The 72,089-nt window shown below is 41.7% G+C and overlaps 3 protein-coding genes across 3 annotated transcripts; 1 reads left to right on the top strand and 2 right to left on the bottom strand.

The window, feature by feature from the left end:
• Positions 1 to 5,366: 5,366 nt before the first annotated feature.
• Positions 5,367 to 37,060, bottom strand: l(1)G0020 (RNA cytidine acetyltransferase l(1)G0020). Its single transcript, XM_080281409.1, has 19 exons — positions 37,018 to 37,060; positions 34,909 to 35,059; positions 32,213 to 32,473; positions 31,555 to 31,739; positions 30,484 to 30,706; positions 21,044 to 21,158; positions 18,929 to 19,140; positions 18,235 to 18,486; positions 17,243 to 17,413; positions 15,941 to 16,117; positions 15,304 to 15,480; positions 14,879 to 15,004; positions 13,582 to 13,751; positions 12,228 to 12,475; positions 8,844 to 9,016; positions 8,044 to 8,169; positions 7,060 to 7,173; positions 6,535 to 6,644; positions 5,367 to 5,470 (listed from the first exon to the last, which is right to left on the bottom strand). Exons 2-19 carry the CDS (start codon positions 35,014 to 35,016, stop codon positions 5,410 to 5,412), a joined length of 3,009 nt encoding a protein of 1,002 aa, XP_080137535.1. The 5' UTR covers positions 35,017 to 35,059; positions 37,018 to 37,060; the 3' UTR covers positions 5,367 to 5,409.
• A 477-nt stretch (positions 37,061 to 37,537) lies between these two features.
• On the top strand, positions 37,538 to 41,523 carry Tcs3 (Probable tRNA N6-adenosine threonylcarbamoyltransferase Tcs3). The gene is made up of 3 exons (XM_080281502.1): positions 37,538 to 37,643; positions 38,102 to 38,267; positions 39,183 to 41,523. The coding sequence occupies exons 2-3, from the start codon at positions 38,118 to 38,120 to the stop codon at positions 40,038 to 40,040; spliced, it is 1,008 nt and encodes a 335-aa protein (XP_080137628.1). The 5' UTR covers positions 37,538 to 37,643; positions 38,102 to 38,117; the 3' UTR covers positions 40,041 to 41,523.
• Positions 41,524 to 46,065: 4,542 nt separating this feature from the next.
• SkpA (S-phase kinase associated protein 1 SKP1-related A) lies at positions 46,066 to 51,422 on the bottom strand. Its single transcript, XM_080281521.1, has 4 exons — positions 51,342 to 51,422; positions 49,930 to 50,032; positions 48,638 to 48,813; positions 46,066 to 47,625 (listed from the first exon to the last, which is right to left on the bottom strand). Exons 2-4 carry the CDS (start codon positions 50,030 to 50,032, stop codon positions 47,416 to 47,418), a joined length of 489 nt encoding a protein of 162 aa, XP_080137647.1. The 5' UTR covers positions 51,342 to 51,422; the 3' UTR covers positions 46,066 to 47,415.
• Positions 51,423 to 72,089: the final 20,667 nt, after the last annotated feature.

A 72,089-nucleotide genomic window follows, 5' to 3' on the forward strand; every position in this document is an offset into this window, starting at 1 on the left:
TTACTAGAATGCATGTGTAAAACTGCATGGAACCTGAATCAGTGATGTGTTCTTTTATGATCCAGGTATTGAGTAAATGTAACCAGCCTTCTATAAAGACTTTGTAAACAGATACGTGATAACTACAGCTATTGTAAGGATTCAGATTTGTGGAGATTTTACAGGAAATGAATGTTCTATTAATGTTTGGGATAAACTAACTACATATACTACAAAAGTCAACAACGATTACCACGGTTTGGAAGGTAACGAAACCACTACAATGGCTGCAGTTGTCAAATTTTTGCTACAGGATCTGTCTTTTAACAATCATTTGTCTTTTTTTTTTTTTTTTTTTTTTTTTTAACTACATGATCTCAAACTCTGACTAATCTCACTTTCTCTCTTCCCATCCTCGCTTCCCGCGCTCCACCGCAGCCCTGCCATGGTGGACTACGGCAGCTATGTTCCAGAAGCGTTGAAGGCCTCTCAGAAACCCACTCTGGCTGTCCTGGGAGAAAAACTGTACCTTGACACTGATTTAAGACCGGAGAATCCCTATGCCAAACTGCAGCGCTCGGTTCTAGCCGGGACTCACGCTGTGATTGTTACCTATGACTACCTGGTTTACACACAGCATAGGGCAGGACTGATGCGCTCCACTTACATCATGGACGAGAAGGTGGGTGGCTATAGGGTCCTGAGTTTTCGTGGACCTCAACCAATATGTGCAAAATATACGTTCCAGTAGCACTTTTTTTTGTTATTGTCGGAAATTGTGTGTGTGTGTGTGTGTGTGTGTGTGTGTGTGTGTGTGTGTGTGTGTGTGTGTGTGTGTTTCACTGGGTAGGTCAGGATCACGTGATGGTCGTGATCGTCAGCTTTGACCCACCCGGAAGGAAGATGAGAGTTCATATAGTCTAATCTCAGGGCAAAGCTGTGACCTTCGCATACACACACACCCATCCCCTTGCTCAAGGGGGACAATAACCATCCGCTTCGTCAGTGAAACTTTTCGAACCTAAGCAAGGCGCGAACACCCATCTAACCAGATGGCAGGCGAGCAGTGTGTGTGTGTGTGTGTGTGTGTGTGTGTGTGTGTGTGTGTGTGTGTGTGTGTGTGTGTGTGTGTGTGTGTGTGTGTGTGTGTGTGTGTGTGTGTGTGTGTGTGAGAGAGAGAGAGAGAGAGAGAGAGAGAGAGAGAGCACTGATATGGATGAAAAAATAAAATACTGTTCCCATGACCTACTATGCAGATCTACTCGGCCTTCATGTCGTGGTTCCTCCCCCTACACACCCCCTACACCACCACCCTCTCCGACCACCTCATACGCCTGCTGGAGACCGGCATCCTGCATAAGCTGTACCGAGACCACGTAGGCATTCTTATCTCCGCGAACAAGCAGGTGGGTGGTAGAGCATGAAGAAAGATACTCATTAACACTGCAGTCATGGAGAGGAAGAGCCAGACCATCGCACCAGTCATGAATGAGACAGTCCTCTAGCTTGTGTGATCGGTGGATATTAGCGCTGAAGTGATGTGAAGTGTGTAGCATGTAGAGGTGAAAAAAAAAAAAAAAAAAAAAAATCGGCATGGGTGGATTTCTTGATCGTGAATTATATGTGTGTGTAGGTTCGAGGTGACGGAGTGTTGAACCTGGAGCACCTTCAGGGGGCCTTTCTACTGTTGGGGTTGGGGACAGTACTAGCCACCCACGTCCTCGTCATGGAGCGAATCGTCTAGCCTGGTCCGAAGCTGTCTCATCCTCTTTCTCCTCCTCGTCCCTCCATCCTCGTCATGCAGCGACTGTTTTCAGCTTTGCACTCTTGTATCTGCTATACCCTCGTCCCTGGTACACCCATTTTCTCTCGTCCCTGCTATATCCGCTTTCTCTCGTCCCTGCCATACCCTTAATCTCTCACCCCTGCTCTTTCCTCGTCCCTGCTAAATGCTCGTCCTCTCGTCCCTGATATATCTCGTCCTCTCGTCTCTGATATACCCTCGTCCTCTCGTCCCTGATATACTCTCGTCCCCTAGCAAACTCGTCATTCATTCCTGCTACTCGTACCCCTCATCTTTCATCCCTTCTTCCCTAGTACCCTTGTTCCTACTGCCATATCTCCCTCGTCCCTGCCTATACCATATGTAACTGCATTATAATGGATCCATGCTGGACACACTGTATTGAATCCATACTTGACACATCATAATGGATCCATACTTGACACACCACAATGGATCCATGCTTGATACACCTCGGTTGATCCATACTTGATACTCCACAATGAATCCACACTTGACACACCATAACGTATCCATACTTGACGCAACATACACTCTGGCTTTCGAACAATAATGATTTTCTGTGGACCTAGCTCCTAAGATCATAAAACATTGATTACTGAAAAAAGTATTATTATTATATATTATTTTTTTTTTTTACAACCAAACCATTGTTCGATAATCAACTTAGTGCGCTTGGCTGTGCATGTCGAAAAATCATTCAGGGCCTTTGTGTGTGTGTAATTCACCGGGTCGGTCAGGATCACCTGATGGTCGTGATCGTCAGCTTTTACCCTCCCGGAAGGGAGCTGCGAGCTCATATATCCGATCTAAGGGCAAGGCTGTGACCTTCACACACGCACACACCCGTCCCCTTGCTCAAGGGGGACAGTAACCACGCACTTCGTCAGTGAAACTTTTCGCAACCTGAGAGAGGCGCGAACTCCCGTCTACCAGATGGCAAGCGAGAACGTTACCACTGCACCAGCGAGCGGTAAATGATAAGATGCATGATTCCATCCTGAGTGTGTGTGTGTGTGTGTGTGTGTGTGTGTGTGTGTGTGTGTGTGTGTGTGAGAGAGAGAGAGAGAGAGAGAGAGAGAGAGAGAGAGAGAGAGAGAGAGAGAGAGAGAGTTCTAATGAAACCTGGATTTACAATGACTTTCTGATGTGGTACCCTGACTCAGGTCGAATGAAAACACAATTAATGTAAATGATAAGATGCATGATTCCATCCTGAGTGTGTGTGTGTGTGTGTGTGTGTGTGTGTGTGTGTGTGTGTGTGTAATATTAAAAGGTCAGCACAATTTACTCACTAAAGATTCTATTTAGGTGGAGAGACACAGTGAGTGAGTTGCACAGTAAGTGAAGTCTAGGTGGTGAAGAGTGAGGTCTGGAAGGGTATGGTAGGGTGAGGTATGGGAGGGTATGGTAGGGAAAGGCATGGGAGATTATGGTAGGATGAAGTATGGGAGGGTATGGTAGTGAGGTATGGAAGGGTATGGTAGGGTGATGTATGGGAGGGTATGGTAAGGAAAGACATGGGAGGGTATGGTAGGGTGAGGTATGGGAGGGTATGGAAGGGTAAGGTATGGAAGGGTATGGTACGGTGAGGTATGGGAGGGTATGGTAGGGTGAGATATGGTAGGGTATGGTAGGGTGAGATATTGGAGGGTATGGTAGGGTGAGGTATGGGAGGATGGGCGTCTGGAGGGGAGGCAAGTGAGTTGTTGCCCCCCCCCCCTTGGAATTCCAAAGTGTGTTTCAGTTCATGTTCAAGGATGGTTGAGTGATTTGAGTCGATTCATGCATTCTGTCACTTTATGCATTTGATGTAAGTCATGTAACTCATGTAAGTATATGCCTATGCCTATTTGGAGTGTGTGTATTTTGATATATTATAGCCGCACATATATGTATAATTTATTTTGCCCTCTTACAAAAAATCCTGTGGACGCCCCTGTATGGGAGGGCATGGTAGGGTGAGGTATGGCAGGGTATAGTAGAGTGAGGTAGGGGAAGGTATGGTAGGATGAGGTACAGTATGGTTAGGTATGGTAGGATGGGGTATGGTTGGATGAGGTATCATTAGGTGAGGTATGGTGAGCATAGTGGCATGAGGTATGGTAAGATAAAGTATGGAAGGGTATGGTAGGGTGAGGAACTGAAGGGTTTGGGAGAGTGAGGAGGATATACTTGTAATAGTGTTAGGTATGGGAGGGTATGGTAATGTTAGGTATGGCAGGATGAGGTACTGAAGGGGTGAGAATGTTAATGTTAGACATGAGAGGCTATGGTACTGTCAGGTATGGGAGGGTATGACAAGGTTAGGTATGGAAGGGCATGGTAGTGTTGGGTATGGAAGGGCATGGTACTGTTGGGAATGGGATGGTATGGTAGTGTTGGGTATGGGAGGGTTGGGCATTGGAGGGTATAGTATTAGAGTGTTAGGTATGGGAGGATATGGTAGTGTTAGGTATGGAAGGGTATGGTAATGTTAGGTATGGAAGGGTATGGTAGTGTTAGGTATGGGAGAATGTGGTAGTGTTAGGTGTGGGAGGGTATGGTAGTGTTAGGTATGGGAGGGTATGGTAGTGTTAGGTATGGGAGGGTATGGTGGTGCTAGGTATGCGAGGGTATGGTAGTGTTGGCTATGGGAAGTTATGATAGTGTTGGGTATGGGAGGGTATGGTAATATTGGGTATGGGAGGGTAAGGTGAATCTGTAGATGAAATAAGTATCTGCATTTGTGTGATAAGGAGTTCCAGCCTTTGGTTCATCATACACTAACCCTTTGAATCAGGTGACACTTTTTATTGGTTTAATCTTGCTCTCTCTCTCTCTCTCTATACCGTATATATATATATATATATATATATATATATATATATATATATATATATATATATATATATGTATATTTATATTTATATATATACACACACACACACACACACACACACACACACACACACGAGTATATTTTTTTTTTACGCTTAGAGGTGATCTCTTGTACTGATGGGACAAAAAGGCAATATCTGAACAATCCATCCTGGAAAACAAGCCATCAGGTGATCTGTCAGACCCATCCATCATAATACCAAACCTTTTTCAGTATATGGGGAAATTGTTAGATTGGTTTAAAAGTTAGCCAAAATTTAGTAAACTGTGGCTTGTTAATGCAGAGGATTTACTTGTAATACAGAAATTCATTATGTGGTGGAAGCACTCACTACACTACTGTATATCCCAAAATCAATGACTGAAGTCAATCAGCTTCCTCCAGGTGTCCTTGACTGCCAAGTTCCTGGGCTGTGCTTACTTTTTCATTATGTAATCTATATGTACTCTGACACAGTAAGTACATATTGCTCAGCCAGCTTATGATAGTTTTTTTTTTTTTTCTCTCAATTGCATTACTAGCTATTAGGAACAGCAATATATATATTGTACACCATTTGATATGGTCAAGGTGTCGATTAATTAACCAAAATGAAACCAGAGTAAATTTATCGTACACTGGGTCTCTTCTGAAAATAAAAACAGGAATACCATACCAGCATGCACACTGTACTGAAAGGAAGTACAAAACACAACCATATTACAACGGATTCTTTATTATACAAATATAGAAAGATGTACTATAATTATGCCACCTTCTGTTTCTTCTTTTTTTCTTCTTTGACCAATCTGAGCTTCTTCTTTTTGCTGGAAAGAGGCAGAAAGGAAGTTAATACATGTATACAACACACAGAAAAATTTGTTATAAATACTGATTATTAGTCTCCACTTCTTTGTTGCTGCAAAAATGCTATCATTAATAAGGAAACTTATACTTAATCTCAGCTTGTACTTCTGTAGGATTATGATATATAATATCTGAAGAAAAATATACCACTAAATAAAAGGAAGACTAAGGTAGGAAAAGGAACTTCCAGATTATTCAGGTAAAAACAATAAAGGTGTACAAGGACAAAAGATAAATCAAATATGGATATACAATACAGTACAAGAACATGGTGGGAGACTATACACCTCAAGGCAGGCTGGAATGGAGGAGGTTGAATGTGAGCTAAGATATAACTGAGATACCCATTATGTTGCAGTTATTCTCAATTAAGTATCAGTATACAGTATATGTCAAATACATGAAGTGTAAGAAGAGGGTAATGAAACTGACCATTTACCTTATAGAATGCAATGATTGTTACATCTTCAGAAAAAAAAAAAAAAAAAAAAATATATATATATATATATATATATATGGTGGCAAGTGGGGACACCCATCATCCACTCATTCAATGTAGTGCTGCCTTATGGTCTTTACACTGAGTGACGTGCCAAATGGTTTCCTGTACACCAGGAAACCATTTACTAAGCTGGTTGGTAACCATATAACCAAATTATGGAACCTGGTGGTTTGGTTGGTAATTAAGATGTTCCAAGCAGATTGAGCTTGTGCAGGTTTATATCCAAGGGATGGCTGAACTTCACAGCTCACATAATGTCACTCAGGAATGAGTGAGGCTGGTCACTCTCATCTCAAATGTCAGGACCAACTTGTCTAGGCCTGAGCTCCTATGCTCCTTAAGGGGCAACACAGGATTAGATGATGAATGAATGAATGAATAAAATGTCTGACATGCTTGGAACGAAGGGGGTAATGATAAACAGTGTTCTTTAACAACTACTGCATACATCATCACCATCATCATCATCCTGACCTTCTATCCCAACTAAGAATGCATTCTGATATAAAATGGGAGGCTCACCTGTCAGCATGGATCTTCACCTCCTGCTCCTGGCCCATAATGGGGAACTGTGAGACATCGATTAACTGTGTCACCTTCTCTCTATCATCTGCCTCTTTTGCCTTGATTTTCTGGACAAGTGAAGAAGAAGTTAGTACTCATTTTATGACTGCCTTTTTTTAAATACATCATTTTACTATTAAATCAAGAGCAAACTGATGAAGACTTGCCTATAAATCTGCTTTGTTAGTTTTCCCTGACTTATGGTACCTACTGTCTGGAAAAAAATTGATATTTTGGAACACATCTCTGATTTATACTGAGGACTGCTATAATATTTCCGCTACTAAACCTAAAAGGCTACCAGTTCAAAATGTTAAGCCATACCGGTATAAATCTCTCCATATGGCCATGACCACTTTAGCACAGTCTCATGTGTCCTTGCTGTTACACTTCCTCTATTTCCACCTCTTTCTCTTACTGTGTCACTTCTCAACCCTGTCATGTGGAATTCATTGACATAAATTGTCGATGTGGGCCCCTTACCTGGACGCTCTCCTTGATGCTTTGTGTCAAGTCTTGCACACGGTCCTGGTCCCCATGATGTTCACTGTCCTTCACTTGCTGATCCTTCACCATAGCCAGCTCACGCAATCTCCGCTGTGGGAGTGATGATGGTTATTGATGTGATATGAGTTAGAAGGTAGTGTCATGTATCAGGAAATATAATGCTTCCTACAGCCTGTTAATGGCCCTGACATAAAATATTAGTCAACGAAACTTATCATTGAAGAGTCAATCACTTAAAGTCTAAGATGTGTACAAGCATAAGTTACTTAAGAAAAGGCAGTGTAAGAGTAAGTATATGCATATATATGTACACCCAAGCACACATGAGGAGGGGGGAGCATGCACTGTGCTTATGTTTGTATTTTCCTTAGCCTTAATTCTCCAAACGTTTGGCTTATCAAATCTATCCTTCCCCTATGCAGATCAAGTAACTGACGATCACACTCCTGTACAGTGAAGTGTTGTGGAATAATATGAACAGACACATCAGTTACCACCCTATAAATGCAAATATAGATGTATCTTGGGAAGAATTTAAGTACGGTAATAATGAATGTTTGTGGAAGGTCTTAATGACAACTCCCCTGAACAGAATAAAAGATAGGTAGTAGTTAGCCTCAATCAAAAATGCTGGAATTATGTGTCTGGTATTTATGACTGGTAAGGCATTTCCAAAACATACAGTGGAGAATCTACTCTTTACTATAATTTGTAGGTTTCTCATTGCTAAATTCTGATTCAAAATAATTAACAGTATGCACACAGGATGCCGTCAATATGGTACGTATAAACACACACATTATTTCATAGCAAACACCAGTGAATGGTTCATGCCTACTGGGTGAAGTGATTAAGTAAAAACTTTTTTCAGCAAGGAACAACGCAACTGTCAACCATGGTGATAAATTTTCTCACGAGTTAAAATCCCTGCTTAAAATGCCTACTATAAGCGTAGTATACCATTTGGGAGGTGAGGCCTGTTATGAGTGAATGGAGCTGACTCATCACCAAAGATTGCTCAACTCCAAGCTCTGTTGCTACTATGGCAGCATTCTTTCGCTGCACTCCAACTCCACACAGGACAGCCTGAAAGTATGGGGGTAACGATAAATGAATGCAGATGGCAGTAAAGACTTGATATAGAACATCACTTGAAGATGCATGTAAATGATTTGGTTATTATCAGTTATAAATTTTTAATGTTCTGATTACAATTCAAAGTAACAGACTTCTGGTTAGAAACACACAAAAAAGTGATTAGAGTATATTTTACAAGCAATCCTCAGTATATGACTGGGAAGTGTTCTAAAATTTCACTTTTTCCATATGATTTGTCATATGGTAATCTGGGAAAACTGGCATATCAGCTATAAAGGTAATGATGGAATGTACTGAGCAATTTTTTTTTTTTTTTTTTTCATTTATTGTGATAAGAAGCATTAGGAGAAACACACTGAGGTGGTTTGGCCATGTGGAGAGGATGGACAGTGAGAGACTAACAAGAAGAGTGTATGTGAGTGAGGTGGAAGAGGGGAGAGGGAGGGGGAGGCCAAGGATGAGATGGAAGGATGGAGTGGAGAGGTATATGAGAGAGGGGGGTGTGAGCTGGGATCAGGGCAGTGAAGTGGTAGGGGATAGGGCGACATGGAGGCGATTTGTTTGTGGCCACCCCTTACGGGATTATGGTGTCTGGCAATAGATAGATTGTAAATTTAAGAAAAACAAAAAATTATAACAAAAATCACTGTCTGGTTACTCACAGCCTGAACAGGTTTAAGTTTGAAGTGTGGGATCTTCTTCATGAAATACAGCCTAGCAAGTGATGGTATGATGTCAGCTATCAGTGATGACTCACACTGGTGCCTCACATAAGCCTCCAGTCGCTCCACGTCACTCTCGCTCACCTCCCATTCCACCTCCACCAGGCTGGGCACTGTAAACATCAGCAATGAGATAACTTCAGTGTGCCATTCTTCCATTCAATCTCCACTAGGCAGAAGTTCATTTCAGTTAGAAATTATCCTTCCTTCTGACTGAAAAAGGACCGAGGACCGAGTGGCAAGAGTGACAGATGAGTTTTGGGCATGTGCAGAAGCATGTATGGACAAGTTTGAGAGGAGCGAGAGTGTTTTTGATTGGAGACATGAATGGCAAAGTTGGGAATGTATGAGTGGATGAAGTGGTTGCTCAGTTAGGTGTGCCAGCTAAACTAGGTGGGAATGGTAGTGCTTTAATTGAAATCTGTGCTGGTAAGGGGTTGGCAATAGCCAACACCTTTCAGCATAAAATGATCCACAGGTATACATGGAGAGTCATGAGGAGGATGGACGGTGAAGCTGAATGAAAGGCAATGATAGACTATGTGTGTGTGGATGGGCGAATGAGAAGACAAGTGTTGGATGCAAGAGTGTGGAGAGGGTGGGGGAATGGAATCTCAGACCATCACTTAGTGATGACCAGGGTAAGGCTGCAAAAAAAATGGTTGATGAGACGAAATGGAAGACAGGAAGAAACAGCTCCTGTGAGAGGACTGGAGAAGTTGCAAGATAGTGAGAAAATGACAGAGTATAAGAGCACAGTGGAAAAAAGATTGGGAAGGTATGAGTTAGAGCAGATGGAAGGAGTAGAAGATGTATGTAAGATATTCATGGAAGAGAAAGGCACAGTGTGTGAGGCAGTTTGTAGAGAGAGGAGGAGATGCAGGGATGTGCAAGGGACAGCATGGTGGAATGATGAGGTGAAATGAGCTGTGGAACAAAAGAAGAAGGCATATAGTGAATGGCTAGTGAGTAGAGGTAGGGGTGAAGATGAGAGACAGAAGAGAGAGGTATATGTGAACAGGAGAAAGGAGGTGAAAAGATTGGTGAAGGAGAGTAAGAAGAAAGTGGATGAAGACTTTGGGAGGAATCTGAGTGTAAAATGGAGGGAGAGTATGAAATTGTTTTGGAAGGAGGTAAAGAAAGTACGACAGTGTGAAAGGGGAAATAGTAGGGGAGTGAAGGATGGGAATAATAGATTGTTGGTGGAGAAGAGAGAGAAACTGAGGAGATGGAAGGCGCACTTTGAGGATTTGCTGAATGTAGAGAGTGAGAGCAGTGCAAGTATAAGTGGCTGGGGAATGGCTGGGAGAAGAAGAGATGAGAGGAGGGAGGAAGAGATCAGTAGGGCAGAAGCAGTGGAAGCAATGAAGAAGATCAAGATGGGAAAGGCCCCAGGAATTGATGCAGTGTGTGGTGAAATGCTGAAGTATGGGGATGAGATTGTTGTGGAGTGGATATGGAAGTTGTGTAGACTGGCTTGGGAAGAGGGAAGGGTTCCACAGGACTGGAAATCAGGTATAATTGTTCCTTTATACAAAGGAAAAAGGGGGAGAGAAGTATGTGGTAACCATAGGGGTATTTGCCTTCTTAGTGCGACTGGAAAAATATGTGGTAGAATACTCACTCACAGGGTTAGGCATATAACAGAGGAGCTAGTTGGAGAAGAGCAAGGGAGATTTAGGAAGGGAAAAGGATGTGTAGATCAGATATTTGTTTCAAGATGTTTAGTGGAGAGGCTTCTAAAGAAGGGAAAGAAAGTGTATGCTGCCTTCATGGACTTGAAGAAAGCTTATGACAGAATAGATAGGCAAGGTATGTGGAAGGTATTACGAATATATGGAGTGGAGGGGAAATTCTTGAGTGCTATGAAGAGCATGTACAAAGGAGCTAGGGCTGCAGTGCGAGTGGATGGTGAGCTGAGCGAGTTCATTGATCTAAATGTGAGACTGAAACAGGGATGTGTGATGTCTCCATGGCTGTTTAATATATACATGGATGGGGTTGTAATGGAGATGCAAGGTAGGGCAGTGGATGAGGGGGTGGCTCTAATGAATGAGGGTGAGATGTGGAAGATTCCGGTGTTGCTGTTTGCTGATGATACAGTATTGTTGAGTGAAGATGAATGGGAGTTGCAAGGTCTGGTGAATGAATTTGGGACAGTGTGTAGGAAGAGGAATCTGAAAGTTAATGTAAACAAGAGTAAAGTTATGGTGTTTGAGAGGAATGAAGTCACAGCATTCACAGTGAGGTTGGATGGTGAGGATATGGAGAATGTGAGTGCATTCAAGTACTTGGGTAATGTGATGAGTATGGATGGAACTTTTGGGGATGAAGTGCTTGAAAGGGTAGAGCAGGGAAGGAAGGTTGTTGGTTCACTGAAAGCAGTGATGAGAAATAGGGAGGTGAGTATGGAAGTTAAGAAGTCACTGCATGATAGTATTGTGATCCCTACCCTGACGTATGAATGCGAGGCATGGACCTTGCTAGAGGGGAACAAGTCAAGAGTGAGAGCAGTGGAAATGAGTTACCTGAGAGAAGCATGTGGAGTGACATGGAGGGACAGGCTGGCAAATGAAGAAGTGAATGAACATTGTGGGGTGGATGTGAATGTGGTTGAAAAAATTTGGAGAAATACACTGAGATGGTTTGGACATGTGGAGAAAATGGAGAATGAAAGACTGACTAAGAGGGTGTATGTAGGTGATGTGGAGGGAGGGAGAAGGAGGGGACGACTGAGGATAAGGTGGAGGGATGGAGTTGAGAGGTATATGAGGGAGAGGGGAGTGAGCTGGGGAAAGGGCAGTCAAATGGTGGGTGACAGAGTGACTTGGAGGCGTTTTGTCTGCGGTCACCCTTTGCGGGATTAGGGTGTCAGGCTATAGATAGATAGATAGATTCTGACTGACTAAGACAGATGAAATGAGATATGCAATGGGAAGGCACAAAATCATCCTTCCCAAGTCATACATCATCCTGTCAACAAACTACTGTATGTTCTGAGCTGGACTCTTGATCAACAAGGAACTTCATTCGACATAATACTTCACCCAAAAAAAAAAATCTTTTGATTTCTTTATGAAATTAAATATTATATAAGAGCATCTACCAGGATTATAATGAAACTATACTCATTAGGAAGCTTATATATAAGCAAAATGGTAAATACAGTATATGTATTTTTTTACATTAGTGTTGTTCTATCATGCATCACACATTTGTAGAAAATTACTGTACTGTACTGAGATAACTACCAGCTACAAACATTTTACTCTTTACAATGTTACGAGACAACGACTAAGATGACTGCAGCAAACATATGCTTACCCTGTGCCTTCTTTTTGTGGACATTATTGGTAAGGACAGCAAGGGCAAACTTGCAGTCATACGTCTTAAAAGGTCCAGCCAAAAGGTGCACCAAGCGTTTTCTGAAGTCCTCCCACAGTTCACCTAACCAGGCCCCATTTGGTCCTGGCTCGCCCTTCCCCACCCCACCTTGTTCCATCTTGCTCTTCTCACGAAGCACCTTGAGCATGATTAACGTGTGTTCTCCTGTAATGTTATTGGCAACCTGGCTAAAAGTATGAGACAACAATACAGTATTAGATTATATAGCTGCTCTCTCAATATGTAGTAGCAGTACAACTATGAAAATTGTTCATTCATTCATTCATCATCTAATCCAGTGTTGCCCCATGAGGAGTGTAGATGCCTGCGGCTAGGCAAGTTGGTCCTGACATTTAAGATGAGAGGGACCTGTCTCATTCATCCCTGAATGGTATTACATGAGCAATAAACCCCAACCATCCCTTGGATATAAACCTGCACTGGCTCAATCTGACTGCCCACTAAATCACCAGATGCCATAATTTGGTTATATGGTTACCACCCAGCAAAGTAAATGGTTTTCAGGTGTACAGGAGATTTGGCTTGTCACTCGGTGTAGTCACCTGCAGACAGAAAGATGAGGAAAAAATTAAGGAAAGAAAGACTGAAGAGGCAGCATGGAAAGAAGAAAGTAAGAGAGGAAAGGGCAGACACCTGAGAGCAGCACTACATCAAGGGAGTGGATGGTGAGTGCCCCCACCAACCACTACAACTGCACTGTGTAAAAAAAGATAAATAAATAAATAAAAAATAACTAACAGCAACTGCTTCATGGTACTGCTCCTCTGATGGACCCACAGGGCCAGCGGTGTTGGAGGGCCCAATATGGCTAATTAAGACCAGGCCATTTAAGCTACAGGAGTCCACCTAACATCCTTGGAAGCATTTTGATGACCAAAAAATTATATATAAAATAAACTGCTGACGTGGTATATAATTAACTTTGATACCTTGGAGCTAATTTGTGTAAAAACTAGTTAAAGAGAGAAAACTTCTATGGAAAGGAGTAACTGGAGAACTTGGTAGTACACTAATGAAGAGGAAAGATCTGTTATGCTGAAAAGATCTCATATGGTAATAAGTCCTGGGAAACCAATGATAGAGAAGTCAGCGAACTACTGCTCATGATAGCATAAGCTACTAAAATTCCCTGGCTCTTCATTACTGTAATCAATATCCCAACCTCTCTTTCCTATCTAAAGGGGGTGAGGCAGGGTCCAGAGAGCAAGGAATGAGAAAAGAACAAAAGAGGGAGATCTAATGAAAGGAATGCCCCTGGAATCTGAACTCTTACCTAAGATAAACTGGAGTGAAGCCTGCACGTTTCCAGAAGGTAAGGAGACGGTGTGTGCTACCATAGGACACACCCAGGTAGTGCAGGGCCTCTGGGGGACGCTCACTGAGGGCCTGCAGGAGCGGTAGTGGTTGCGGGTTGGGGCCCAGCTTCTCCTCCAGTAATCCAACCTGCGTATATTAGTTCTTGTTTAACCTTTTCACTCCAGGTAGTGTATTTGGGTATTTTAGTCTGGCTGACAAGAGAATTTTGTTTAACTGAAAGAAATCACAGTTGTCAAAGAAGGCAAAAACTTCCTTCAGTATCCTTCTCTCTGTTTATTGGTACACCCAGGAACTTTATTTAGGCTAACAACATATGAATTTATTCAGTTCACTGAAACCCACAATTATAAAGGGTCAGAGTCATTTCAATCTAACCCCTTCACTAAGTTGACACATTATTTTAGTTTACTGTTTCTACATCTAGACAGTTTCATCAATTCAGCAATGAAGGAGTTAAACAGGGTTGCAACTAACCTCTCTGGTCCAAAAATGCTTGTAACATGATATATTAATTGAGTGTGGTAAGACTATCCTACAAAATACACTATATACCTGGACCAAAGGGGTTAAGCTGTTACATTATTAAGCTGTTGATGATCTAACATTCTATCGTCACTTACACTTGCTCATGATTCATTATAAGGTTGTTCCGAAATTAGATGTGTTTTTTTGTTTTAATCCCTCAATCATGGGCTGGAAACACGTCCCACTTAAAGTGGCAATTTGTCTGCATACAGCCTAGGCTTTAATTGATGACTGAGTTTACAGTAAGAAATATTTAAAAACTCTTGAAAATGATGGCCAACACTGGGATCCCTGGCAACTTGTCCCTCTGGATCCACGTCATATCTTGTTCACTTGATGGTACGTTGATTAAGGGTATGATAACCAGGATCAGAACTCACTCATTAAATGAGGGATACCTGTACTTAATGAAACAGGACAAAAAGAAATGGGTAATGCTGCTCTTGTAGAACTTGCTCCGAAAACTCACCCTTTGAAGCCAGGTGACATCCTTTTTAGCTTATCAAGACTGATACCACATAATTTCATTCAACTTGGGAAAGACCTCTCATGCAGTACTCTAAGGGGTTTATTGAAGCTATAACTTATCCCTCCACTACAAAAAGACTACCCTATGCTGAATAATACTGTCAAGAGATGGCATAAATTACTGTATATGAAAACGATGTGCCCGGGCTCAAGGGGTTAGTAATGGGTACCAATCATATTCCTCACTTGCCATCAAGTACCTGTTCATCTCCGACCAGCCTTGTGGTGCGGGCCTCTTCTGTAGGTGTGTGGGTGTAGTCTGCAAGTTCAGCTGCTTCGCTGTAATACTGCTCCAAAGCTTCAACTGCTTGGCTTCCGTACCCTTTCTAGAATAATATGGTAATTTTAAAAATACAATGCAGCCTATATGAGAAAATAATAAGTACAGATGGCAAAAGACAGGGTAATGTGAAGGCGACTTGTTCATGGTCAGCTCTTCCAGGATTATGGCACCTGGCTATGGATAAAGATAGAATAATGTCCAACTGCCTTCTCAATACTGTATCTGAACATATGATTTCAAACTGGTAAAAAATGTAATGTATCAAGCCAAATATATACTGTATACCTGACAATGGCTGTGCTTGGGTTTATAACAGAAGAAAAAATGATAATGGTAACTTACCCCCTGAAGGTCTGGGTGGGTGGCGATGCGGACAATCCTAGCACCAGACATTTGAGGAAAGGTGTCATCTTGATACTGATTGCTGACAGTCCAGGGGATGAGGTCACCAGCTGGTTTCTCCCCTTGGGCTAGTGCTGATGTCACTGCCTGCTGCGATATGTGACCCTCCAGTGCCACCTGTCAAAGGGATGTGAACATACTACAGTATGTGGAATGGCCAGAAGGAGACCTGACTGACTGGGTAAAAAAAAAAAGTGGGGAAGGGTCAGGGATGGGTTGTACAGGGAAAATCAATACTACCAGTATCATCAACATCATCAACATTCTGGGCTTATTTTTTAAACGTAAAGGATCACATATAGAAAAATGCCACAAAACAAGGAAAGAGGAAATACCAGAGCTAGAGAACTACCAACAGCATGCATGCCAGGTGAAATATGCCAGGCAATCATTTGTATGTCATTCAAAGTCCCAGAATCTCTGGATCAAACTCAGAGGCCTAACCATCTGCACATATTTTCTTACATGTCTTTCTTTATAGATGGACTTCATATATATCTGCCATGCAAAGTCAATCTACCTACACAACAAAAGTACAAAGGCCTGGAAATATTCCACATTCTACACGATTACATACCTGAATGACACAAAGGACAGGCGGCAAGGTATCTCCCTTTGTAGTATCTTGGGGAGGTAGGAGAACAAACAGATGGTGGCCAGGGGCATCAGAAAGTATCTGTAGGTCGTCTGGAGTGTTGCGGTAATGTGATGACACCAACAAGCCTGTCACTTGACTTAGAAACTTCTCTGACACCTGATGAAAAAAAAAAAAAAAGATTACAGAAGTGAAACATAGTTCTGCAAATTCTTTACTAGGAAGAAAACTCTGCCTTCTGAAAATATAATTTTAATCTTAACCATGCATAATGGTATATATACTGGTAGTACAGAATGCTGCTCCACTGAATCCTTGCTAATGAAACTTTAGGTTTAATCATTCTTTATCAGAACATGTGAGCTTGGTCTGAGCAATGGAATCGGTCAGTGATATAAAAGTAGTTTCTGTACGGCAAAAAGGAAAAGAAAATCACCATCCTACTCACATTTCCTATTTGTAACATAAGACTTTTATATTTTTTTCTTTTACATGACTAACAGAACAAGGATGCGCTAATTCAAATAACTGTTTTTTTTTATCTTACAGGAGTTACAAGGCTTCCTGCAGTGCAACTGGTAGTTACTGAGATCACTGTATACCACCACCACATAAAACTCAGTACAGTACAGTGCTGGTGTGGTAGACAGTGATTAATTAAAGGAATGAAATACATACACACATCATCTAATCCTGTGTTGGCTGATGAGGAGTGTAGGAGCCCAGGGCTAGGCAAGTTGATCCTGACATTTAAGACAAGAGTGATCAGCCTCACTCATCCCTAAGTGGCATTACGTGAGCAATAAACCCCAACCACCAAGTGGATATAAATCGACACAGGCTCAATCCAGATGGAGCACGTTAATTACCCACTAAACCACCAGGCCCCATAGTTTGGGTATATGGTTACCACTCAGCATTGAGCGTACGGTAGTAAATGCTTTCCTGGTGTACAGGAAACCATTGGGCTTGTCACTCAGTGTAGTCACCTGTAGACAGAAGGAAGAGGAAAGAAGGAAAAAGGGACATACAAGGAAGTAAGGAAGAGAGGAAAGGGCAGCTACCCGAGAGCAGCATTACACTGAGTGAGTGGATGGTAAGTGTCCACACTTACTCCCCCCCCCTCAAAAAAAAAAAGTTACTGGAAAATTTGTGTAATTATGGAAAATAAAATGCAAACTGATTATTGTAATACATTTTTTCGTTGTAACAAAATGGCAGTGTCTGTCAAAGATCTGAAGATACTGTATACAGAAAACACACATATATACACAACCTACATACCTTATGATAACCAAAGAGTGTGTCTCTGTTAACATAATAGAGCTGACAGTCTGCAGGGGGTGAGGGTGATGCTGGCAAGGGGGGCAGGGTGGCCTCAAGACACAGTAGGTGATGTAGCCACGACTCAACTGGATCTCTGTTCTTGTACCGGATGGATTCTTCAAGAGTGATCTGTGGATATCTATGATTCAGCAGGAATCCAGACTAAAATAAGTGTACTGTATATGCAACCAGTCTTCACTTACAGCTTAGGATATATGTGTAGGCAAAATGCTCCTCTAGTAAAGGGACATTATTAGAGGCATGCTTCTGGTTCATGACTGAGGAGACCAGAAACAAAAAAATGTCATTCATGATTTTACAACAACTTCATAACTTATGACAGCTAATAATTAAATGCTGTGAAATGAATTTAAATGAAGACTACATGTACCTTGCTGGCATCACCATTTCAAATCATCAAGACTACTTTTTGACATGTAATGATATATGTCACTCAATCATACACCATTAAGTCCTTGGAATCCTGGCTCTATCTCACAGACCCAGTTGTCTGCACATATCTGTTGGTACTTTTCTCTTAGAGATGAATTTCACTTTAGCCTACCTGCTAGACAGCTTCAATCTGTTGATTATAAAGTTAGAAATGGGTGCCACACTCTTGTAATATATTCCACAGTACATTATTTATAACACCAATTAGCTGTTATTCCCATGCCTCATCAATATCTGCTCATCCCTTTCTTACACCCTCATTTACCATATCACCCACTTTCTTCCTGGTCTAAAGGCTCCCCTTGTATTCACACTTGCTGACTTATACACTCTTCACCAATCAGTTCATATGACCATACCATCTGAGCACACCCTCATAATCATTCTAAGCTGATTTTGACCCACTTCAGATTTAGTTCTGAATGCCAAGTGCCTGTGCAATAACCATTAACTGCCAAGTTACAGTAACGCATGTATTCCATCTCCTTCACACTTACCTCATGCAAGACGCGACCCAAGTCGGAGCTCTTTCCATCAGTCTGTTCTCCCTTAGCCTGTGTACGTAGTTGATCTATGAGTTTGAGAGATAGGGAACGGCCAGTGCCTTCGTAGCCTGACACAGTAGATGAGAGGAAAACCAGGTAGGGCCCCAACAATCGCTGTACTAGGGGTAAGGGAATGGCAGCAGCCTCATCAATCACTACCAGCTCTGCCTGACCCACGCTCCGATTATCACCCGGGGCAATGTACTGGGGCACAAATACATGTAAAAGAGCGGAAAACTTATGTAAGTACATAACATCACTACCAACTCCTCCTGATCCACACTCCCACTATTAACCAGAGCAATATACAGTACTGCAGCACAAATACATATGTATATATGCATGTGTGTGTGTATATATACATGCATGTATGTATGTATACATGCATATATGTAGCGATACTGATATGTATTGTAACAGCTGGCTTGAATATTGTTGGTATGGGTAACAAAGGATGAAATATAAAACTATGTACCCATAAACAGGCATATCAGTGCATCATTCAAACCACCAGAATCCTGGCTCCATCTCATATGCCTAATCATATGCACATAATAGGGGGGCATTTTCATTACGGACGTGCTTCCAAAAACAATCTTCAAAATACTGTTCACTGAATAAAAACTAAGACATAAAAATCCCTCACCTGTATGATCTGCTGCCTCTCCCGTGTCACCACCACCCTGATGATGCACTTTGAGAAATGAGGATCTGAGGATCGAAGGACCTCATAGTGAAGGTGCTCCTCATAACCCATGACCTCCAGACCCTTCAGAAGGAACTGGAAGAGTGTGGTCAAGTTCTCAGGGCTGGGTGACGTCACAAAGATGTTGGAGTATCCAAAGGCAACCGCACCAGCTGAACAAGGTGTAAAGAAAGTTATATGGTACTATATAGGGTGCCTGGAAATGGCTGACCACAGTTTAATGCAACATAATAATTGCATGAATATGCCCATCAATCTGCTGATGTGCTTTACTGATGCATATTTGCTAGCTTTAGTTTATTTTATTCAGCTTGGGGGAGACAAATAGATTATTTATGATCAAGCTCTTCAAGCAGGTGATGTGCTTTACAGATTGTCGTGCTAACTTAACATTATCTTTTTTTTTTATCATTACAGATTGCAGGAGACCTCTGGTCAATTTGGAATGCCTTTTCCAGCCTAAACAACACCATCAAGAGATAACATGAACAAAAAAGAAGAGACATCCCCCCCCCCCACCGTGCAGATTAGGTCTCTGTAGGCATCCAATTCTTTTGCTTCTTTGAACTCTGAAAATCTCACTCAATAAGAAAGGGTGTAACTATTACAATCTCTAAGTTAATATGCACAGTTAATACCAGCGGACTCCAGGGTGGATGTGTTCAGTAAATGGACACTGCACTATAGTCTCACCAATCTAAAACCAAGGTTTGGGTGGGGTCTGGCGCTGGGTGCAGCCATGCCATACTTCCTAAATGAGCGATGAGTAGATTCTGTTATATACGTAATAGGCATCACAGATGGGTACACACATACTAATACAATATAAACGTAAGTATTCTAGCATATCAAAGGAAGGTAAACTTGTAATGCATATGGCTCTTGTACATCAATAAAGAAACGTGGCATACATATTTTACAGTGTTGCTGAAAAAAAATGTAGTTACTTTTACCAACGTTCACGGTAGTTCTAAGTTGGGTAAGTAATGTAACAATTACGTTTATAATATAATTTGAAGGAATCAGTAGAACATAAGCTATTTTCTTAATAGAAATAAATAAGTTAAAACACTCACGAGCGGCAACATCCAGGCCAATACTAGGAATCATAAATTATATGAGAGAGAAAGAATGCGATTTTTAAATTCATTATTTTGGTTATATTTATAACATAAATTAGTTTGTCTTTACACACACACACATACACAAACATACACACACAGAGAAGTGGGTGAAGTCATGTCAGGCCAGGTGGCGAGATATGAGCGGCAAGCTCTAACGGTGTCAGGTCAGCCACTAGCCAATCAGAGTATAGGAAACAAGGCAACGCTGTACACCGGGAAATCCCCGGCTGGACTCCACCCAAACCTTGGTTTTAGATTGGTGAGACTATAGTGAAACCTTATGAAGATTTTAAATGGATGAGTTTATCCCATTATTATCACTGTCATCATCATCATCATCATCACTTCTTTTTCACACCTAAGGATGGGATGTGGTGGTGTCCAGAAATCAGCAAATGAGATGGCATAAGGGAGGAACAATTGTCAACAGAATGCAAAGTGAAATGATCCAGATGGAATCGCAACCAATTTCATATATTTTCTGCATGATGACTGAATTGCATAACTCATTCCCTGAATATTCATCGTGAATGAGGTGCAACTCACCATGTGCATTTTGTTACATACTATTCTTTAGTTATTTGTCAGGTGAATAATGAGAATGTAACTAAAATAAATAAAAGAAAAAAAAAAAGTGGAGTGAACATGGTGTGAGGAATAAGGAATGCTAATTAATGGAATTCCCCAATATAAACTTTTTTACATACTTTTTTTGCTGTCAAGTCCAAAACAAAATACAGATAAAATTACCTACTTATACAGCTGATCCAATGGTTTCCCTTAATGAATAAAACTATGATACAGTAATCAGGAGCACCAATCTGACATATAACAGTGCCTGCCTGTCTAAAGCAAAAGCAATGGGAAAACTGAAGATCAAGGAAAAACTGAATATCAATAAGTAGCGTACAGTTTAATATAAGCCACTTACCCATTGCAATGCCCAGTGCTGCTGACTTGCCACGCCCCCTGGCAGCTGTGAGTGTGACAGTGGTGCGTAGTGTCTTTTCTGTTATTGCCACCACAAACTGCAGGACCGATTTGGCCTGACAGCAAATATTAACAATCAGTTATCTTAATGTTCACTTTAGTACTTGCATAAACCAAAGAGTATGAGAAGGAAGGATGCTCACTGATGTCCAGTGAAGACTGAGAAATATGGAAGACAGGACACAATATTGGCAGGGGGTTCTTGACAATATTTAGCCCATGATGGTAGATGCTCCAGTTGCAGAGTGTACTGGTATGGCCTATAACTGCCAATTTAGTAAACTATTACATATAACTCACAAATCTGAACTTCTTATTTAATCAGTATTATTACAATTATAGTCCTGTACACTTCTGATGGGTCAATAAATGATTGGATGACAGATAGAGACGAATTACAATTATGGTAAAGTGCTTAAAGTTTCCAAAGTCTATATTTTATTGGCAGACACCACATCTTGTGAAGAATGTCCTTAAAAAAAAAAAAAAAAAAAATATACAGTATATATATATATACAGTATATATATATATATATATATATATATATATATACAGTATATATATATATATATATATATATATATATATACTGTATATATCCATCCATCATCCATTCCTGTGTCGCTCCAAGAGGAGAATAGCAGCCCTGGGCTAGGCAAGTTGGTCCTGACATTTAAGATGAGAGTGACCGGCCTCACTCATCCCTGAGTGGCATTATGTGAGTAATATGCCCCAACCACCCACTGGATGTAAAGCTGCACCGGCTCAATCCTATTGGAGCACCTTAATTACCCACTAAACTACCAGGTGCCATCCATCCATCCATCCATCCACCCATCATCCAATCCTACATTGCTCCATGAGAAGTGTAGGACCCTGGGGCTAGGCAGTTGGTCCTGACATTTAAGATTAGAGTAACCAGCCTCACTCGTCCCTGAGTAGCACTACATGAGCAATCAACCCCAACCACCCCTTGGATATAAACCTTCACCGACTCAATCTGATTGGAGTGCAATAATTACCGACTAAACCACCAGGTGCCAAATTTGGTTCTATGGTTACCACCCAATGTAGTAAATGGTTTCCTGGTGTACAGGAAACCATTTGGCTTGTCACTCAGTGCAGAGTCACCCACATGCAGAAGGAAGAGGAAAGAATGAAGGAAAGACAGAAGAGGGAGTGTAAAGTTACCCATAGGCAGAAGGACAAAGAAAGAATGAAGGAAAGGAAGACAGAAGAGGATGGAAGGAAAGGAGGATAGAGGAGAGGAAAGGGCAGACACCCGACAGCAGCAATACATCGAGTGAGTGGATGATGAGCGCCCCCACCTACCACAATCCATAATTTGGTTATATGGTTACCACCCTGCACAGTAAATGATTTCCTGGTGTACAGGAAACCATTTGGCTTGTCATTCAGTGTGGAATCATCTACAGGCAGAAGGAACAGGAAAGAATGAAGGAAAAAAGGACAGAAGAGAAAGAAAAGAAAAAAAACTCAAAGCCATTCTATGCCTACAGAACACCTAAGACCTTCTTAATACTGTACAGTTACTCTGCAGTTTTCAATATTAATGACCATTTGAATCAATAATTGTCTCTATCTATCTATTGCCAGACGCCTCAATCCCGTTTGGGGTGGCCACAAACAAATCGCCTCCAAGTCGCCCTGTCCCCCGCCATTTCACTCCCCTGCTCCCAACTCACACCCCCCTCTCTCATATACCTCTCCACCCCATCCCTCCATCTCATCCTCGGCCTCCCCCTCCCTCTTCCCCCCTCCACCTCACTCACATACACTCTCTTCATCAGTCTTTCACCCTCTATCCTCTCCACATGGCCAAACCACCTCAGTGTGTTCCTCATAACGCTTCCTATCACATCAACATCCACACCACAACGCTCCTTTATATCCTCATTCGTCAGCCTGTCTCTCCACGTGACTCCACAGGCTCCTCTTAAATAACTCATTTCCACTGCTCTCACTCTTGACTTGTGTCCTTCCAACAATGTCCAAGCTTCACTTCCGTACTTTAGAGTTGGTATCACAATACTGTCATGTAGTAACTTTTTCACTTCCATGCTCACTTCCCTGTTTCTTATCACTGCTTTCAAGGAACCAGCAACCTTTCTTCCCTGCTGTACCCTTTCAAGCACTTCACCCTCCAAACCTCCATCCTTACTCATCACACTACCCAAATACTTAAACGTACTCACATTTTCCAATTCCTCACCATCCAACCTCACTGTACATTCACTAACTTCACCTCTCTCAAAGACCATTACTTTACTCTTCCCTACATTCACCTTTAGGTTCCGTTTCTTACACACTCTCTCAAACTCATCCACCAAACCTTGCAGCTCCCCTTCGTCTTCACTCAACAACACAGTATCATCTGCAAACAACAGTACAGGGAGTTTCCAAACACTATCCTCTCTCACCAGGGCCACTCCAACATCCACTACCCTACATTGTACCTCTTTTATTACCCCATCCATGTACAGATTGAACAACCATGGAGACATGACACATCCCTGTTTCAAACCAACTCTCAAAGAGAAAAATTCACTTAGTTCACCATCCACACGCACTGCAGCCTTCGCACCATCGTACATACTCTTCACAGCATTCAACAACTTCCCATCTACTCCATATATTCTTAACACTTTCCACAATCCTTGTCTATCCACCCTGTCATATGCTTTCTCCAAATCCATGAAAGCCGCATACAACTTCTTTCCCTTCTCTAGAAACTTTTCCACTAAAGATCTAAGAATGAATATCTGATCTACACAACCTCTTCCCTTCCTAAAGCCTCCCTGTTCTTCTCCAACTAATTTCTCTGTTCTTTCTCTAACTCTGTCTATAAGTATCCTACCATACACTTTTCCAATTATACTAAGAAGACAAATGCCCCTATGATTACCACACACTTCTTTTTCCCCCTTTCCTTTGTACAAGGGAATAATTATACCTGACTTCCAATCCTCCGGGACTCTACCTTCCTCCCAGGCCAATCTGCACATCTTCCATATCCATTCTACTACTATCTCTCCCCCATGCTTCAGCATTTCGCCACACACTCCATCAATTCCTGGGGCTTTACCCGATTTAACATTCTTCATTGCTTCCACAACTTCTATCCTACTGATTTCTTCCTGTCTTCTCACCTCCCTCCTTCTCCCAGCCATTCCCCAGCCACTTATACTCGCATTACTTCCATCCTCTATGTTCAACAATTCCTTAAAGTGTTCTCTCCATCTGCTCACTTTTTCTCCCTTCTCCACTAGTAATCTACCATTTTTATCTTTCACTCCCCTGCTAACTTCACTTCCACCCTGTCTTACTCTTTTCACTTCTCTCCAGAACATTTTCTTACAGTCCCTCCACTTTACACTCAAATTCCTTCCAAATTCCTCATCCACTCTCTTCTTACTCTCTCTTACTAATCTTTTCACCTCTCTCTTCCTTTCCATATATAACTCTCTCTTCCGCCTCTCAACTTCTTCCACGCCCCTATTTCTCATCCATTCATTGTATGCTTTCTTCTTTTGTGCCACTGCCTGTTTCACCTCTTCAGTCCACCACGCTGTTCCTTGCACCCCCCTCCGTCTTCTCTTCCTTCCACACACCACATCACATGCTGCACATATTTCTTCTGTAAATATCTTACACACACACCTTCCACGTCTCCCATCTGCTCCAATTCATATTTGCCCAATCGTTCCTCCACTTCTCTCTTATACTCTGCCTTTTTCTCATCCTCTTGTAACCTTTCCACTGTCCTTGCAACTACTCCTTCCTCTCGTCTTTTCCTTCTTCTATTCTTCCATCTTATTTGGATCCTAATTCTGGCCACCACCAAGTAGTGGTCAGAAAGTCCACTCCCCCAACCTCTATACACTCTTGCATCCTTTACACATCTTCGCATCCTTTCATCCACACACACATAATCAATCATTGCCTTCCTTTCATTCAGTTCACCACCCACCCTTCTCATCACTCGCCATGTATACCTGTGAATCATTTTATGCCTGAAAAGGGTATTGGCTATCACCAACCCCCTCCCAGCACAAATGTCCACTAACGCACTCCCATTCTCATCTATCTCAGCAGGCACACCCCACTCACCAACTATTCCATCCACCTTCACATTACCAACTTTACCATTCATATCACCAATCAAAAACACTCTCTCATTCCTTCCAAACTTTTCCATGCACACTTCCACATTTGTCCAGAACTCTTCTCTCACTCTTCTAGCACGATCTTGCGTTGGCGCATATACACACACAATCGCCCACATTTGTATTCCAACTTTCAACTTTACCCACACAATCCTTGACCCAACTGATCCATACTGTCTTATGCTCTTCTTCCATCTTTTACTCACAACTATACACACTCCTTCCTTTGCCCTCTCATTCTCATCTACTCCTGCACATATACCCCATCCATACTCCCATTCTCTCACACTTTCTCCTCTCCATTTTGTTTCAGTTATTCAGTTAGCCTATACACTATATATGGCTAGTGAGGGAGTGATCGCCCTCTACCTACACAGATCAAAAGCCCTCGGGAGCAGGGGGGTGGTTGCTTTCTCAGGCAGAGGAACTCCTTGAGAGTGAAATGGCTGGGAAGCATGCCGGCACGTGACTGGCTACAGCATAGCTGGGTCTTTCGGGTGTGGGCAATCAGGCAAGTTAGCTGCCTACTGCGACTGCAACACAATGGCGAGGTGTTCAGGAAGTTAGCCAAAGAAACCTTGATGGACTCTGAAAGAACAATAATGGCCCCCAGTCCCGTGCAGCCCTTAAATGGGCAGGGGGTGCTAAGAATCTCACGGTTGCCTCAATTACAATCTAATTCCTTTGTCAATGCAAAAAATACAATTAAAATTGGTAACTGGAATGTGAGAACGCTAAATCATGACGGTAAAATCGATGAGTTAGTGAAGGTTTTTCAAAATTACGGACTTGATATTTGTGCTCTGACAGAAACTAGATTAACTGGAGTCGATAAGTTGGATTTGGAGGATGGTATACGTTTATTGATATCTGGTCGACAGGACGGAATGCATTATCAGGGAGTAGGATTGTTGCTGGGTTGTAAAGCAAATAAGGCTTTATGTGAGTGGGATCCTATAGATGAGCGATTGCTATACGCACGGTTTAAATCAAATCATGGCAACATCAGTCTGTTTGTGTGTTATGCACCTACTAATGATGCACTCGATGAAAGGAAAGACACATTTTATGAAAAGTTGCAAGAAGGAGTAGGAAGGGTACCTAGACATGATGTTTTGATCTGCGTTGGAGACTTTAATGCAGTAATGGGCTGTTCAAATGAGGGATTTGAGGCATGTATGGGTAAGATGGGAGTTGGTAGTAGGATGAGTGAAAACAGAGTGAGGTTTGGAAGCTTCTGTCTAGCAAATGACTTAGTCATCGGGGGCATTGCAATATACACAAGACAACTTGGGTGTCGCCGTGTGGAAAATATAAAAATCAGATTGATCACATCGCTATCAGCAGGAGGCATAGAAGTTCTCTGCTAGATGTTCATGTTAAACGGGGAGCGGATATTGGTAGTGACCATCAACTCAGCATTGCAAAAATAAGGTTTAAACTTAAAAATCAGAAGAAGGAAAAATCTGGTGTTGGTAGATACGATATTGTTAAGCTTAGAAGGGAAGGAGAAGAAAAGGAGGAATTCAGATTAGAATGCAGAAATAGGTTTTTGGTGTTGGAAACGTTGGAAGAGGGGGAGAGAAGTGTAGATGAGATGTGGGAGGATGTGAACAAAGTTTTGCATGAGACTGCTGAATGTACGATTGGAAGGAGACATAGATTCAGGAGAAAGAAATGGATATCAGAGGAAACGTGGGATATGATAAAAAAGAGAGGTGAGGCTAAATTGAGGAGTGAGATGCAATGCGTTGATGAACGAGAGATTGAATTAGCAAGAGCTGCATACTGGAGTTTGAATTCAGAAGTAAGAAGGTTAGCTAGGAGAGATAAAAGAAGATGTGTGGATGAAAAGGTTGCAGAGACTGAAATCTTAATAAACAAAAATGATGGACAGAGTCAAAGAATAGCATATGAATCGATTAGAGAACTGAGTGGTAATGCAGGTAAACGCAAGGAAATACCAGTTAGAGACAGGGAAGGAAATTTATTGACCAAAGATGGAGATATTAAAAATAGATGGAAAGAGTATTTTGAGACAGTTCTTAATAGACCAATACCACCAGAAGAGGATATACCGTCTGCTCAGGAAGATTTAAATATAGAAACAGGTGAGTTGAGGCTTGCAGAAGTGGAGAAAGCAGTAAAACAGTTAAAGAATAATAAGGCACCAGGGGAGGATGGTTTATTTCCGGAAATGTTTAAAGTGGAGGGGGATAGATTAATAATGATCTTGACCAAGCTATTCAATAAGATATGGGTGACGGGGTTACTACCATCAGTTCCGAAGAAGGGAGACCTGAGTGAATGTGGTAATTGGAGGGGAATCTCTTTGTCACCGATAGCTTTGAAAGTTTTCAGTAGAGTGTTGTTAAATAGGTTGGAGCCGGTGGTTGAGGGTATTCTGAGGGATGAACAGGCTGGTTTTAGAAAGGGACGTGGTTGCAATGATCAGATCTTTATAGTTAGACATTTGATGCAGCAAGTTAATGAAATGAGAGTACCGTTAAGTCTTTGTTTTGTTGATTTTGAAAAGGCTTTTGATAGTGTTTCGAGAGAGACTATGGGGAAGATCATGAGACATTATGGAATACCAGAGGAGTTTGTGAGGGTCATTATGAACATGCATGAGGACACATTTTGTAAAGTGATGGTTGATGGTTGTCTGAGTGATTCGTTTGAAGTCAAGTCCGGAGTAATTCAGGGTGGTGTTCTATCGCCTTTACTATTTATATTGGTCATTGATTACATTATGAAACGCGTTGGAACAGAAACCGGTGCAGGTATACTTTGGGGAGAAAACAGGAAACTTTTGGATTTAGATTATGCAGATGATATAGTTTTGATTTGTGATGGGCCAGAAGAGATGCAGAGAGTGTTGGACTGTTTGGTGAGTGAAGGTCGCAAGGTGGGTTTGGTTATTAATTGTGGAAAAACTGAAATAATCAATATGAATATGGAAAATGCGCAGGAATGTGTAATTGGAGGTATGGTTGTAAAGGAAGTTGATAGGTTTAAATATTTAGGTACTTATTTAGCCAAGGATGGTTCTTTGAACTTTGAATTCGAGGAAAGGTTAAAGAAGGCTAATCAGGCAATGGGAATGCTTAAAAATATTTGGAATAATAAAAATTTTTCTGTGCATACAAAAATCAAACTTTATAAGGTAATGGTTAGGAGTATCTTAATTTATGGACACGAGTCTTGGTACAGCACAGTGACTATGGAAAATAAATTCTTGGTGTTTGAAAACAAAGCACTTAGAAGAATATTAGGAGTTAAGTGGTGGGAAAGGATACCAAATAGTAGAATTAGAGAAATAACGGGAGTGCAGCCGGTCGATGAATATGTTAGGTTCTCACGATGGAAGTGGCTAGGACATGTGTATAGGAGACAGGGAATAGTACGAGGTACACCAGGGTGGGTGGCACTTGGTAGGAGAGGTAGAGGAAGGCCAAAAGAGACGTGGGTGAGGACAATGAGACGGGAAGCTGGAGATGAGTGTTGGGGAGATCTTGAGGAGTTAGCACAAGATAGGATGTGGTGGTGTGAGTTCATCGAGGCCCTATGCATCTCCGAGGGTGCCACAGGAAATGACTGGTATTCCACATACATCCACTTTCACACCCTCAAGCACCTGGACAATCTCTCTCTCTTTCACCTCATCATTCGCTCCTCTTACATTCCATGTACTCATTACCAAGTCCTTTGTCCGGTCCTGGGTCGTCATCGTTTGGTCAGTCCTTGTCCGTGGCTTCTTGTTTGTTTTTTTAGTTAGTTGTTTTCCGGGGAGGGGCACTAACCCTCCGCCAACCCTTTTAGTCGCCTTTTACGACAAGCAGGGATACTGGGGGAGTATTCTTGAAAACCCCCCACGTAACAACACTGGCTTGCTAATAGTTTACTGATTTTAGATGAAAAACAGATGAACAAAAATTAAGTCCACAGTCAAACAATCATTTAAAATTAACTACTTCATAATGAGTGTCTTTTTTATGTTCAAAATCTACAATCATATAAAATGAACTCCTTCATTATGATAATGTCTTTTCTATGTTAATCAGACTATGACCAGAGATTCTTATATAATAATATCAACTAAAGTGGTGCAGTTAGTTAAACTTATGTATAATCCCTGGAGTCTGAAAAGTCCATCCATCCAACCATCATCCAATCCCGTGTTCCCCCATGAGAAATGTAGGAGCCCAGAGCTAGGCAAGTTGGTCCTGACATTTACGATGAGAGTGATCAGCCTCACTCACCCCTGAATGGTATTACGTGAGCAATAAACCCCAAACACCATCCATCATCCAATCATATGTCGCCCCACAGAGGAGCATAGGAAACCGGGGCTAGGCAAGTTGGTCCTGATATTTAAGATGAGACTGACCAGCCTCACTCATCCCTGAATGGCATTACATGAGCAATAAACCTTAACCACCCCTTGGATATAAACCTGCACCGGCTCAATCTGACTGAAGCGCCTTAATTACTCACTAAACCACCAGGTACCATAATCTGGTCTTATGGTTACCACCCAAGGCAGTAAATGGTTTCCTAGTGTACAGGAATCCATTTGGCTTGTCACTCAGTGTAGAGTCACCCACAGGCAGAAGGAAGAGGAAAGAATGAAAAAAAGAAAGACAGAAGAAGGAATGTAAAGTCACCCATAGGCAGAAGGAAGAGGAAAGAATGAAGGAAAGAAAGGCAGAAGTGGAAGGAAGGAAGAGAGGAATGGGCAGACACCCAAAGCAGCACTACGTCGAGTAAGTGGATGGTGAGTGCCCCCACCTACAACATCTTGGTTGAAAAAAGAAAAAGTCTGGATATAACATGGATAGAAGGTTAAATGTCATCAAAATGAAAGGGTTCATGAAAAAAAAATAGTTGACCTGATCATGGGTCTTGCAGATATCAAACAAGAGACCCATGGGGAGAGGGGAAGTATCATTCAGAGAGTCCAGTCTCCCTTAAATTGAAAATATAATCTGGAGACAACATGAACAGAATTATAAATACATACTGAGAGTGAAATGGTTAATGAAAAGAGAGGCTAACTTGATCGAAGGTCTTGTAGATATCAAACATGGGACCAAAAGGGGGTTATCCTTCAGAAAGTCTTTCAAATCACACAACTCAAAATTTAAAATACAGTACATCATCAGCCTGGAATTACTGAAAGGAAAGGCTGACCTGATCAAGGGTCTTGCAGATATCAACCAGGAGGCCCACGGGAGGGTTATCCTTCAGGGAATCCTTTAAATCTCGCAACTCTTGTTCCCGGGGTGTCAGTGGTGTGGAGGCAGACACAGGAGGTAGCGGCTGGAGGTCCCGCAGGTGTGAGGAAATGGGCAGTATGCGCAACTGGTCATCCACAACAACACATGCAGGGCAGGTTGCCAGGGACAGGATGAATCTGATTAACAGGAAGTTATAATTGATATCATCATCATCATCGACATCACTGACATCATTATCATTATCTCTGATCAAAAGAAAGATACAATTATCATCATCATCATCCTAACCCTCTTTCCCACTGACATATGGGGAGAGGAGAATTCAGAAAAAATATGCTAGACAATTCACAGCATACTGTACATCTCATTATTTTTACCTTCTTTCCCACGAATATAATATGTGGGGAGGGAAGGATCCTGATATAAGAATATGAAAGCACAAAACGTACAGACCTATCTACTGCAAGCATAATCACCAACTGAACCTATTTTCCTGTTAAGACAGGATGCAAGGGATCCATAAATAAGAACAGAGGAGCAAACTGTAATCCCAAGAAAATTGGTCATCAAGCCTTCAAATTCTCAACTTCACCTCACAGGTCAAATGATCCAGACAAAAATGTGCTTTACAATGCCTGTGAGCAGGAGAATATTCTATTGGTAGCCTCCATCCCCATATAACCTGTCATTTGCAACTCTACATATATTTCTACCAACCATTTTTACTTTTTTTTCTTTTTTTTTTTTTTATAACTTGAAATATCATGTCAGCCAAATTGCTCCCTCTTGGGAACCCACCAAGGCAACTCCTTATGGAACTTATGCAAAACTGGAAATAATTAGGTGAATGACATTATCTAATCATAAATTATGTAATAACTTTAGATATCTGATGCTGTCACTATGAAAAATCAGCCTATGCTGCAGCAAAGAAGCAAAGGGGGTTAATACAACATATAAGCTGAGATATACAGTTTGAATTCAGAAGTCATATTTCTCCAAAACTATAGGCTGTAGTGCCCACCTCTCATTGAATCTAGGCACAACATACTGATGAGCCTGTGTGCGATAACGAGCATGGACATCCATTGTGAGAGTGTAAAGCTGTCGCAGGGAGGTGACGCTCTGAAGTAAAATTACTATTACTCCTCCACCCTCCACTGTTTCCATTGTGCGGCACAGGATATTTGGGGTAAGTGCTTCAAAATCCTGGAGGGGAAACAGAAGTCAGTAAAGGAGCCACTGTAGTATGATATATCTGATAATATTCCAGTAATCCAATATCCTGCATTTGTACAAAGTCTGGGAAACATTTGTATATAAAAACAGAAAAATTCAGTTACGAGCTACTGTACTCCATATCTTAAATAATCCATACAGATGATTTTTAAAATTCTTTTAATTTTATTTTTACTATCCTCAGATACTTTTATTGGGCTTGGGAGAAACTTTTCTCAACAGAGGTGTTAAATGCTACTTTCAGTGTCCCTTTCATTACAAAAGTCTTTCCTAAAATTAAAAAAAATTATCTGGAGATATTAAGAACAGACCAACAGAATACATCACCTGACTCAACAGGTTAATTTCCTGGCACTGCATTCCCCCCCCCCCAAAAAAAAAAAAAAAAAAAAATCAATATCTGCTGAAAACTTAACGATAATTATACTGTATAATGTCCACACCTGCAAGACACACATCTTAAAGGTATTTCCAAGGATCTTGTGTGTCTCCTTGTAAAAACAGTAACGGATCTCTGTCATGGAGACAAACATTTCAAATGGGTCGTCTTCATTAATTTCAGCCTGGCCTGCCCGCAATCTTGCCTTGAGTTGCTTCATCCGTTTACGTCTGTGTGATGAGAATGTCAGCTCCTTCTTATAGCACCACAACACATTTGCTTGCTTTAGACTTGATTTGGACAGCATATGGTGCAAGAACACGACCTGAAACAACAGGTACAATGTTGTAGTTATGGTATATTCAAATAAGCTGTATGTCCCACCAACTTACAAACTATATATCAATGTAAAAATCATCACCACCTTGACCTTTTTTCCCCCATCTAGAATGAAGTGTGGCAAGATCCAGAAAACATGGAAAGACAGAAGTACAAAAGTGAGAGAATTATCAACAGCATTCCCCCTGGAAATGGGCCTGACACTCATTCACACATCCTTCAATCCCTCAGAATCCTGGTTCCACATAAACAGCCTAATTATCTGCCCATATTTTCTGGGGGTGTATTTTTCTCTATGAAGGCAATTCACAACATCTGCCACATAAAAGTACTAGTAACAGAACAGCAGTGATATTTTAACTCAGTTCATATAAACACTTGTCAGTTGTCACCTATATGTAAAACCTCAATATAACGGACTTCAATAGACCGGAAATCGCTTTTATCAGAATCGAGGAGCTACCAGACTAAATTCTTATATACTGGAAAAAGTCCGAAAAAGCCTGAAGCAGTCTGGCATGCCTGACCACTTCAGCTATGTTCACCACAATAAGGTAAATAAATGACATGTTTAGCGGTGTGGAGTACAGTACCGTATTAATATATACTGTATATATATATATATTATACCATTTGATTATTGTAGTGAAGGTATAATACAGTACAGTGCTGCAATGGCAGTGAAAACTGTTTAAAAACTGTTGGTGCGATCCGGACTAATGTCCGATAAATCAGAAAAAGTCCGGGTTAGCAGTGGGAAGTCCAGATGTTGTTTTTAATGGAATTTTGCTTTTCTCGGAAGGGCTTGGGCCCCGATTAATCCATTATAGTGAGGTTTTATTGTGTACTGTATTTTTCTGTGTCACTAAAAAAAATTCTATCTATCTATCTATCTATCTATTGCCAGACGCCATAATCCCATAAAAATTCGCCTCAACTAATTCCAATGCAATTAAATATATCACTTGTACATTTCTTGAAAGCACACAAAATTAATAGCTAGGTGAACATTCCCAAATAAATAATGTTTTATTGAGATGCATGTATTTCAAGGCTTCTACTGTATCCATCCCTTATCCATTATCCAATTCTTTACTGCTTCACCAGGAGTGTAAGGGCCTTGGGCTCATTTTATTGATTCCAGAACTTGCTTGAACCTACAGGTATGGCAGCTACTTCTTAAATATAATCCTATACAATACAGTATATACAGTAAACAGTACCAGTATACAAGGGCTGAAGTGTTCTGTTTAATATAATTACTTGCTACTGTATTACTATTTTGTGGGGATGCTCGCCATCTGATGTAGTGCTACTCTCGGTTGCCTGCCCTTTCCTCTCTTCCTTCCTTCCTTCCTCTTCTCTCTTTCTTTCCTCTTCCTTCTGTCTACAGGTGACTCTATACTGAGTGACATGCCAATGGTTTCCTGTGCACCAGGAAACCATTTACTACACTGGTGGTGACCATATAACCAAATTATGGAACCTGGTGGTTTAGTGGGTAATTATGGCACTCCAATCAGATTGAGTCAGTGCAAGTTTATATCCAAGGGATGGTCGGGGCTTACTACTCACATTATGCCACTTTGGATAAGTGAGGCAAGTCACTCATCTTAAATGTCAGGACCAACTTGCCTAGTCCTGGGCTCCTATGCCCCTCATGGGGCGATACTGGATTAGATAATGGATGAATGAATGAATGAATTTTTTTAATAATGACAACCCAGGGTTGACATTTGACAACTCACTTCTGGGGGCTCAATAGTCTTGCCATATATAACAGATGGTGTCACACAACTTCACATATCCCTGCTTTAGTGCTAATATAATACTATCTATCTATCTATTGACAGACGCCATAATCCTATAAGGGGTGGCCATTTGACTTTGAGTTATTTGTTTTACAGGGAGGACACTAACCCTCCACCAACCCACTTGTTTACATGTAGGGAGCACGTATGGTTTGATTATATGGTTACCACCCAGTGTTGTAAATGGTTTCTTGGCTTACAGGAAACCATTTGGCTTGTCACTCAATGTAAAGCCATCTGTAAAGGAAAGAAAAGCAATAGGTGACAGGAAAGATGGGAGAAATAGGAAGAGAGGAGGGCAGGCACAGAAAAAGAATGATAAAGACTAAGGAAGAAGTAGCAGTTATTAAAAAAAAAAAAAAAAAAAAAAAAAAAAAAAGCCTGAGATATCTCATTCAAGATTGATGTGATGCTACTAGCATGGGTGTTTTTCTGACAATTACAAACATCTCTTCCTGTAATTCACTTCATATTACCCTTCATGCTTAGAAATATAAAAACAACTGAAAAGCAGGGCTAGTGAAATATGCCAGTGTTGCATTCTTGAGTTACTGAGTCAAGAGTGAGATTAGCTGAAGACCTGAAAGTGAGTTGCACTATATTACAGTACCTGATCACGGCTTTTGTCTCCCACCAACACCACCAGAGTCCGATGGCCTTGGGCTGCTCCATTTTCAATTAGGATCCGAATTCGGTTGTCGATCTTTCGCTTCACCATATTTAACAACTGAATAATATTACAGGCTGAAAAATACAGGTATCTGTGAAGAAAAAATAGGTACAAATTATTACAGTACAGTACTGAATACAAATACTGGTACTCTATCATATGGACTAAGATTCAAATCAATACTCAAGACCACTTTACCAACATACAGCATTATCAAAACATGCTGCTGTTGCATTACCTTGATCAGAAAACTACAGTGCAGTTTTCAGAAACACACTCTACAGTATTTAGTCCCTACATATCATGATGGGCTACTGGAAAATGCTTTTCTTTATACAGTAATTGAATATGCAGTGTATATGTCAATTCCGTCACAAAGCATCTAAGTTTCAACAAGCCTCATTGGCAACGGGAAAAAGGGAAAGGTAGGTTGCACAATAAAGCTTCACTCATGGCTTTTGTTTGTGCACATCACTGAATAATGTGATTATCCAATAAACTTATGCAACTCTTATTAAATCATAACCTTATTACCAAAGTAATATGGTACTTATAAAAATGTTGTGGAGCCTTACAAAACATAACCGAACAGTGAAAGCCACATTTGCCAGTTTTAACACTGGTATATTGTTATTTCTATTGAACTCGTGTCAGCCTAAATGAATAACGGCACGATGAAAAAAAAAAAAAAGTCTAGAAATCTAACCAGCGAAAAGAGGAATGACAGGGTCAATAGACAAGGATTGTGGAAAGTACTGTATTGAGAATATATCGAGTAGATGGAAAATTGTTGAATGCTGTGAAGAGTATGTACGATGGTGCTAAGGCTGCAGTGCGTGTGGATGGTGAACTGAGTGAATTTTTCTCTTTGAAGGTTGGGTTGAAACAGGGATGTGTCATGTCTCCATGTTTGTTCAATCTGTACATGGATGGGGTAATAAAAGAGGTACAAGGTAAGGTAGTGGATGTTGGAGTGGCCCTGGTGAGAGAGGGTAGTGTTTGGAAACTCCATGTACTGTTGTTTGCAGATGATACCGTGTTGTTGGGTGAAGACGAAGAGGAGCTGCAAGGCTTGGTGGATGAGTTTGGGAGAGCGTGTAAGAAACGGAATCTAAAGGTGAATGTAGGGAAGAGTAAAGTGATGGTCTTTGAGAGAGGTGAAGTCAGTGAATGTACAGCGAGGTTGGATGGTGAGGAACTGGAAAATGTACCCTAGCATGTACTCAATATGGACGGTGGGTGTTAGAGCCGAAGTGGTGACATGTGGAGGTGTAGGAGGACTACTGGGCCTAAGGATAGGCTACTGCCCCCAAGATATAGGCCCTGAAGCCTTAGCCCAGAGTCGGACACATAAAAAAAAAAATAAATTAAAAAAAAAATAAAAAATAAAAAAACTTGGGTAATGTGATGAGTAAGGATGGAGGTTTGGAGGGTGAAGTGCTTGAAAGGGTACAACAGGGAAGAAAGGTTGCTGGTTCCTTGAAAGCAGTGATAAGAAACATGGAAGTGAGCATGGAAGTGAAAAAGATACTTCATGACAGTATTGTGATACCAACTCTAAAGTATGGAAGTGAAGCTTGGACGTTGTTGGAAGGTCAAGAGTGAGAGCAGTGGAAATGAGTTATTTAAGAGGAGCCTGTGGAGTCACATGGAGAGACAGGCTGACAAATGGGGATATAAAGGAGCATTGTGGTGTGGATGTGGATGTGATAAGAAGCGTTAGGAGGAATATACTGAGGTGGTTTGGCCATGTGGAGAGGATGGAGGGTGAAAGACTGACGAAGACAGTGTATGTGAGTGAGGTGGAAGGGGGGAGAGGGAGGCAGAGGCCCAGGATGAGATGGAGGGATGGGGTGGAGAGGTATATGAGAGAGGGGGATGTGGAGCAGGGCAGTGAAATGGCAGGGGACAGGGCAACGTGGAGGCGATTTGTTTGTGGCCACCCCGAACGGGATTGAGGCGTCTAGCAATAGATAGACAGATAAGAGGAATTGGCAAAACGTTCAAGAATTCACATTTCATACACATAACAGGAAAATAATGCACTACCATTTCTAAAAGCTGAATATGACTCTTCTCCTTCTTGCGGGTGAAGGACCACACTGGAGAAGAAAGCCCTGATTGAGCCCTATCAGTCCTTTGTAGGCAATGATTCGCGTTCCTCAAGAAATCACACGTATACTTCAAACTCCTCATGGATACTAGGCATCAACTAAACGTCCAAGTACTATCACAAGCTCCTTCCCCTCACACGTGTAGCAGTAAAGAGCTGTGTACGTTCGTGAATAGCTGCCGTTCCACACTCCTTTTAAAGAAATAATGTTATTAGTTTTTTATGATTCTTCATAGCTGCTGACGAATTTAATAAAAAATAAACATGTTTCATTAAACTGTTATGTCTTACTGATTTGTCTGACATAATGATACGTTTCTCAAATTACAAAAATAAGAGTCAATTGATATTAAAAGAACGTTACTTGTGGAGAAGGCTTTGTATGTAAACAAGTGGTCTGACTGTGCCAAGTCTGTAGGTACCTTGTGCTGGCCGACATTCCAAACCACTCAGAAGAAGAAGAAGATTCACCAATTGGTCTTTCCGATACACTGAGTGTAGAGGTTCCTTTGGTCAACAGGAATCCGTCTGTCGGCTGCTGCTTTATCATTTTCATTGATTTGTAAGTAGCTGAGATTTACTCTGACCAGATACAGCATGTGAAAGGCCCTTTGCCCAGCGATGCTGATGGAATCAGTATTTTGCTGTACTGTCTATCTACAGTCAGACGTGTGACCTGGGATTTGACAGCTTTTTTTAACATGACAGTGTTTGAATTGACTCTATCGGATAGGTATATGTGAAACAACAGTATGTGGTGGCATGTCAGATGGAGCCAGGATTCCATGGGGTTGAATGATGAGTGAATGGAAGCGTGGCCCATTGAATTGGACAAACTTTGGCTATTTGGGCGTTGCTACTCCTCACCCTGCCCTTGGGTGGGAAAGGAAGTCTGGATGATGATGGTAATGATGATGTTATGTGTATGGTTGGAGAGTGTCATAGAACTGGCTGGAAGTTCAAACAAAACTGGCAGAAGAGGTACTCCAGTATAAAGATTTTTTTTTTTTTTTTTTTCAGGTTCATAGTTATAAGGATGGTGATTGTCATTGGACTGGAAGGGAGTGCAAACAAAATTGGTATAGGAATAGTGCAAGATGGCAAAGTGTTGTCCAATCCTCGCCGCACTTACATCACACCACCAGGACAAGGCTTTGTCCCACATGACACAGCCAAGCACCATCAGGTTAGTGTAGATTAAAATTGTCTTGTAGTAGGAAAATTATACCGTAACTAGATGTATGTCAGTGTAATGAAGGGATTAATTTGGTAATGTCTTTTTCAGTTTATTCGTGCTACTTCTGGACAGTTATATTCAGCTTAGGAGAAACCCTGAGTAGTGTAGGATGTAATGAAGGCTACATCTAAACCCTCCGGTTTGAATAAATCATCTGCCAGTAGAAACATTAAAATAAAATAAATGTCATGAGACCCCTCCAGTTTAAAAAACCCATCTTAAGGTGTATAAATCATCTGCCTATAGAATCATTAGAATAGAATACATGTTGTCAGATGGAAGGGGTTAAGCTAATCTGCAGTACCGATATTCTTCAAATATTTAGTAAGGAATTCTTAATTGAATAATCTTGTACAGATCTGAGTGCGTAGTGAAATTTAAACTATCTTGTGCAGCTACAGTGTTTCCAACCCTTTAGTTGTTGTTACTTAATCCTAGTCTGTCTGACTGGGCAGACTCTTCAACCACAGGTAAGGAACTGCTTCTGTGGTATTTTCCAACAAGTACATTACAGCACATACAGTGTAGGGGTCCATGCCCCCCTTATGGTTTACAGCACCACACCAGGATTAGACTAGCAGTGTTAATGGCAGCTTCTGTAAACTAGGTAGTGTCTGTATTGTTAAGCACTGTACATGATGCTTAAAAAAAAAAAAAAAAAAAAAAAAAAATTTGGTGGAATACACTATTTACTGTAATCTGTTATAACAGGCACCTGTGTTTCTGGTGGGACACACTATTTACTGTAATCAGTTATAACAGGCACATATGTTTCTGATGGAACACACAACTTACTGTAATCTGTTATAATAGGCACGTGTGTTTCTGATCAAACACACTATTTACAGTAATCTTTTATAACAGGCACATGTGTTGGAAGTCTTGCACAAAGCTTTGGCAGAGGCAGATGTCACCCCGCAGCAAATAGATGCAGTGGCCTACACCAAAGGTCCAGGGATGGCAGCTCCACTCATCAGCGTAGCAGTAGTAGCCAGAACAATTGCTCAGCTCTGGGACAAACCCATTGTAGCAGTCAACCACTGTATTGGACACATAGAAATGGGCAGGCTCATCACAGGTGCTGATAATCCAACTGTTCTCTATGTCAGTGGAGGAAACACACAGATAATAGCCTACCTTGAGAGAAAATACAGAATATTTGGTGAAACTATTGATATTGCTGTAGGTAACTGTTTAGATAGATTTGCAAGAATCCTGATGCTCTCAAATAACCCCAGTCCAGGCTATAACATAGAACAAATGGCCAAAAAGGGTAAAAAGTACTTGACTCTCCCTTATTGTGTAAAGGGGATGGATGTGTCCTTCTCAGGCATCTTGTCATTTTTAGAGGAACGTGTAGAAAAACTGCTTAAAACTGGCCAATACACTAAGGCAGATCTTTGTTTTTCACTTCAGGAGACTGTCTTTGCCATGCTAGTGGAAACCACTGAAAGAGCAATGGCACACTGTGGATCTCAAGAAGTCTTAATCTGTGGTGGTGTTGGGTGTAACATAAGGTTACAGGAAATGATGGGAAAGATGTGTGAGGAGCGAGGTGCCAAATTGTATGCTACTGATGAAAGCTTTTGCATAGACAATGGTGCCATGATTGCACAGGCTGGGTATCTAATGTTCAAGACTGGTACCACCACACCTTTAGCTGATACTTGGGTTACTCAAAGGTACAGAACAGACGATGTACCTGTCACCTGGAGAGACTAACTTTCTGTGGTGACTCATTTGTTCTACTGTACATACTTTGCAGTATATTCCAGCTACAATCATATAGGGTAATTTTATTGTGATCAAGAAAAATGTAAGGCATCCAAATGTTAGAAAGTCATTATGATCAACATTTTGCCAGGAATAAAATAACTTCATTATTATTCTGGTGAATGTCAGGCAATTTTATGCCATTCTTAGAAACTCACTGCAGCCAAAGGGTTAATACATCCCATTGTTCAGAGGGACAAAGTGCAAATTCATTGTGGCCAGACATTACAACTGGATGCAGTAATCAGAGTAATATTTGTTGCCATACTGAATGACAATAAAAATTGTAATCAGTTACATGGCAAAAGAAATTGTAGTGAAGATTACATAACAGCAGATATTCTCAACACATTTATTTTATGTTTTCCCATCAACTGTACAGTTGAAATCTGGGTGACCTATAGAATCAACTTTCCCATGGTATACTGTGCTGCACTTCTCATCCAGCCCGTCCCACCCAGTTCTGCTCTGATGTGATTTGTAAAGTGACTGCAGCAGCTGCCAGCCAGCCTACATTGCTAACCATCACAGAGTACACTCCCTGTCTTAACCAAACACCCACCACCATCCCACATACACACTCTGCAAATTCCAGCCAGATCCTGAAAACAAGCTGACACATCACAGAACCATTGCATCCACAAGTCAGATTTAATGGTACACCTCTACATAGCCTTGACTTGATGTGAACTTGGAGGGACCTGAAAGATCTTACTTTATATTACAGTATTTCAACAATAAGCTGATTTTCTTTGCAAATCTTTAGGCTTGAGCCAGAAGTGATCTGAAACACCTTAAATTGACTGAAAAAATAGACCTGAGTTGACCTGCTTTTGTTGATATATTGTAATGCAATATATACTGGATTTTTTTATTTTTTTTTTTTTTTAGCCCCTCCCATGAATAGGGAAACTGTATTCCTGGAAGTAAATATTACAACTGCTAATAAACTGCAATACTTCTTAATAAGGTTCACTAATGTGAAGAGGGGCTAGAGGTCTGGAAATTGAGGAATGGAAGGTAATGTTATTGACCAGTGCATTGGTTGTGGTGGAGCTCATTTTGTACGTGTAATAAATGTTAAATGAGTTTGTTTCAAGTATTATATTATTATTTACCATTTCCAGACCTTTTAAGCACCCTGTATATTCACTTTGGGTGTAAATTAAACCAGCATTTTTAAACTTTGTCCTTTTATTTAATAACCTCTTCAGTATGATTAAATTATTCTTTATTCTGGCTAATGATAGACTGTTTCATTCAGCATTAGATACATCGTGAAGTGAATGGGTTAGAAAAAGTCAGCTGTAATGTCATCTGTACAGGTATCTCTGTCTTTACTTTTACCTAACAACTTTAGTTAATTTAAATCCTGTCTGACACTCTTACAAGCAGTTCTTAATTCTTCCTTGTTGTTGTTTCATTAGTAGTGATGTACAACAGAATGGAGTACAGTACCCTCGCGTCCAACACAGTAATATTGTCATGTACGGGTCCCATGTTGGACCAAAAATGTGTTGGACAAACAACAGAGCTTATGGGGAAAAATGAATTATATCAGCAACCCTAGGAAATGACACCCTAAATACATACCATATACCTATACATATATTGGTACTACTGTAATTATAATAAATGGTACTGTACTATGAATGATAGCTAACCTTTTAGGATAGTGTTGGTGGGCTTGCTGAGTATGGAAGGTGGTATCCGAGGCTGTAGGTAGTCCTACTGGGTCCTCGGAGGATGTCTGCTGGCGTCACTAGCAGGTAATGGCTGCTGCTCCTCCTCAACTCCCTCATAAATCCTTCAAAATCACACTCAGAATCACTGTCCTTGTCCACATCCACGGAAGGTCCTGCTTCTGCCTGTCCTAGCACTCGTAAGCCTTCACTGCTGCCAGGATTATGGTCCTCATGCTGGCTTCATTCATGTCATAGGTCTTGGCAATGTCCACATTCCTCTCCTCTTTCTTCTACCTCTTGATGATTTCTAGCTTGGTGGCCTGAGGGAGGTGCCGCCACTACTTGGGGTTCTCAGAAGGCTTCCTAGGCATCGTGAGCATGGTAAAATGCAGTAGCAAGGGCAGAAAATGCAGCGAGAAAAAAGCACCTTCCAATGTGAATTATGCAACTGAGTGGCACTATGGCGGGAGAAATTTACAACATCATGTGAGAGCAGAAGCGTTTTTAATTGGGTGACATCACGATCACGTCACAATAGCAGGCAGGGGAGGCTACTTGATCGGAAGTTTTGATTGGCTGTCAGTATCACTGGAACATCCAGTATGACCGTGTTGGACCAGGGGTGATCGTGCTAGAGGTGAACTCTGCAGATTTAGCCCACTTCTCGGAGCTTCGTTCGTGTTGTGCTAATGCACCAGTGTTACAGTAATTAAATCATACTAATTTTTTGCTCTCTGTGCTGGACGCAAATTTGTTCTGGACAAACGCGTGTTGGACGCGAGCGTACTGTACATACATAGTTTGAATTCAGGGTTGGTTCAGTTCATCATACATACAACATCTAATCCTGTGTTGCCCCATGAGGAGCCTGGGGCTATGGAAGTTGATCTTGACATTTGACCCGCAGAGTGGCAGCAGATTTTGGACCCTCATGGAGCCATGGTGCCAGCCAGTATTCTTTTTTTTTTCTTTTCTTTTTTTTTTTTTTTAGCTAGATAGGTTAGAAATGATGAGAAAACATGGAGAACAACCATAAAAGTACTCACAGAAGCCATTTAGGTCGATTTTGAGGTTGTTTCTCTCTGACTAGGCGGCTGGAAACTTCAGAGTAGTGCCCATAGACTTTATCAGTTGCCTCCAACACCCATTGAGTTGAGGTAGATCTTCAATTTCTTCATTGGTAACTATGCTATTCAAGCCAAAAACACTCTTGTTGGGAAGGCCCAGAGAGGTGCAGGAATATCCCTGCTGATTTCTTGGTGCCTAATTTGAATTTTTGAATTTTGGCAAATACTGTACATGTATATCAAGTTGCTGAGGTACATGTATGTCAGTGGCACTATCCGCACATATACGGGCCGACGTACATGTACAGCATTGGCATGGGGCAGGTTAAGATGAGAGTGACCAGCCTCACTCATCCCTAAGTAGCATTACCTGAGCAATAAACCACAACCATTCCCTGGATATAAACCTGCACCGGCTCAGTCTGACTGGAGTGCGTTAGTTACCCACAAAACCACCAGGTGCTGTAATTCAGTTATATGGTTACCACCCAGCATAGTAAATGGTTTCCTGGTATACAGGAAACCATTTGGCTTGTCACTCAGTGTAGAGTCACCTATAGACAGGAGGAGGAGGAGGAAAGAATGAGGGAAAGACAGAAGAGGAAGGAATTAAGAGAGGAAAGGGCAGCCACTCAAGAGCAGCACTACATTGAGCAAGTGGATGATTAGCACCCTCACCTACCACAAGGTTCAGCTAAAAAAGAGCTTTTTACCAGTTAAGTATGTAATGAACTAGTTGAATCTTTTAAAAAGGCTCAACTTGAAAAAATCTCCAAGGTAATTTTCCGTATTTCAGATGTTTATTTTCCAGATTTCAGTTTTTGCACTTTGGCAATGAATCGGGAGTGAGAGGAGAGCTTACAATTGTGTAGTTAAATGGTTAGCGTAATATTTTTAATCCCTTAAAATACTATCTATGGGAAGTTAGCATTTATCACTTGGACAATGGCAGATACCAGCAAGGATCAAGTATATCTCTCACTCAATATCAACCAATATAAGTACGCTTGGCTTGCATCAAGGCAGATCCCGTAGACACTATCTATCTATCTATTGCCAGACGCCTCAATCCCGTTTGGGGTGGCCACAAATAAATCGCCTCCACGTCGTCCTGTCTCCCGCCACTTCACTGCCCTGCTCCCAACTCACACCCCCCTCTCTCATATACCTCTCCACCTCATCCCTCCATCTCATCCTCGGCCTCCCCCTCCCTCTTCCGCCCCTCCACCTCACTCACATACACTCTCTTTGTCAGTCTTTCACCCTCCATCCTCTCCACATGGCCAAACCACCTCAGTGTGTTCCTCATAACACATCCTATCACATCCACATCCACACCACAACGCTCCTTTATATCCTCATTTGTCAGCCTGTCTCTCCACGTGACTCAGCAGGCTCCTCTTAAATAACTCATTTCCACTGCTCTCACTCTTGACTTGTGTCCTTCCAACAACGTCCAAGCTTCACTTCCATACGTTAGAGTTGGTATCACAATACTGTCATGTAGTAACTTTTTCACTTCCATGCTCACTTCCCTGTTTCTTATCACTGTTTTCAAAGAACCAGCAACCCTTCTTCTCTGCTGTACCCTTTCAAGCACTTCACCCTCCAAACCTCTATCCTTACTCATCACATTACCCAAATACTTAAACGTACTCACATTTTCCAATTCCTCACTATCCAACCTCGCTGTACATTCACTGACTTCACCTCTCTCAAAGACCATCACTTTACTCTTCCCTACATTCACTTTAGATTTCGTTTCTTGTACACTCTCCCAAACTCTTCCACCAAGCCTTGCAGCTCCCCTTCGTCTTCACTCAACAACACAGTATCATCTGCAAACAACAGTACAGGGGGTTTCCAAACACTATCCTCTCTCACCAGGGCCACTCCAACATCCACAACCCTACATTGTACCTCTTTTATTACCCCATCCATGAACAGATTGAACAACCATGGAGACATGACACATCCCTGTTTCAACCCAACCTTCAAAGAGAAAAATTCACTTAGTTCACCATCCACACGCACTGCAGCCTTAGCACCATCATACATACTCTTCACAGCATTCAACAACTTTCCGTCTACTCCATATATTCTTAATACTTTCCACAATCCTTGTCTATCCACCCTGTCATATGCTTTCTCCAAATCCATGAAAGCCGCATACAACTTCTTTCCCTTCTCTAGAAACTTTTCCACTAAAGATCTAAGAATGAATATCTGATCTACACAACCTCTTCCCTTCTTAAAGCCTCCCTGTTCTTCTCCAACTAATTCCTCTATTCTTTCTCTAACTGTCAATAAGTATCCTACCATACACTTTTCCTATTATACTAAGAAGACAAATGCCCCTATGATTACCACACACTTCTTTTTCCCCCTTTTCCTTTGTACAAGGGAATAATTATACCTGACTTCCAATCCTCCAGGACTCTACCTTCCTCCCAGGCCAATCTGCACATCTTCCACATCAATTCTACTACTATCTCTCCCCCATGCTTCAGCATTTCACCACACACTCCATCAATTCCTGGGGCTTTCCCCAATTTAACTTTCTTCATTGCTTCCACAACTTCTATCCTACTGATTTCTTCCTGTCTTCTCACCTCCCTCCTTCTCCCAGCCACTTATACTCGCATTACATCCATCCTGTATGTTCAACAATTCCTTAAAGTGTTCTCTCCATCTGCTCACTTTTTCTCCCTTCTCCACGAGTAATCTACCATTTTTATCTTTCACTCCCCTGCTAACCTCACTTCCACCGTCTTACTCTCTTCACCTCTTTCCAGAACATTTTCTGACAGTCTCTCCACTTTACACTCAAATTCCTTCCAAATTCCTCATCCACTCTCTTACTAATCTTTTCACCTCTCTTTCTTTCTACATGTAACTCTCTCTTCCGCCTCTCAACTTCTTCCATGTCCCTATTTCTCATCCATTCATTGTATGCTTTCTTCTTTTGTGCCAAAGCCTGTCTCACCTCTTCATTCCACCATGCTGTTCCTTGCACCCCCCTCCGTCTTCTCTTCCTCCCACACACCCCATCACATGCTGCACATATTTCTTCCGTAGACACACTGAAGGGTAATAAGTACTTTCTTCATGTATGAAGCGCTATTCATAAATTGGTCCTACACCAAAACAATTATTTCTGCATGACAAATACAAATGTATACTGCCAAAAAGGGCTGTGTGAAGGCTAAAGACATGACAGAATATATACATTTTTTTTTATTTAAACCACTAGGAAATGGAACAATACATAATCACTCAGTGATTGTGAGGCTGAAATAACTTAATGATACTTCTTCACAGCAGTCTGGGAAGGACTCTGGGTCATGAAGTCTACACATACAGTAATTCCTGAATAAAACTCAAACTGGCAGAATATATGAATGGCATATAACAGAAGAATCCTTTCATGCTAAAGACCGTATTTTCATCAGCTAAAGAAGCTTTCTTGCACCCCTTCCTTAGCGACTGATTTAGCACATACTGTACTATTCTTGTGTGTTAGTTACATCTATTTTATACAAACATAGACACCATAAATGACATACAAGAATATATATCAATGTATCATATTCAGAAATATACTGGTAAGGAAAAGCTGCTGTACAAAGCCTCCATAACTAATGAAAATCTAAGGCTAAGCCTCTAAACACTGATGAGACAAGTTTTATCCATCAAAATGCAAACTTTTGCAAGTGCTATTTCAATATCTAGATTGGGAATGGGCCATGCCAATTATATCCTACTGTACATGGTTAGTTGATAGATAAGGCCACAGCTATCCTAGACATGTGACAAATAATGATACATTCAGATCCAATGCCAATACTTTTCATTACCACAATAAAATACAATATATATAAACTTTTTGTAGAACTACACATGCGGATTAAGACAGCTGTACGTACCGGACTGATGTAATGCATGGAATTATATTTGTACCAGAATATATATTTTGCTTAGCAGATTGAAGCAAAATTACAAGCCAAATCCTTGCTAATAGGTGAACCTTAATCACAATGTAGTCAATATGTGGTATGCTAACGAATAAGGTCTTAGTACTAAACATTTCTTGTTGAAAATGTTACTATTCCCATTTCTGCAAACTGCAATGGTACCACTTTCATTATTTCTTCCAATATACATAAATTCATACTGAACCAAGCCCATTACCTTTACAATTACAATATTCTGTTGTCTCCTCTTTCTATTACCCGATCTTTATCTTATCATACACATCTGTCTATTAAACAATTATCCACCATTCTCACACTGATTAGTAGCCTTCACCCTTGCTAAACTACCAGCTTCTACATCACTCACTCATCCATGTTTGTTCTGAAATGAAAATGTTTATTTCAATGCAAAATTATACTCATTTTTCCCACTGTTGCTACTTCTCAGTTCAATAATTATTACCTCCACTCAACATAACTCTCACTGCTTTCATACATCTTCCTACTGTTCACACTACCTCACTCATTTCATCTTCCTCCTCCTCCACCCATATCACTCCCTTTGCTTTGCCAGCAGCCACTATCTCTCTCCTCTCTCTTACTTCTCCTCACACCACTCATTCTCCTTGCGCACTTGTTCCTCCTCAGAAGGCGTGAAATCGTTCTTGATGTTGAAGGTTTTTCTGATCTCGTCTGGAGTCTTGCCTTTGATCATGTTGGCCACTGTCTTGCAAGTAACATCCAAGAGACCTTTGATATCAAGATAGTTAGCTGCCAGGATCAGCTCAAACAGTGTTCCCTGGTCAACCTGCAAAGAAAAGTGAAACGGGTATTGACAGTTAGGTACCACTGCACCCCAGTAATCTTTTTATTTATTTATTACTACCATCAATCTCTTGTCAAGTCTAGTGGTTTTACTTAGCCAACAGGGGACCGATCATGACTGAACCATCTCCATTAACCCTTTAAGAGTGATAACATGTTTAATTCTTAATTCTGGCTATCTCCTCATAATTTTATGCACCTGAGGTAAACCACTGCCACCAAAAGAATTAAGTTTTATGTACCATATACCTGTATACACACACACACACACACACACACACACACACATATATACTTGTGGTAGGTGAGAGGCCCACCATCCACTCACACAATGTAGTGCTGCTTTTGGTGTCTGCCCTTTCCTCTCTTCCTTCTTTCCTCTCCCTTCTGCCTACAGGTGGCTTTATACTCCCTCTTGTCTTTCTTTCCTTCATTCTTTCCTCTTCCTTCTGCCTATGGGTGACTCTACAATAAGAGACAAGCCAAATGGTTTCCTGTACACCAGGAAACCATTTACTATGCTAGGTGGTAACAATAAAACCAATTATGGTGCCTGATGGTTTAGTGGGTAATTATGGCGCTCCAATCGGATTGAGCCTGTGTAGGTTTATATCCAAGGGGATGTTGGGGTTTATTGCTCACATAATGCCACTCAGGGATGAGTGAAGCTGGTCACTCTCATCTTAATATCAGGACCAACTTGCCTAGCCCCGGGCTCCTACGGTCCTCATGGGGCGGCATAGGATTGGGTGATGGATGGATGGAGAGATATATACATATATATATGCCGCCAGATCATCTGTGAAGAAAATCTGTGCAAGATATGAAAGCTGTGCTTGGCATCTTGAAACAAAATGTTTGCCAGCTATACTGTATACTGAAATAACTATTGTGATTCATTACCATTGCCTCATCTTTTAAAGGGAAAAAGAAATATATGGAAAGCAAGTAGATTTTAAATGTGAACAAAACTCTAGGCACATTTATCTGCCTACCTTGAGGAAGTCAGCATCCCAGGAAGAGATGTCATCGGTGCGCTTCTCTTTGCTGTCATCATCATCAGGCAGAGGCGGGTCATCCTTGTGGTATGAGCACCACTGGATCACCTTCTTGAGGATGGCAGCATTTACATTGGGGAGAGGCACCACTTCCTCCTCATCCTCATCCATTCCTGTGGTCAAAATATACCATTAGATCTATTAAATCACTCCTATCTAATACCAGGTGCTGGAGAGGGATGCATTCATGATGTGGCACCAATATCAACATTTCTGACAAAACTTTCTAAAACTGTTACATAATACTTTGAGATATTTGTAGGCCTCTGAAGATCATATCACTAGATATGACAGTAAATGTATGTTTTATTTGCAGCAGTAAAAGGACTTTACCAATTCATTTCATATTCTTCTTTCTTTTCTGTATTTTTCTATTTTCATGGTGGTAAATTACCTTTCCCCACTTGGTTACACAACTGTTCTCCCAACATCTTGCCTATCCACCAAGTAGAGGATGGTGGAGTGCAGAACGGCAACTTCAGCCAACTGCTCACCAGGTTCATGTTCAGATGAGTCAGGCCACAACAACAAAAACCATTTTATTCCAACAATTATACACATCACAGTACTTCCATTCACAAGATACCCGGTACCTTGGCATATTCTACAGTTTCAGCCAAAGTGCTTACTACATATGGTAATCGAGTGGAAGCAACTCAATTAAGAACAATATGGTAGTGTTTAGCATCCTTCAACGTAGAGTAAATTATCGTGACATGCAATTTTACTTATAAGCCAGAGATCTAGTAAAAAGCATCAAAAATTTTGGGTGGCTGGTGGTGGCAACCATCATCCACTCACTTGATGTAATGCTGCCTACTTCTTCCTGCACCTTCATCACCCATTTACTGTGTCTGCCTTCCTTTCTTCCCGTTTCTTCCATCCTTCCTGTCATTTCTTATTACTCTTGTTTCCTGTTCAGGTGGCTTTACACTGGGTGCCAAGCCTAATGGTTTCCTGTAAGGAAACCATTTACAATGCAGTGGTAACCATTTAACCAACCCATGAGTGTTCCCTATGTGTCAACAAGTGGGTTGGTGGAGGGCTAATATCCCTTCCTGTAAAACAACTAACTCAAAGACAAACAGCCACATGGCATCTAGCTACAGAAAGATAAATTTTTCCACACTGCTACCGTAACTAGTATTGTGGATTCAGTAAAACTGTACGGTACTTACAGATAGTAATGGAACTAAACAGGCAATCTGCTAGAACCATCCACAACTCACCAAGATCCTCCAACATAGTCTTGATGGTTACACTCTGCTTGGCGATCTCCACATCCACCTCGAATGTATCCCCATCACTGCTCTGAAGCTTGATACTCGGCATCTATACAGGAAGATCATCATTAGCAGTGTTCATTGAATATCACAAAGTAATACTGGTATGTATACAGTGCAATCGTGGAACATTGACAACATCGCTCTACATTTCTGACAAAACTTTCTAAAACTGTTACATAATACTTTGAGATATTTGTAGGCCTCTGAAGATCATATTGTTAGATATGACAGTAAATGTATGTTTTATCTGCAGCAGTAAAAGGACTTTACCAATTCATTTCATATTCTTCTTTCTTTTCTGTATTTTTCTATTTTCATGGTGGTAAATGACCTTTTCCCAATAAAAAATTTCCCACTTGTTATCAGCATGTTCCTTAAGCCATACCTATAATTGTCTGTCTTATCAATGTAATCAAAGATAGTTTTTGTTTCCCAAATGGATGCATGGTTAGGTTAGATTAAATTATTAGGTACAGTTAAGCTAGTTAGGTTGGGTTTAGTTAAACACTTAGGTTAGGTCGGTCCCTGCCGCCATTACCCTGACGAGGCTAACGAGTTGACAAAGTGAAGCATACCTAAAATCAGGGAAAAAGATTTCACATCAAACGTTTATTTACCACCCCTGAAATAATCCAAATAATGTAACAGACTATCATGAAGAAGAACTGATTTGGTAAGGTGCTTCTACTGCATCATATAAAGTGTATGTTTTCCAGTATGACATGCCCTCATAATGGTGATAATGCTAACCACCATTACAAGGGTATGGATACCACTGGGATAAATTTTGCCATGCCCAATATGCACATACAGTATTGTACAGACTACTAAGTTAATCTAACATGTTTTCTGTTTAGCCAATAGCGAGAGGAACACACCAAGCAAAAATCTTTATGGGAATGTGAGCTACTACATCAGGGTAATAATCACAATTACTTAAATATCATCTGCAACATTATGACATCTTGTCAAAAGCTTAGTAGGATTTTATTTGTCTGATATGATTAATCATTCGCTGTTCCCAAGCAAACTGTGTACAATGCTGCATGTGATGGTAACCTATGCCCTATCGTTGACTGGTGAAATATTAGAGCTGGTATCAAAGGAACTCCGAACACGGCACTTACTGCATCTTTGATACTCCACTGCGCAAAACAGTATCATAATAACCAGACGTAAAATTCCATTCAATTATATAAATAGCCTGACATCTCCCACACAACAGCTACTCTCGTTTTGTCACTCACACCTTCACAAAAGGCGGATAATCAATACAGACATAATCAAGATAACCTCTACAACAACTTCCCATGAGGATATATCAACATGATGATAAACTATAAGCACTGGGTTACCTTAAATAGTACTTATCCGTATTGTAATGTGAGACAGGCAGACGTACAGCGGTGGAGTCCTCTGGCGGCAGCTAATCGAAGTTGAGCGGCGGCAACAAACTACTCCACAGACACTTTGCCAAAGGGTCTGCGAACGCAATAGTTCCCTTTTTACATTATTATCGAAATTTTGGAATAAGTTAACCGAAAGAGCTTTTTGTTATTTCTGTCAGTCAGGTATTCTCTTGTTCTTTGGATCCAAGTTCACCTCATCTTGAAATGGGAAAAGCGGAATGATGAAAATGATTGTTTTAAATTATTATTATTACACGTGAAATAATACGCATGATGAAACTGAGAGGAGCGTGGTGGATAAAGGGAAAGAGGGGTACTTTAGGGTGAGAGGCTGAGATCAGAGTAACTTGAGAATATCTAGAACAGGCAGGGTAATTTACATTAATTTTTCTTTCAAGATCGTCATTCACGTTTTTCTTTTTCTCTGTACTAGTCTTGGGGAAAAGGCAGGGGGGGGGAGTTAATTACCACCCTGAGAGAGAGAGAGAGAGAGAGAGAGAGAGAGAGAGAGAGAGAGAGAATCATACATTCCAATTTGCGCGTTAATTCAGTACATTCGTTCATACTGTTTTGTGGCACTTTCATCGAACATGAATGCAAGCTTTTTGGCGGGACGGCGTCACTCCATGGGGGGAGAATATTTGCGAACATTTCTCGCTTTTTGTCTTTCACTTAGACCTTCTCCTGCCCTTAAGGTAAGATTTTATATTTAGTTCTGAAGGAATTTTCTTTAATTACCTCGCGTTTTCGAAGATGAGCGAAAGTAGGAAAACTAAAGGCTTAGTAAACTTGTGAACAATGAAGGACAGTAGGAATTCCATTAGCAACAGTCGCCCGACCCTAAAATGCGCATGCGCTGTGAACTTTTGACTGCAAATTTTTAAAATCAAAGCTCAGTTTTCACCAGCAGTGACCAAGTATGCTCAGAGTGAGATGCGTTATAAACACTCGTGAGGGGGTCTGAGGCAGTTAGGTTTTAGCATCTCAGGCTCAGCAAAAATTTTCTTTACCCCAGAAACTTCTGTGAATTACCCTAGATTACTCCAAATTAAAACTTTTTTCAGTAACTCACTATATATATATATATATATATATATATATATATATATATATATATATATATATATATATATATATATATATATATATATATATATATATATATATATATATATATATAATTTTTATTATTATTATTAGTATTAGTATTATATTTATTTTTTCTGGAAAATAATGGAACTGCATAAGAAGTATTATGTAAGTCAAAGTCACCTTTATGTTAATATTTAGGTATTTCTATAAAAATAACAAAAAACAATACTGAACATGTTTGTAGGAAAAAGATACTGGAACATTTTAGTACCAACAGAAACTCCATATGAAAAATGAAATAACCTGGCACAGAATGAATGTGAAGCTTTATTTTGCTTCGTGACACCTCTGTTATAGCCTACAGTGATACTAATAGAAACACATTTCCTTTATAAAACTCAATGGGTGTACTACAGCAACAGTAACAAAACAATTTTCTTTGTGAAATATACTGTGGTCTCTCGTTCACAGCAATAAAACCGAAATACTTTATACCCAACCTACCATGCAAGTAAAGACAAAGTTTTCATATTATTGTTACATGCATATTCCACAGAATCAAAAGAGTTCATTATACTGCTATTAATTTAACAGTAATCCAGAAATTAAAGACAGAACTCCAGTTTCCAAATAGGTGCAACATACTATTTTATGAAGTACTGGAACTCGGTTCTTCCTTTAGAGCAGCAGATTCTTTGCAAGTAGCACTGGACAGAACATTATCATACCTATCTATCACAGATTTTTATTAATGTCAAACAACAAAAAGTATTCTAAATTGGTTTTGGTTTCAAGGAATGTGAGTGTGTCTGATTACCCTAGATTCTACATCTATATCCCCAAATTTGCCCAATTACTCTAAAAAAACACTACCCCAAACTCTACCTCAACATAGGCTTGATTACTCTAAAGTAGGATAATTACCCTAAAAGTGGAAGCACTGCTCAGGCTTTTGCGCGTAGTGTGGCAGGAGGCTGCAGGTAAGGTTTCCCGACAGTTTTACGGTACTGGAGTAAGGGTGGAAAACTAAGTTAATGTTAGGAAGGTACAGGGAAGTCTGAGAAGCACAACGAAGGTAAGACTACAATGAACGAAATTATATTAAGGTATAGAAATACAGTAAAGGCATTCAGAGATGAGAAACAAGTGCAACGAGAGTGTGGAATCAGTCAGCATGAGGAAACACGGTGAAGTTAAGGAGGAAGAGTAAACAAATCACTGAATAATGAAGGCATGATTTCAGTCTTCGCTTATGAGAAGGCCTATGATACTGCTGTAATGTTTGTAGCTGTCAAACTGGTGGCCACATATGTGGCCCTCGAAAAGGAAAGAGTGGCCCACGATGACTTACGAAAAAAAAAAAAAAGAAAAAGAAATAACAAACGGAAAATCCCATAAATTTTGTCATGTGATCAAGTGAACAAATATTACAGCGCTGTTAGGAAACACTTATTGGTAATTTGATTGATAAAATACTTCTCCGAGCGTTTGAATAGCTGCAGCTTTGCCGTATTATATAATTATACTGGTATTCTCATTCAAGTTTCCAATTTGATACTGCAAATTTAAAATTTGCATGCACTTTAATAACGTATAGTACAGTGTGCAAATATAATTCACTAATATGATGTAAATCTGGAAACAGTAGTTCTTATTTGGATAAATTCGGACGAAGTGCAAAATGTCAACACGGTGGTCTAGGCTCCCAGGGACACACATGCCACAATTTTGGGTGAGTTGATGCTTGCTTAACCGGTAGTATCCTATTGTTTCTACTTTGCGGTCAGTGGTTATTGTAGCATATAGTCACACATCAAACCTGGAGGTGTAAACCATGTTTGTTTTTAAATGGTATAATTATATCTCACTTCATGTACGCCTTTTAAATGCCTACGCTGATTTCGATTTCGATAAGGTTAGCTAGACTTGGCCCTCAGACGATACACAGAACTGATGTGTGACCATTGGGAAGGATTGAGTCTGACACCAATGTTTTAAACGGTTCCGGTTCTTAAACGTTCTCTAGGAGCGAAATTAAGTCAACCAGGCCTTGAAGGGGTTGGGGTGGATTATGGGGAATGGGGGAGGGGATGGGGTGGGGGAAGCGGGGTGCAGAAAGGTACTGTATATACTGTATTAGAGTGGAGAGAGAGGAGAAGGCCAAAGAAAAGAAATAGGAGGAAAGGTAGGAGATTGCAAAGTGGATATACAGATAGATAGATGGACAGTGATTGACTGATAGTTAATTGGATGGATGGATGAATAGACAGCTAGATAGATATGTAGATGGATCGATAAACGGATTGATGGATAGACACACTTATATAGACAAAACGATAAACAGACAGTTAGAGAGAGAGAGAGAGAGAGAGAGAGAGAGAGAGAGAGAGAGAGAGAGAGAGAGAGAGACTTAAGTGTACTGTATAACGTTGCTTGTTTATTTGCCTTCCTTGTAAAACTACCATAAATAATCAAATTAGGAGAAGAAGAACGGTAACAAGAACAAGAAGAACAATAACATTAAATAATACTAGAAGGGAAATACGTCACAGGATCAAAGGAGCTAAAACTCAAGAAACTAAAACTCAAGAAGCTAAAACTCAAGACAGAAAAGCTCAAGAATGTAGGTAAATATGGAGACGGGCATCGATGGGAGCGTTCTGTCTCTACCAGCTCCCTCAGCCGCGTTCTTTGTTTACATCAATCAGCTGTGTGTTTGAGTTGCGTGTTTGCACTGCGTATGTGTGTGTGTGTGTGTGTGTGTGTGTGTGTGTGTGACGCCTACCCTTCCTTACTCGCGCTTGTATTTTAAAGAGAGAGAGAGAGAGAGAGAGAGAGAGAGAGAGAGAGAGAGAGAGAGAGAGAGAGAGAGAGAGAGAGAGAACAGTTTTCAGATGTTACCTATGTCACCTCACTCTGTCATCTGACTTTTACCGCATTTCTTTTTCTTTTCTTTTTCTCCACAACCTCCTTTGCATCCCTCTCCATTCTTCTCTCCCAGTGTCCCCCTTCCAACCTCTCCATTCCCCATCTTTCCAATCCTGTCTGTCCCCGCACCTTTCTCCTTTCTCTTTCTTCCCTTTTTTCAACCTCCCCATTCTCCTTCTTTCCTATCCCTGTTTATTCCCATTACCTTCCTCCTTGCCATTCCATTTGCCTCTCCTCTTCCTCATTCCACATATTTCCTCTTGCTATCCTGCCTTCTTCTTCCTTTTCCCCTTTTCCCATTCTTAACCTCCTTCACTCCACGGTTCCCAACCCTCTGCTATTCATCCTCCATACCTCGCTCTTACCCGAGTATTTGACTTTCTCTAAGGCGCCCTCAGAGACCACCCCTCCTGCCATCTCTTGCCAGTCAGTCGGGTAATAGTGCGTTTTCTCTAACCTGACATGGATCCCTAACCCCTTGCAGCTCAGGCGATGGCTAAATGTAGACAGACGAGAAAGTCGATGATTCTAGTGACCACGAAGATTCATTTTTAAGTGAAGCAAAGACAGGGACAGACGCCATGAGGTTAACCGCAGCGCTCTTCTCCGTAACTTATGCCATTGAATCTGTGGCGTGTTATTCGCCCACCGGTCAGGCTGTTAGAAAGGTTTGCTTCCCCCTTGTCCATATTCACCCAGCTGTACAAATGAGGTAAGGTAAAGTAAAGGGGGGAGGCAGACGTCATGAGGCGCTTAGCTGCGGTGCCCATTTCCCTAAATTATGCCACTGAACTTGTGGAGAGTTATTTGCCTACTTATCTGGAATACGAGGCCTCTGTATCATCCACGCTGCTACAGTTGCCGTCCTTAGGTGTTATGGTACCCTCAGTATACCCTTTTTACTCTAAGTTGCCTTAAAATTGATATCCATCCATCTTGAATGCTGAGCTGCAGAAATAGGTTAACTCTGGAAAGTCACGAAGAAGTGTTATGAAAAGGATATAAAACTGTAGTATTTTTCTTTTCTGCCACAGAGTTATGTGGAACAAGCTACAAAAGGACGAAAATCTATGTCAAATTAGTATAAAGGAACAATAGGCACTTATATTACCTACCAACCGACGAATGGTGGATGTACACGTGAACCCGTGCACTGACTCTTCCAAAACGACTGAAACCTACTGAAACCATGATCTGAAAAAAAAAAGCACTCTAAAGGGCTGCACTGAAACGCCGACATAATACACTGAAATTTACTGAAACCGTAAACTGAAGCCTACTGAAAGCCTGCACTGAAGCTTACTAGAACCATCAACTGAGACCTGCTGAAACCCTGGATTGAATCCATAAAATGAAACCAACTGACAGCCACCGAAACATGAAACGTACTGAAACCATAGACTGAAACTACTGAAACGAATGAAGCCCTAGTAAAACCTTAGCCTGAAACCTGAAACCCCTCTTACGTCACCCGCCATACAAAAATTCCCCCCCTCTTTCTTAAGTGGTGCCTAAAGTCACGTTCTTAGGAAGCAAACTGGAAAAAATGAAAGGCGGAAAAAATGAATATGAAGTGGAAGGGGAGGCAGGACGCTCTCTCACGTTGACTCGTTTTTAAAAATGTTCCCTTCTATTTTTTATGTACTTTTTACGTAATTATGTTTATATCTTGTACATTTTTCCCAATTGTTTTATTGTTTTCTATATTGCTGCTACGACCATATTTTAGTACAAGTAACAAATATTTCTCAGAAGTAAAAAATATTCAGATTCAAATTCTTATTTTTGATGCTTGTGTAAATTTAGATTCTCATTTTATGTATTTCAGCCTTAATATATAATCCATATACGGAAGAGAGAGGGAAGCTTCACCACCTATTTATATCGGTGCCACCACGTGAAGGCATCCCTCTTCGGCGGGTATTTGAGCGCACCATTCGGACATCGGTAATACAGCGAATTACCGAAAGCACAATTAGTATGCAGGGTGGTACATATATAACGCTCCTCATCTACAGCGCCAGGTATACAGTATTTTCGTGTGTTGTAGGAACGGGCTAGTCAGTTTATAAATATGTAACTTGTATTATTTATTCATTTCTTCGTCCACTCCACCAGGTCCTTTCTTGTACACTGTGGGGACGACTTAGCATTATCAACGTCTAACTTGCATCATTTACGCCATTCTTTCTGTGCCACATCCATGCCCACATCATCAGACTGAGCCGTCCCTGCAGCTCGTAAAACAGCACCAGGACAAATGGGGTCAGTGTGATCAGGAGTACAGACACCCTCAACACTCATTACGCGAAGTGGTCGTCATTTGCGCGGTTCACGACATCAATTACGCGGTGGTCGACTAAACGCATTTTTACTCCCTTTCCGGCCAATTACTGCTCTAATTTCAGATGATGGGGATGAGTACTGAGGGGATAGGGTATAAAGGGTCGGGAGAGAGCGGTAAGGAATGTAAGGGAAGGGGTGAGGAGAGGGTGAGGATAGGTAGGAAGGAGTGAGGAGGATATGTAGGAAGGAGTAGAGGAGGGAAACGGAGTAATAGAAAGAAGGGGTATACAGGGAGTGGGTGCGGATTGGGGATAAGGGGATAAAGAGAGGATAGGGATAAGGGACAAGGGAGTAGGGAGAAGGTGGGGGACGAGATAAGGGGGTAGGGAGGTTGGGGATGGAGAATAAAGGGGCAGGGATTGGGATAGGGTAGTTGAGTGAGGAAAAGATGAGAAGGGGTACAGAGCAAGGAAGGAGAAAGAAGTGGGGGTCGAGGTGTAGGTAGGAAGAGTGCAGGAAAAGAGAGAAATGGAGAAAAGGAAGAAAGGAATGAGAAGAGGGGGGATGATAGGTAGGAAGGGAGAAAGGAGGGGAGGAAAGAGGGAGAGGGAAGGAAGGAAAGAAGGAAGGGACAAGAAAGAGGGTGTTAATGACGTAGTGTTGAGGAAAGGAGGTCGAACCGTAGTATTGTCTTATTCTGTCATGAAACTATAACACTAAATTAACACTAGAAAACGATGCTGGTCACGAATAAATGCTATGGAGAGGATGTAGAGCCATAATCTGTCTTTACTGCCAATGAGCTGGGTGAAATAAGCCACAAAAGGACGAAAATCTAGGCCACGTAAAAGTGAAAAGAATATCGTTTTTATCTCTCTGCTAAAAATAGAAGACTTGCTTTTCGAGTAAACCTTGTTCGAGGAATGAGAGTTAATGAGTATGTATAAATTTTGAGAATAAGTGTCAAATTATGCTACCTGATATTAACACAGTTTTGGTACAGGTAAGAAGGGGGAGAGGTAGGAGGGAGGGAAGGACGGTGAGAATGGAGGATGGAGGGAAGGATGGGGGGAGGAAGGAAAGGTGGCAAAGGGGAAGAGGGAGAAAGGGAGGGAAAGGGACAAGAGGGAAGGAGGGAAGGGAGGGAGGGGAAGAAAGGTAAAGAGGAGGAAAAAGACAGGAGGGAAGGAAGGGCAGAAGGGAAGGAGGTAGAGATAGGACGGAAGGAATGAAAGGGCTAGAAGAAGGGAAGGAAGGGAAGGAGGGATGGAGAGGGCGGGAAGGACACGGCAGGAAAGCAGAAAGGAGGAAGGGGGAAGGGAGACAAAGGAGGGGATAGATGATAGGGAGAGAAAGAATGGATAGGAAAAAGAAGGAAGAATGGTGGAATGCTTTTTAAGAGAGATATTACATACATTCTGAAACAAAAAGCAAAAAATTTTGAAAAACCACTTCATTTTCATTAATTAATATTATGATTTCCTGTCATCATCATCAACCAGACCTTCTCTCACTCCATGTGGGGTGAGGTATGGTCCAGAGACAGAAAAAAAGAAAGAGAAGATAGGAAAAGAATGAGATACTAACCAAAGTCTGCCCAGCTGAATGAGCCACGTTCCTATTCACTCTCATTCAAACTCACGGAATCCTGGCTTCACCTGTTAGTGAAAATAAAAATAAAATAAAATACAAAAAGCGCACATAGCTTCACATTTACCTTTTAGGCAAAGTGAATCCAGCGACTGTCAAGTTAAAAAAGGATGGATGCCAAACACTGGTGACACACTTTCCTGACAATATTCATCCAGCCACCTCGATCGCTTGTTAGTTCCCTAGCCTTGTCAGTCCCTGTCTCTCTTTCTCGCACACTCATTTACTACATCAGTATATCTTCTTTTTAGGCCAACCACGTGTCCTCTACATTCAAATTCGCCCAGATATTCTGTTTTCACTGCTCTTGTCACTCCCAGTCTCTCCACATGCTCATACCATCTGTGCACGCTCTCTTCTTCAGCCGAAATTTAGTGTGCATAATTCTTGTTCCATATGGCTTGTACAAAAACCCTGCTTGAGGAGCATCGGAATTCGTTTCTTTTACAGCTGTTGAACTACCGGGTAGGTGTGGAATATCATACCGTTTTGAAATCTGCATGAAAATTACCTTCCACTGGTGCTAAACTTTCCTCACAAAATGAGCCAAAAAAACCTATGGCAGAAAAGCGCTCCAAATATTTCCATTAGGCAAGAGCAGAACACAAGTATTTTTTTTTTTTTTTTAACCTCAGCCATTTGGGCAGTTATGGCGTGCCGCACCTTATTGAAACTCATAACAATTACCTTTCAGTTGTGCCAGTCACCCCTCCCTCTGTCCCCCCAAAAAGATCCACATGCAGTCGAAAAAGGCCAAAAAATACAACCATACTCTCTTGAACACGTTGGACCAGACAATATTACTCAGCCGAGAATGGGTCATAGGAGCCCGAGGGTGTTAATACTGACACCATTAACCCTCTCATGGTCGGGACAACTCAAGTATTCTATTCCATGTGACGCAGAGTGAGTTATAGGAGCCTGAGAGTGTTAATGGAGGAAGAAAAGCGTGGTGGAGGTCTTTGGCCGAGGCTTCATAGGGATTAATGGCATAATTGAATTTTAATTTGGAAGCAGCGAGTGTGAAGGCTGCCTCCCCCCCAAAAAAAAAAAAACATACATACGTACATACATTATGGTTGGTATTCTTGGTGACGTGGGAAGTTTCGTAGCACCTGTTCCATAGCGATTTATTAGGTATATTGCTGCTTAGCATTCATCTTGTATGTTGTATTTGTTTTAAATTGTACACTGCATCCTCGTCCTCTTTCTCATCATCATCATTATCATTATCATCATAATTGCAGCCGCCACCACCGCCACCACCACCATCATCATCATCATCATCATCATCATCATCATCATCATCATCATCATCATCATCATCATCATCATCATCCTCTCCCCCCCGCCACATAATAATTCATATATTGAATCCAGAAACAGAAACACAACAAAAGCATGCATATAAAAACCAAAATGATTTTTCTTTGACTCTGAGCCTTTGAAAGCAACGCAACAGAATACCCGAAAAATAATGAGAGCCAAAAATACAAGAGGTGAGATTAAGTGAAAAGTGAAAGGAAATTCAGAGGGAACACACACACACACACACACACACACACACACACACACACACACACACACACACACACACACACACACACACACACACACACACACACACACGTTAACAGGGGAGAGTTGGTAGGGTATGTTTAATTTGTGTGTGTTTTAGGTGTGATATTTATGTGTTTGTTTTGTGTTTTATAGGCTGTGTTAATGAAGTGTATATATACCGTATGCTGCGTGTTTCGTGTTTTATATGGGGTATGTTTATTGTGTTTGCTTTGTGTTTTCATGGTGTGTTTATTAAGTGTTTTTGCGTGTTTTGTGCGGAATGTTATTGTTTTGATATGGTTTATTATTAAGTGTATGTTGTATGTTTTTATAGTGTCTGTTCAGTTGTTTGTTGTGTGTTTATACAAGATATGTTCATTACGTATCTACCTTACCCATTTACCTGCTTGCCTACTTACCCACCTACCTACTTGCTTGCCTGCCTACCTACTTACCTAACTACCATCCTCACGACCACCACTACACGGCTCAATTCCCCCAAAACTATCAGCTCAAACTATTTTCCAACAATGCCGAGTAGTCGTCGCAGAAGCACAATAGCCCCTACGTTGCTTAATTCACCGACAATAGCCTCATCAGGAAGTGAGCTAATTGGGGTAATTAAAGTTAGAATTGATACAGCTCGCTTACATTCATCGCGCTACACTTAATTGCAATATACATGTGTGCACTCGGCCGGGCGATAGCGGAGAGAGAGAGAGAGAGAGAGAGAGAGAGAGAGAGAGAGAGAGAGAGAGAGAGAGAGAGAGAGAGAGAGAGAGGATGTGCTGGTTGGGATATTGTTTTTAGTTCTGTAATTCTCTAGCTTTTTGTCTCTCAAAATCTGATTATCTTTATTTTTCTCGTTTGGTGAGCTGTTTGTTCTTTTTTACCTCCGCCAACGAAGGTGGGGGAGGTTATGTATTCACATATGTTTGTCTGTCTGTCTGTCTGTCTGCCCAGACAATGTCTCCAAAAATTCTCAATGAATTTCTATGAAATTTTGTAGAAGGGCGGGCCATGGGCCAAGGAAGAAGTAATTAAATCATGGAGCGGATCCGGATCCGGAGTATCCCGCACAATATCTCCAAAAGTTCTCAATGAATTTCAATGAAATTTTGTGGGAGGGTGGGCCATGAACCATTAAAGAATTTATACAATTTTGGGGCGGATCCGCTTCCGGATCCGGATCATTTATAATGGCATTGGCGGAGGTATGCGCTGTCTGAATGCTTTCTAGTTTTAAATGCCTTCTCAGTTCCCCCTTCTCTCTTTCTCTCTCTCTCTCTCTCTCTCTCTCTCTCTCTCTCACACACACACACACACACACACACACACACACACACACACACACACACACACACACACACACACACACACACACACACACACACACACACAATGATTTTGTAATTCTGCTAGCATTCCCAGGTAAGTACACAACAAATTAACTCACTACTACATACAGCCTCGCAACATCGATAGTCTGTCCGAAGTTTGACTTTGACCTGTGACCGAGGCCTTTGACCTATGTACACTAAAATAAGGTCATTTCTTCCTATCTTCTTTAATAATGGACCGTATATGATATGTTTAATACAAATCAAATAAGCATTAGGCCTATATGAGATAACGCCGCACCTTGAACTTTGACCTTTATCCGTGACCTTGGCTTTTGATTGACCTGCACTAAAATTGGGTCACTTCTTCTCAGACCCACACGTAATATATATGCCAGTTTTTAAATCTGGTCAGGTTTTCATGAGATATATAATTTAAAATAGAGATGATTAGTAACACAGATAAAAGACGCAGTCAAATGCAGTAGCTACGTACACACACACACACACACACACACACACACACACACACACACACACAATCTCACGCGTCAGAGTCATACATGCAATAACTCATACAAACACGACCAAAAATGCACACATAGCACACAGCTTTAGCCCATCACGCGCCAACACTCACACACTGACACACTTACCCTGTTACACACACACACACACACACACACACACACACACACACACACACACACAAATCGTACAGCACAGCCATTCTTCCGCCAAAACGGGATCGTCTGTGCCCTCCTGTTGTTTTATGCAAATTAATCGTGGAATTTAGAGCAAGTAATCAGTGCAGCCTCATTGGTAAACATGCTCCCTCAAAAAAAAAAAAAAAAAATGAAGGAAAAAAAAAAAGACATGCTCTCTACCGGTAATTAGTATTGGGGGGAGTTATAGAGGGTGATATGTAGTAGAGAAGCACACACACACACACACACACACACACACACACACACACACACACACACACCATGTTATCAGCTGGCGGTGATTTGTGTGTTGTAGGGACGGCCCAGCTTGCTGGTGTGGGCTTGGGCGTGGCAAGATTCAATGTCTATCTTGCATACCTTTTAGTTTTCTTACTCCTACTACCGCACCCAAACCCACACCAGCAGACTGAACCATCCTCCCAACACACAAGCTGGACGAAAATATCCTGGTATATCCCTGAATCTGAACGTAGTGGTAGTTGTAATAGTAGTGGTAGTAGTAGTAGTAGAAGTAGTAATGACAGTAATAGTTGAATGTGGCAGCAGGTTTAATTTGCTCAACATCATCCTTTCGGGGGAGAGGGAGGTAGTTGAAGGACATTTATATAACCAGGCAGTTAAGCGACCTGGCTATATCGGTGCCATCACATGAAGGCGACCCTCTCCTGCACTTAATCTGAACGTAAAATGTATGCGTGTGTATGTGAGGTGCAGGAGAGGGACGCCTTCACGTGGTGGCCAGAATTTAGCCGAGCTGCTCCACCACTCAGGTATTCAAACGTTCACCACAGCCACCACCACCACCACCACCACTACTACTACTACAACTACAGCCACAACTGCTATTACTACTACTACAACTACTACTACTTTCATATGCATCACTTCCTGCAGATACCCCTTCGCCATTCGTACTTCTCCAGCATGGGAAAGGCCAAAATACATCATCTCACTTTGAATAATAGCTTGAAACAAACCGCCAGCGCGCCAGAGAGAGAGAGAGAGAGAGAGAGAGAGAGTAAATAAGACTGAGGGAAATGGGCATGTATGTATGTATGTATGTATGTATGCTGAGGAGGGACGCCTTCACGTTATCGCACCGATATACGAGTAATGGCGTCACCACCGTACACTTATACAAAAGTTTCTCAGACAGCACCAGGGTTCTTTCCCACGGCGAAGTGCTGGGAAATATGAGGAGACAGCCCCTGGGTGGATGCCGCAAATGCTTCACTCCACCCAGTGTCCACATTCTTGCTAACCTGAGGTTAGTGGGTCTGCTCAGTCAGACAGATTGGGAGTGAGCAACTACAAAAAACGCCCTTCAACTTTCTACCTTCCCCAAAAGGAGAATGGTGGACTATAGGAGGGTAACTTCAGCCTGCAGTTTACCTGGTTTATGCGGTATGCCCTGATGAGTCTAGGGGCGCAGCATTAACAACATTTATGTAGGCCTGTGTCTGTATGAATGTTCGAATGTAAGTACGTATTGCAGCAGCAGGCTTGCACATACCTGTCATGAGTGGGCAGGTAGTCCCATCACACACGTTCGAGCAATGTTTTATGGGTCGTGAAGGGCAACCAGTCATTAATAATTGCAACCCCAGGCTCGTCTGAATGTGAACCTGGTGGACTGCAGCCCGAAGTTGTTTTTCATGCCCCGTCCACCATCCTTCTTTTCCGGAAGAGGGAAGGGATTGTTGGATGATTGTGAAACCGGGCCGCTCCACCACCCGGACATACGGCTACTTGAAAGCGTCCCTCTCCACCACAGATCCGTAGGGCCAAGGAACAGCGCTTTCTTATATTACGTTCATATAGCCTATTGCTACTGGCATGCAGTTCTGTATAGGAAATGCAACGTACAGTGTGTGTGTGTGTGTGTGTGTGTGTGTGTGTGTGTGTGTGTGTGTGTGTGTGAAGGCATGCTTGGGTCGACCATGTGCAAAGAAGCAGATGTTAAGTGATCCACTGCATCTAAGTTGCGAGCACTTAATTATAGATCATTCAAGTGGAGTGAAATACTCGCAAATAACAGTGCTAAGTCACTTCTAGAATATTACGGGAGTATGGTGAGGGAAGGTTAAAGTCTATATTTGTCCTCAAGTTCCGAACTTCTAATAGTGAGAGAGATCCTAGTGAAGCAGTACCCACACCCCTATACAGCAACAGGGTGCGAGAGAGGTGGAAAGATGTGAGGAGGAGGGTTGGGGAAGGTAGCAGGTGGTTCTTTACTCTCCACCCGTCCCCATCCCTCCCACACACCAGATGGGCGAGCGTCATGGTACTGCTTCGATACCACTTGTCTCGGATTCAGTGGTTCAGTGGCTGGCGAGTGTACTTACGCCGAACTCTCCCCCTGTGTGTGTGTGTGTGTGTGTGTGCAAAACGAAAGGCAACTAGATCTTACAGCATGGCTAAACTACCGACGCTCAAACTCATCAATAGCGGTTTAAAAGAAAAGCATTGAACATTAAGTTATATAATAAAACAAGTACAAGAGTCGCCATAGATAGTTAATTGTGTAGAAAAACACGTAATTACTTCACCAAAGGATCAGTATTAATAAGCAAAGTAGCAACTCAAATTGGACGTCGCGAGGAGCAGATGGGTAGTCTCGTACCCATGGCAACCTTGCGTTCGTATGGGCATCTAGACCGTGAATTTGAAAGATTGGGTCGTTTATTTATTCCTTTATTCTTATTCATTTTTAGTTATTATGGGCGGTATTTATATATCTATTATTAACACAATTTAGCAGTGATTTATGGGACGTTGGTGTGGAGTGACTTCGGAAGTAGGAATATTTTTATACCAGTTGGAAAATTTCGGGAAATTTGTGGCGAAAAGTTTCGGGAAATTTGTGGCTGCCATCTCGCCGACCTGATCACTCCTCTCTCACTCCCTTGCCCATCTTCAGAGAGTCTAGATGATTCTGTGCGCGTGTGTGAACCTGTCCGTCCGAGAAGCAATTTTCAGATCATCGAAGCATCTTTAACGTGGTTTTAATGTGAGTATAGATGTGTTGTTTGATGCAGAGTAACTTACAATGGAGTGTATGATATATTGAATGGTTATATTTGCCTGTACTTTGAACTACCTGCGTGAACTGTACACGTGGCGTGAATGGTTTAGCGGGTGTCGCGGAGAGTCGTGTGTCCAGTGTGAGGTGTGAGAGATGAGAGCATGTATTGGAGAATAGTGTGTTGTGGGGAAGAGGGGTGCGATGGATAGAACGCTTGGAGGTTCTTTTGTTGTCGCCACCATTAAGACAATGCAGCACCAGACAGTTGAATAGACGGTATAGCAAGACAGATTATGGATCCGACACACACACACACACACACACACACACACACACACACACACACACACACACACACGGTCTTCATATAGACATTACACACACGCATACTTATTCAGTACACATACAGTAACACATTCACTTAATTACATACATAAACAATACTCGCATTACCCATACACATACGAAGAATACTTATGCAGTACACATGCACTAAACATACACAACATGCACATCACACGAATGCTTACACACACAGAGCACATACGCATATATACACATAGAGTAACATGCGCATATACTCGTTCGTACATACACATACAATACGCATACACAATATGCGTACATATATGCATGCGCAAATCATCATACACAGTACACATGCACAGTATACATACACATTACATATACTCGCATGGCACACACACACACACACACACACACACACACACACACACACACACACACACACACACACAAGAACCCAGTGAATACTGAGTGAGGACAAGTGGGGTGGAGGGGATTAAATGTACTCGTATATCACATGGCTGTATTCTCGTCTTGTAAATGCCCTTCCACACGATCTTTTGGCTCGTGTGGTAATTGGGTATGGCAGTGGAGAAAGTGTGGAAATGAACTGAAACACTATCCCTATTTCAGATCCACTGTTTTTAGCGTGTTTCGTTACTATGCTTCGAAACTGGTATTATAGCTCATTTCATTACTGTGCTTCAAAACTGGTATCATAGCTTCTTTGGTCACAATGCTAGGAAATTGGTATTATAGCGTGTTTCGTCATTGTCCTTCGAAACTGGTATTATAGGGTGTTTTGTCACTATGCATGGAAATTAGGAGGGTGCGTGTTCCGTCACTTGTTTCATAACTGGTATGGTAGTGGACAGTGCTTGGAAAACAGTCATGTATAAACTCGAAGCAATGAACTGAACCACCATCCCTGCTTCTGACCACACTGTTTATAGCGTGCTTCGAGACCGCGCTTCGAAGCTGGTAGGGAGCGTAATCAGACACCACGTGGTCAAGCGCTGGGGCCGTGAGAAGAGTATCGGGCATTCTGTATTACCGGCTTGTCTTGAACACCACATTTTGTATATATGTACGGTATTTTTATTATACTTTAGACTACATAAGCAGCATGCAAGGTTTATTAGCCTTTTCAGTCCGATGGCGCTTTCTTGAGTTTATTCATTTGCATTTTACTTTTCTCTTTTTCATTTTTCTTTTTCGTTTCTTTTTTATTTCTTCCCATCCCTTTCCTTTCATTTTCTTCCCCTAACCCCTCCTCCCTTCTCTCCCCATCCCTCCCTTTCCTTTCCTTTTCTTCCCCTAACTCCCCCTCCCTTCTCTCCCCATCCCATCCCTTTCCTTTCCTTTTCTTCTGCTAACTCCCCCTCCCTTCTCTCCCCATCCCATCCCTTTCCTTTCCTTTTCTCCTGCTAACCCCTCCTCCCTTCTCTCCCCATCCCTCCCTTTCCTTTCCTTTTCTTCCCCTAACTCCCCCTCCCTTCTCTCCCCATCCCATCCCTTTCCTTTCCTTTTCTCCTGCTAACTCCTCCTCCCTTCTCTCCCCATCCCATCCCTTTCCTTTCCTTTTCTCCTGCTAACCCCTCCTCCCTTCTCTCCCCATCCCTCCCTTTCCTTTCCTTTTCTTCCCGTAACTCCCCATTGACTGTAGTCCCATCCCATCCCTTTCCTTTCCTTTTCTCCTGCTAACTCCTCCTCCCTTCTCTCCCCATCCCTCCCTTTCCTTTCATTTTCTTCCCCTAACTCCCCCTCCCTTCTCTCCCCATCCCATCCCTTTCCTTTCCTTTTCTCCTGCTAACTCCTCCTCCCTTCTCTCCCCATCCCATCCCTTTCCTTTCCTTTTCTCCTGCTAACTCCTCCTCCCTTCTCTCCCCATCCCTCCCTTTCCTTTCCTTTTCTTCCCCTAACTCCCCCTCCCTTCTCTCCCCATCCCATCCCTTTCCTTTCCTTTTCTCCTGCTAACTCCTCCTCCCTTCTCTCCCCATCCCTCCCTTTCCTTTCATTTTCTTCCTCTAACTCCCCCTCCCTTCTCTCCCCATCCCATCCCTTTCCTTTCCTTTTCTCCTGCTAACTCCCCCTCCCTTCTCTCCCCATCCCATCCCTTTCCTTTCCTTTTCTCCTGCTAACTCCTCCTCCCTTCTCTCCCCATCCCTCCCTTTCCTTTCATTTTCTTCCCCTAACTCCTCCTCCCTTCTCTCCCCATCCCTCCCTTTCCTTTCATTTTCTTCCCCTAACTCCCCCTCCCTTCTCTCCCCATCCCATCCCTTTCCTTTCGATTTCTTTCATTTCATTTGATTTCCTCTTTCTCGTTTTCCGTTTCCTTCTTGTTCTCGTGCTCCTCGTTCTTCGTTCTCGTACTTCGTTCTCGTTCTCGTTCTTCATTCTCTTTCGTTCTCGTTCTTTCTTGTTCTTCATTCATTCTCGTTCTCGTTCTTCATTCATTCTCGAGCTCGTTCTTTCTTTCTCGTTCTCGTTCTTCATTCATTCTCGTTCTTCATTCTTTCTCGTGCTCGTTCTTTCTCGTTCTCGTTCTTCATTCTTTCTCGTGCTCGGTCCCACTTGTTCTCTCTTTCCTGTTTCTCTCTCTCTCTCTCCCCTCCCATTTTTTCCCTTTTCTCCTCCTCCTCCTCCTCCTTCTCCTCCTCCTCCTCCTCCTCCTCCTCCTCCTCCTTCCTCTTCTTTAGTGCATAGTACTTCCACGTGCTTTGAGGTATGTGGCTCCGGGGATAGGGTGGAACTTGAGAGGCAGTGGAGCCGCCTGGTTACATTGGTGCTATCACTTGAAGGCGTCCCTCTGCCTCACCCTCTCCAGGTATTAACACTTCATAAATGTTCCTCCATTTTCTGAAACATTATCTTGTTCACGCTGCCTGCCAACTAACCCATTCCCTCCATTTTCTTCCGGCAGGTGAGGAAAGAGAGCGGCGGTGAAGTGGCGGTGTTGCTGGGGTGACTACGTTGTTGAGGTAAAATGCTCATTTTCTTTTTTTGGGGGGAAAACACTTTCACATTCTTACCCGGTTTCCTCCACTCTTTGGCTTCATCTCACGCGGTCATATATATATATTTTACGCTGTCTTCAGTCGTTGGCCTATCCATGTCACAGATGTTTAGTTCACCCTGCATTTCCCTGTTGATTTTTGTTTGTCATATTCATCCCGTCCTTGCTTGGCGTTTAGCGATGTCGTCCTCGGGGTATTAGGCACTATCTAAATGGTAAAGGAAGAATTACTATATGAAAATGTGTGTGTGAGGGTGGTGGTGTGGGAGGGGGGTTGTGTGTGGCAAGGGTTGTATGTGGGGGGGTTGTGCGTGTGGGGGTTTTGTGTGGTTGTGTGTGTTTGGGTGGAGTGTGTATGTGTGTGTGTGTGTGTGTGTGTGTGTGTGTGTGTGTTTGTGTGTTTAGGTGTGTGTGAGAAGGTTATATCTGAGTGAGGTGGAAGGGGGAAGGGGAGGGGGAAACCGAGCTGGATGAAATGAAGGCATGGGGTTGAGAGGTAGATGAGAGAGGGACGTGAATATAGGTAGAACATCCAAATGGCAGAGGATAGGGTGACATGGAGACAGAATTTTGCTGCTACCCCGTACTGGATTTAGGCGTTGGTCTATAGACAGGTAGATAATGTAACTGGGTGTATAGGGCTGTCACCTTCCCTTAATTGCTCGTATCCAGTGCAGTGATATGAAGGAACATCCACGAGTATTAATGCGAGTATGTATGGTAGTTTGCACTCTGTAGTTCGTTCACATTTACTTGGCAAATATTTTCGCCATTTTGCTGGTTATGTCTCGTCTCATTGACAGGATAAGACTGTACTTCGGCTCTACATCCGTTTTGCAACTCTTCCTCGTGACTAGCACCAAATTCGTGTTAACTTGGTAAAGATTTTTGCCATTTTACAACTTGTTTTATGAAGCTGAATAGAAGAATACTTTTTTATGACTTTACATCCTTTTAGTAGCACCGTTTTGTGACTGCCACCAAATTCTAGCGCTGATCTCTTGTTACTGTAGATCTTAGCCTTCACGATGGAGAGATATCAGTTCTAGGCCTGGTTAGGGTGAACAGAGGATAGCGGTCGTGGTGGTGGCGAGTGATGTAATGGTTTAGTGGTGGTGGCAGCGGTGATGGGATTTGCGTGGTTTTATGTTGTAGTGGAGGTTTTATCTGTGAAGGTATATCGGGTTATTACTGTGGTGGTGGTGTGGTGTTGCGGTGGTTTTGTGGTGATATTTTGGTACGATATATGTTGTAGTAGTAAGGTGGTTGTAATTAGGTTCACATTGCAGTAGTGATGGCTTTGGGGTTTTGTACTTTCAGTGAAGTTGGACGGAGTTAATGTTTTCACCCGTGTCTGTTTGTATGTTTGTGTACAAGATATCTCAAACGTTTTTATCGTATTTCAGTGAAATCTAATAGATAGGCAGGCAGTAGATCAAGGAAGAGCCGAGTTGATATGGAAATGGATCCGGATTCGGATGCAGGAAAAAAATAATAAAATATTTGGCATAGGCGGAGGTACAGGCTCTGAGGTTGTGTGACAGGACAAAAAACCGTAGAAGCAACTGACTATGTGAGGCTGTAAAATCAGGAAACAGGAAATACAACAGTAAATCATAATATTTTACAGTGTTGGTGGAGGTTTGGTATGAGCTCTTTGAGTGCTTTCAAGTGTTGTGTGTGTGTGTAGCTGTAGTCTGGCTTGTGTTCTGGCGGTGGTTGCTTTGTGATTGTGGTTTGGTTTGTGTTTTAGTGATGTTTGTGCTGTGGCCCGGTAGAGAATGTGCAAGTATTAGTTAGGCGCTGTGTGCCTGAAAATAATGGAAAGGGGTATAGGTCTCTCTCTCTCTCTCTCTCTCTCTCTCTCTCTCTCTCTCTCTCTCTCTCTCTCTCCACTACTTCTTTAAAACTTCTGTAATTAGAGAGTAAGTTTTTCTGTTAATACTAAGCCCTCACCACCTAGTACGAACCATACTGTGTGGTTTGTGTACCCATGTAGGACACACACACACACACACACACACACACACACACACACACACACACACACACACACACACACACACACACACACACACACACACCGCTCACTGGTGCAGTGGTAACGTTCCCGCTTGCCAACTGGTGGACGGGAGTTCGCGCCTCGCTCAGGTTGCGAAAAGTTTCACTGACGAAGTGGGTGGTTACTGTCCTCCTTGAGCAAGGGGACAGGTGTGTGCGTGTGTGAAGGTCGCAGCCATGCCCTTAGATCGGACTATATGAGCTCTCAGCTCCCTTCCGGGAGGGTAAAAGCTGACGATCACGACCATCAAGTGATCCTGACCGACCCGGTGAATTACACACACACACACACACACACACACACACACACACACACACAATTTATTCAGTATCCCCTCTCCCATTTACTGAGGATGAGTGTATGTTACTCTTAAAAATTTCGTTTATAATACAAGTCCCAATTCACCTGTATAAAGTGCTCGTTTTCTATTAGCCTTTTTTTTTTTTTTTTTTTTCAAAGAAGGTAGAGGCCTCACCATGATCCCTCGCCTTCAATACGTCACTGATTCTCATTGATGTTCTCTTGACAATTTTGTGACGACCAGAAATTATTAATCGAAGAAGATTATTAAGTTTGTCAAAATCTGAGTATAGACGGTAGGGATTAGCGTAAGTAAAATTATTTGGCGTTATTGGTAATTCATTCATTCATTCATTGCCAGACGCCATGTATCCCAGACGGGGTGGCCAAGGGCTTAGAGT

Source organism: Coenobita brevimanus, chromosome 89 (assembly GCF_032717465.1).
Source record: "Coenobita brevimanus isolate Jiangsu-jjx chromosome 89, ASM3271746v2, whole genome shotgun sequence".
NCBI lineage: Eukaryota > Metazoa > Arthropoda > Malacostraca > Decapoda > Coenobitidae > Coenobita > Coenobita brevimanus.

Coding starts and splice junctions, on each gene's coding strand:
- SkpA (XM_080281521.1), bottom strand. CDS start 50,032: ATGCCGAGTATCAAGCTTCAGAGCAGTGATGGGGATACATTCGAGGTG. Junction 48,814..49,929: donor GACTATGTTGGAGGATCTTG/GTGAGTTGTGGA, acceptor TTTTGACCACAG/GAATGGATGAGGATGAGGAG. Junction 47,626..48,637: donor GGGATGCTGACTTCCTCAAG/GTAGGCAGATAA, acceptor TTTTCTTTGCAG/GTTGACCAGGGAACACTGTT.
- Tcs3 (XM_080281502.1), top strand. CDS start 38,118: ATGGTGATTGTCATTGGACTGGAAGGGAGTGCAAACAAAATTGGTATA. Junction 38,268..39,182: donor ACACAGCCAAGCACCATCAG/GTTAGTGTAGAT, acceptor CTTTTATAACAG/GCACATGTGTTGGAAGTCTT.